Source organism: Pteropus vampyrus, unplaced genomic scaffold (genome assembly GCF_000151845.1).
Source record: "Pteropus vampyrus isolate Shadow unplaced genomic scaffold, Pvam_2.0 Scaffold358, whole genome shotgun sequence".
Lineage (NCBI taxonomy): Eukaryota > Metazoa > Chordata > Mammalia > Chiroptera > Pteropodidae > Pteropus > Pteropus vampyrus.
Window position 1 is genome coordinate 902,072 of NW_011889139.1, and position 52,794 is coordinate 954,865.

Consider the following 52,794-nt stretch of genomic DNA (forward strand, 5'->3'; position numbering starts at 1 on the left):
ATTATAAAATTTAAAATTACAGTTGACAATATTATTTTATATTAGTTTCAGGTATACAGCATAGTGGTTAGACATTTATATAGTTTACGAAGTGATCCCCCCACCTGGCAGCATACATAGTTTTTATAGTATTATTAATTATATTCCCTATGCTGTAAAACCAGTGTTTCTTTAAATATGTAAATCAGATGCTTTCACTTGGCTGCTTAAAAAAGTTCACAATGACTTTCTACTTCTCTTGAAATAAATTGAACATTTCTTATTCTGGCTTACAAAATATTTACTCCTGATCTGTTTTTGCTTTTCTCATGCTGCTCTCCTTCTCACCTTCCATGCTCCAGCTATACTGCTCCCATATACTAAGCTAGTTCCTGCTAGGGCTTTTGCACTGATTGAGCCTGGAAAGTTTTCTTCCCTTGTCCTCACGTGATTGATTTGCTCTAGTCATTAGCTCTCAGGTTACATGTTACCTCCTCAGTAAGGCCTTTCCTCACCATTCTATCTAAAGTAGCCATCCAGTCATTTCCCTGGATCTTGAGAGCTGCTTGGGAGTCTTTTCCCTTCCCTAGTCAACAGTCTAGGGGAATTCAAAACTTCCACCAGACTTCTGTGAATCCCCAAGGACTTAACTTCACATTACTTAATCTTGAATTTCTTGTTCTGGAGGTGCTGGCCCTGTCTCACAGTTGTCTTAACCTTGCTGGGGAGTTATCTCCCTCATCAATTTCCCCCAAACCACTCACATCAAGTATTCCAGGAGCTAAACAATTGATGGAATTTTTGAGGGATCCAGGGAGGAGGGAGGTCCCACTGTTCACTGCATGGACTCCAGCCCCTCCACCAAGTCATCTTTCTACCCTCCTCTGGCTCTCAAAGACAGAATAGTCCCTCCTCTTGGTTCACTCAGAGCAATTTCACCCCTCCTCCTGAAGTCTTGGCCCCAGTCTGTAACCATGTCCTGGGGGAAAGGTTTTCTGTCTTAATTGGGGTTACTGATACATTTTCTTCAAAAAAGACATTTTACTCACAAGAAGAATTCTTGTTCTAGCTGCTAAGAGAATAACGTTTTACTGTCACAGTTAAGAGGCAGAGTTGGGATCTGAACCTAGATTTGTCTGTTTGAGTTTGGAGCCAATGATTTTAAACCATTGCATCAACTGTGTCCCCGAAATACTAGTTCAGGCTGCTGATGACTATCAATGGTTGCTCACACACATGTACATGCACACATGTACTTTTCTGCAGGGGAAATGCATGCTCATCTGGCCTATTTCAGAAGGCCATTCTAAAGGCCAAATAATAATTTTTACAGGCCTTCCAAAGCTAGCCTCAGGACATCTGGTCACCGGGTCCAAATCCTCATGATGTATTAGACAGATGCACAGAGAGGGGACATGTAGCCAGACCCCTCGATGCCAGGTAAAATGCTCTTTATACTACCCAGAGATGCTTCTTCACTTTCTTCCCTTCCTGTCCCACCCACTGGTTCCTCTGTGTTGCTGTGTGTGCCTTCATCCAGCCCAAGCTATCTCTTTCTCTGACAAAGGAGTAAAAAAGCCCACTACTCTAGGCCTTATTTTCTACCTTTCCCAATTGATCAGCTATGTTCCACAAGGCTGACAGTTATGTAAGCTGTTTGGATGTAGGGTTATGTGGGTGAGGTTTTAGCTTTAGGATGATCAGAGCTGGGAGACCCCTATGTGTCAAAATGAGGAGGTCTCTCTTTCTCTCTCTCTCTGTATGTGTTTAAAGCCAGGCATCTGTCTACCTTCCAAGAACTAGAAATAGCCCTCTTTACAGTTTAATGTACCTGAGGAAAGTACTTTTGGTTCTAAACCATTAGGAATTTCTGGCAAGCTTTATATTAAATGTTGGAATGGGGATTCGACTTTGAATTTAGACTTTTAACCAGTTTTTCAGACTAATGCAGTCTCAACCCTGAACTCTTATGATGGAAAGAAAGAAAGAGAGAGAGAGAGAGAGAGAGAAAGAAAGAAAAGAAAGAAAGAAAAAACAAAGAAAAGAAAGAAAAAATAACGATGCTTTGTTCCAGCTTGCCAGAATCCTGACCCTGGCCTATGCTTTCTGTTTTTAGCCCCATCCTGTCCTTTAGTTCTTTAAACTCTGGTTCCCAGATTTTGACCCTGGTGTTGGCTAAGTACTTTGAAACTTCCTGCTGCCTTGGGTGTCCATGCTAAACTTGTTCTGGCTCCTGTGTCAATCCAAGTCCCGCCACCTTTCCATGTCAACTCTGGCCTCCGCAAGCAAAAGTCTGGGCCCGACTGCATTGTATTTGTTAGTGCTTCTGCCTTCCCTGAGCCGTGAGCTTCTGGAGGGAGATCATATTCAGGTTTGATCATATTCAGGTGTAACCCCTCAACTTTGATAGCAAGGAGGGTGGAGAAAAAATCCTGGATCAAGGAACAGGTACTCAGAGCCCAGAAGGAACTAAAACACATAGCACTCACCCCATGTGGAGGGACAAGGACAGGAGCCCATTGTTCAGAGCCTTGGGGCTTGCCCTGCCTGAGGCCCTGCCTGGGCAACATGGTGTTTGATGAGTCATTGTACAAATTAAAGGGCTTTTGGCACAAGTAACAAACCAAGATCTGCTAACTCTTGCTAATGTAAACAAAAGGGGAAACCCAGACATCCATGGACGGATGAATGAACAAGCAAAATGTGCATAGTGGAATGTTAGTCAGCCTTAAAAAGGAAGGAAATTCTGACTCATGATACAACATGGATGAACCTTAAAGACATTGGGTTAAGTGAAATAAGGCAGTCACAAAAGGACAAATACTGTATGATTCCACTTATATTAGGAACGTAGAATAGTCAAGTTCATAGAGACAGAAAGTAGAATAATGGTTATTAAGGGCTGGGGAAGGGAGGAATGGGATGTTATTGTTCAATGGGTATAGTTTCAGTTTTGGATGATGAAAAACTTCTGGAGATGGATAGTGGTGATGGTTGCACAACAATGCGAATGTAGTTAATGCTGCTGAATTGTACACTGAAAAATGGTATATATATTTTATCATACACAAATCAGAACTGACTTAAAAAGTTATTCCAGAGGTGCTAACTGCCACCATGGCTCTTCAAGAATTAAAAAAAAAAAAAAAAAAAAAGACTAACGGGAAGAATGCTGGGGCATCTCATAGAACTGAAAGACTAGCTAAATCTCCAAGCCTTGAGTGGGGACAGGAAACAGGACAGCTCCAGGGACTTCAGTGCAAGAGTTCACAGACTTCTTCCCTTTGGGATGATGCTATTACAGCAACCAGTATGTGCTTCTCTGGTCCAAATTTCATCTCTCTGAGAGTCTGATTGGCCAAGTGTGGTCAAGTGGCCATCAGGGTAGATTAGCTTTAGTTGGGGGAGGTGTGGCAGGCTCCTGTATTACCTACCACTGGAAATCACTGGGGGCAGTAATGGTCCAGTTTACCGGAATCCAAGTCATTGAGTGGCCAGTTTTCAGAAAGATCACTTCTCCAAATTCATTTGTTTCTCTTAATTATATAGCTTTAATTATCTGACTTTTGTTTTGCCTTCTCAACAGTATTTTGAGACAATGTTGAGTTTCATTAGTCAGCTTTCTGCTGTTAAGCTGGAGGTAGAGGAGTAGTGGGAAGAGGAGATTGAGTATGTATGTCTGGACTTGGTACCATGTAAACTCTCCAGCCACCAACCTTGACAAAATTCTCAGGTGAATGTTGAGAAGCCTCTGAAAAAACTGAGATTAAGTTTATTCCACTCAAGCAGAAAGGACTCAGGAAGTTAGGAATCAAGTTGGCGATAAAGGAAATTTTCTTTATTGAATGGTTGAGTTTTAGACCAAGATTTTTACCTCCAACCTAGTCTAATGCCCTTTCCTTGCCCTGAAAAGCTTAGTGTAGGAGGTAGATGCTCACCTCTTTTTTTGTTTCGGAATTCTCTGTACCCATGCCACCTGTAGGAAAGACCAAATCTCAGGAAGATCTAGCAAAGCCTCTGCAAAAGGAACAAAAATCATGAGCGTATGAATATTCTCACCCTGGTCTCCTAAGAAAAAGTTATGTTTTAAAAGAAAAGAATAATAGAAGAAAAAGATCTAGGAAAAGGATAAGGATAGACAGGAAAAGCCAAGAGTTCTGTGGGGCTCTTAATGAGTGAGAGGCCAGAGATGGTCTGGTTGGTTGGAAGCTAGATATAATTAGTTTAGAATGCCTAGTGTCTTGGTGTGAGAGGAGGAATAATTTTTTTCCGAGGCAACCCTTGGTTGACTTCACAGATTGCAAAGACCTTGTCAGTTTATAATCCCTTATTTTAAAATTTTTTATGCCTACAGGGCCTGATCTTTCTAGGTGGTCTCCTATCCAAGTACTAACCAGGCCTGACCCTGCTTAGCTTCCAAGATCAGGGTAGCATGGCCATAGATGAGAGGAGGAATTGAAAGCAGAGCAAGGAGATGGATGTGAAAGATGTTTTTCTATGTATTAAGAATGTCTGTCTGCTTACCTCCTTTAACTTTAGCATTTCCTCCAGAGACTGAAAAATATTCAAAATACTTTTATTGTTTGGATCATTGGCTTGTTTCTCTGAATGTGACTCTGTCATTCAGACCACAAGGCTGTCTGCATTTTCATTGGTTCACACCTTTCTTTCCTGAACCTGACTTTCCGCTGAGGCCTGATCGTCATGAGTAGTTGAGGAGCTGAGCTTGGCCTTTCTATGATCTAATGGATTTAACCCGGGCCATGTTCCTGGCGGGTAGCAAAGGCAGATTGGAATCATTGATGTAATCTTGGACCCATTTTTCATTGGGATTGGCGCAGATCTCTCGATTCTTTTTGGTGATGAAGCTGTGGAGGCAGAGTTAGACTGTCATGAGCCATGGAATAAAGTGGGGGTTCAGTCCATACTCCCCCACTTCTAGCTCACATGGGGCTTACTAGGCCTCCCCTTCTTAGTCCCCTCAGGGAACTCCCTCTCTGGCCTCTAGACCTCATCAACCCTTCTTTTAGCCCTGTCTCCACTCAGCCTAGACTCTCAGGCTTGGGTTTCATTATGACCACCATTTATTGGGCCACACAGCTATCAGCAGCAAAATCAAGAGATAAACCCAGATTTGTCCTGTGAGATTCAAAGCCTAAGCCCTTAACCACTACTCTCCTACTTCTAGCATGGAGATTTCTTGGTTCTGTGCATCCCATTCTGGCCCCAGGTTACTCTTCCATTTTCACAGAAATAATCTGTAGGGAAGTGCTTACATGATTGCTGGCAGGTAACAGCTGAGGGCCTTTCTGTGTCCCACCACCAGTTTCCTTGGTATTATTTTCTCATGATACTTCATGCAGCAGGTGTGTGGAAGATTCACCGACTCAGGAATTTCTAAGGGAAACACATTGAAAGCTGAGCCAAGGGTCAGAGAACGAGCTCATGGCTGCCTACCTCCATGTCCCATCCACTGCATTACACTCCACTGATGGCAAAGCCATCTGTTAGCAGGGACTGACCACAGCTGGTGGCAAAGCTTGGAACATCTTGAGAGCACAATTTGGCTGATCCATTCTTTGGGTGGGCCATTTTCTCTTCCTTGAAGCCTCAACCCATTGCATGGGCCTGCTTGACCTTCCCAAAGGGCATTGTTGCCCCCTCCCAACCACCAGATGCACCTCTGCACACAGTGACATTCATGTCCTTGTTTACAAAGACTGGGGACATCTTGAGAGTGTGTGTGGGCAGATTATGTTGTGTGCACAACCCTTGTCCCCTGAATATTTATACAGGCAGATTTGGGCCAGACATACCCAATCTTGCCAAGGATAAGTAACATAAGAGAGAAAAGAAGTACTGGGGCAGCTGAAGGCAGGTATGTGGAAGGACTGAGTGTCTTGGTTCCCTGTCACCAGGTCCTCATAAATGCTGATGGAGGCAGGGGAGGATATAGGCAAAACAAACCTTGTTTTCCATAGCTCCCAGGGATCCTATAGCTCCGAAAGCTTTCAACCCCTTTCCTCTTTTCCACAGACTTTATTTAGACCTATGCTGGGGGATGGAGATGAGGGCCATGAACTCCAAACAGTACACTTGGGCATCCCATTGGGATTCCTTTTGGCTGCCATGATAGTTCCAGCAATCTGTGCCAGACACTGCAGGAAGGGGTGTCTAGGTTCAGACTCCTTACTCCCGGACTTAGCCCCAGCCATCACTTTAGCTTTCCTCCCAGTACCCTTTGTGTTGCTCTCCCAAGAAGCAGGCTTTTCTCACCCACTTGCCTTGCCTGCCTCTTCATCACATATGTTTATTATTGTCTCTTCTGTTACATTCTTGGCTCCCTCTCTTAAAGGCTTATTCCTACTCTACATTCTTGGAGCTTCTGATATAACTTTGACCCAACATCCTAGAACCGCCCAACCCCAGAAAGATCTGGACCACGGCTCATATCTATTCTACAAAGGGGAGAGTTCGAAAATAGCAGCTATGCATGCAGAGGGGGAGAGGCCCCCAGCGATAATGATGGAGACCTGATAGCACTACCTGATAGGGCTGTCAGCTGCCCTATCCCCCTTTTTCATTGCTGCCTTACAGGGACAGGTGGACTTACTTGCTTGGATGTGAAAAGCAGAAGTCATGGTGAGGATGAGGATGAGGAGAAAGAGGGCAGCTGCAGAGACCTTCATTCTCTCAGAGGGGTAGTTCAGCTTCAGGGGAGGCTGAGTGGAGATGTCCTTGCTGCTGGTCTTTCCCTCTCTGACCTCTCAACTCTCTGGACTCTGACCACTTAGGAGCTGGTGTAAGAGGAGAAACAACAGGCCTCCCTCGTGGAGGGCGGGGCCTGGTGCAAAGCTGAATTTAGTAAGATCTGAATTTATGGGAAGGAAAGAACAGAGAAAGAGAATGTGTGCTGTATGCTAGCCACCTTGCATATCCTATTTTACTTAATCCTCAAGGTAGTGAAGTAGAGATTATTATTCCCATTTTACAAATGAGGCCTTTGAGGCTTAGAGAGGTCAAATAAATTGTCCAAGGTCACAGGTAGGTAGTACTAAAAACCAGATCTTTGTAATTTTACCACCTTACCTGCCACTATCTATATGTTGGGGAAGAAGAAGGGAGGGTTGAAGTGTCCGTTTCCCCAGGTGATCTGTCTGTGGGAGGATGAACATAGAGCAAGATTAGAGAAAACACAGACTGAGGCAGAGGTTGGGTTTAGTGGCCTCTGAAAATGATATCTCCCCATCCCCAGTCTAAGGACACGTGATTGAATTCACTCTTTCATGTCACAAATTATGCTACTAATACTCCAAAAAGACAGTGTGCCTGGTCCTTGGGTTTCCGTTTTTTCGTTTTTTGTTTTTTGCCCCCCTGAAGTATTTGGCTAATTTGTTGATGTTTTCATTTATCTCTTTGGACCTTGGACTCTAAACCAGCTTTGGTATAGTTGGCTGATCCTTCTTGGGCGCCTTTAGTATGGGTTTGTCCAAACTGCCACCATGGCCAATCATGGCCAGCAGAGGGCGCGCCAACACCGTGAGCCTGACCATTTGCATCTGAGTCTAGAACTTCCAGCTTCTACCCTCTGGCTTTGGCTAAGGCTGGACCTGCACCTCAGCATCTTCTCTTAAGACTGCTTCAGGAACCCATTCCAGGTTGAAGGCAGCATTCAGAGAAGAGATGACAGATATAGAGCTTCAGAGGCATGGGGGAGAGTGCAGGAGATGAGAGTAGAAGGAAACAGGCAGAACAAGGAATATGGGGATCTTTATGGGCTTGGTGTAACTGTTCGTAAATGGAAAAACATATGATGCAATTAGTCTTGGTGAGTTCAAGGCAGTTAGTGGTAGTGAAGCTGTGGATTTTTATGAGGATAAGGGGAGTATGTATGTGGGGTACCCCCTTGACCTCTGTTTATGGAGGCAAGAAGGTCTGAGAAAACTTGTTTGTACTTTTAGTATGCACCCCCACCCCCTTGGCCCTTGTCTGTGGAGATTAGGAGAGAAGAATGGCATACTCTTACTCCAAGTACATAGAGCTCGTCCTTGAACCCTGAAGATGGGTTTGAGAGCCTCTGGGAGCAGCTGGGTGTTATTCCTGGAGCGTAAACCTCCTTTTCATTCCTGTCTCATTCCATCCATCTGTCCATCCATCCATCCATCCATCCATCCATCCATCCATCCATCCGTTTCCTGAGTACCTGATATGGGCCAGGTTTTCTACTAGGCCTTGTGGGGGACACAAAAATGAATAAAACAATATAGTACAACCTGACACATGTAAGTGGATGGGGAAGGGTTGGATAGAATATGTCCAACCTGATACATGTAAGTGGATGGGGAAGGGTTGGATGGAATAGGCAGTGAACAAAGGCCTTGCAGCACAGAAGAAAGGACTATGGAATGAATTTGATTGCTATGGAGAGGCCTTTATGAAGATTTACCTGTAAAATCAGGTGATAATTCTTAGTTTTACACTTGTAAAGCTTACATAATATAATGTACTTAAAAGGCACTGAAGAAATGATATCTGTTATTATTGTGGTTATTCATTGTGCAAAGGTGGCCTTTATACTGAGCATCTTTATCACTTTCTGCTCAGCTTCCCACAATCCTTATCACAGGCCTGACCCATTTTTTGCACTAGACCCTGGCCAGACTTTAGAGTCTTGATGCTGAGGATGCCACCCTGGGCTAGGCTCACCAGTGTCTCAGTCCATTGCCAATGGGTAAATGCAGTTGAAATGAATGAGAGCAGGAAGGCATGACTAGTCTTTAATTCAAGGCAGGGCAGCTCCCAAGAAGTAATTGGGGCTGAGAGTTGGGAGTGGAAGGGGGGCCTTGGCCTCTTCTCTTTAAGGTTCTGAGCTGTGCCCTTCTCCATTGTTTCTGGGTCACTCAGATCTCCTCCAGCTCCTTGATGTAGTCCTGGACCCAGTCATCACTGGGGTTGGCACAAATGGAACGGCCCTTTTTGGTGATGAACCTGTAGAGCAAGAGAGAGAGAAGGACTATAACCAAGGGTCCAGCATCCAGGAAGCAAGAGCTTGTCTACCCTTCCTAAAAAATTCCTCATCTGACCTAGGCTGTTTCTCCTTCCTTTGTTAGAGGAAGCCCAGGGCCAGTCTCCTTTCTGAGACATGCTTTTCAGCCCCTCAGGGCCCAGAGTCTTACTGTCTCCATCCAGGAACTACCCTTCTGCCTTTTCTTCTCCTCCCTTGATGCCTCCCCAGACAGAGCGCCAGCTTCCTCCCAGCTCCCAGCAGTCCCCAGATAGGCCAGAAAACCCCTGGGCTTTCTTTCCCCATGTTGTATACCTAAAAGGCACCCTGGGGAGTCTCCATTGAACATCCCCCCTGCCTCCTTTTGTCCCAGGCCCCTGCTGGCTCCCTCTCCCCAATGTGGTGTGTGGGTGCCACCTACACAACTCCAGGCTTGGAGCATTGGCTGCTGGTCTCGTAATAATCTATAATCCATTGACGCAGGACTGTGTGGGTAACGTAGGTGAAGCAGCACTCCGTGGGGTGGTAAGGTCCTCCTGAGGAGAAAGCATGTGGGGAAGCTGAGATTGGGCCCCTTGTTTAAGGCGATACCACTGAGTGCTTCCGTGACCCAAGGGAGTGGAAGAGGGAGGGAAGGAGGACACAGCCCTGCAGAATTCAGAGATAGGGCTGTGGAGCAACTCAGTCTTTTCATCTCCCTTTTCATACTATTCCTCTGCTCCTCTTTTCCTCTCCTTCATCAGCAATCACCCTGTTTCTCATTCTTCGTCTCCTTCTAGAAAGATGCTGATGACTTTGGCTGATGCTGATGTCTTTGAGCTTTGGGACTGACGAGCAGCAAAGCCCAGATCTCACTGAGCATGACCATCCCTGTGCGGCAGACTTGTAGAGGTGCTCCAAATAAGAGGAATATTTTGGAAGAAATCTCAGTAGGGATTGGGACATGTGTCATTTGGGAGTACAGACCCAGCCCCACCTCCATCTTACAAAGAGGGAAGGACATCCATGCCAAGTCCTAAGGACAATGGCCAGGGAGTCAGGACACCCAGATTTTAACCCCACCTTGGTTTTGCTGGCTTTGCGCCTATCACCCCTTTTTTCCCCTCTCAGTTTCCTCATCTCTCCATAAAGCTGTTGGCATGGATTGGTGGTTTTACACGGGGCTTCCTGGGGCTCTGGGAGCTTCAGGGACTATCTTGGAGGTACTGATGCAGTTGAGAGTGGAGGCTTGGGTATAGGACCCCGTTCAGCCTCTTTTCTGCTTTACATATTGAACCTCTGTGTAAACTTTTTCTTGAAGAAAAGGTTTCATGGTCTAAATTTAAAAAAAAAATCACTGGATTAGCTGGTATTTCAGTTATTTTCTGATTTTGAAATTTCATGGCTCTCATAAGAGGTATAAGGAGGTGACAGCAAAGTCACACCAAGCTTGAATTGTGGACGTAGCAGGAAGGGTGTTTCAGACCAAGGGCCCTGTACAAACAAGCACATGCTGTGCTTACGGGGTGGAGTGATTGGAGATGTGCATGTTATGTGATCAACCTGGACAGAAATGTGAGTATGTATCATGATCGTCTCAGGGGTCACCAAAGGTGACTGGATGCTTGAGTGGAAAGGGAAAGATCTTGTCCTGCTATCCAGCACTATTCCAGGCTACATCCTCGCTCTCTGAAGAATGGAATAAGGGATCCCCTGGTCCTGAGACCCACTCCCACTGCATTCCTCAGAGCTGACGAACGACTTCAGAGAGGCAAATCAAACTGTCCAGATTCCCACTAACTTTAGACTGGCTTTATTTCAACAACCTTCTATGTTTCCCCTCAGTTTCTGAAAAGGAAATGAGGTAAAATTTAAGGGCAAGGAATAGTTTGGTTGTTTGTAAAGGCATTTCTTAGCTCGTCCTAAGAAATAAGCTGAAAAAAGGTGGCCTAGGTGGGACCCACTTCCCCACCCCCAGACCAAACCTAAGCAAAGCTGCTGGTGTAGGGCTGACCTTGGAAGCAGGCTGGGCCCACATCCCAGGATGCAATTGACAAAATGGCTTTGAAGGGCTCCAAACACTGCTCCTCAGTCTCTCTGGGGATAACACTTTTTTACTTAACAGCAAAGAGAGCTGAATTGATGAAATATAGAAACAGGCTGGCCTCAGTTCATGGCAGAAAGAGGGCCTGGTCCTGGGGTGAAACCAGTTTAAGAAAACACCAGAGCTCCTTCTTGAGCCCCTTCTCCCCCTATTTCCAGTAACCTTATTCCTGTTTATTTCCCCATAGGGACCAGGTTGGAAAGAAGACAAGGCATTGCACTCACGTGAGGAGGATTTACTCTTGGACCCTAGGGCAATGGTGGTGATGAGGAGGAGGAGGCAGAAGATGGCAGCCATGGAGACCTTCATCTTCCTGTGAAGAGAGGTGATGCAGGAGGAGAGTGGGCCCGGTAGGGACTTCTCAGGCTCCTGGGCTGAGGGAGTGTTGAGAAATGATCACCAAGGCAAAATATTTTTTAAAATAAGGGAACTAAGATTTCAAAGGGAAGCAGAAAGCAGTGGATGCCTCAGCAATTTCATATCCTGCACATTTGATGAGGGTGGAGTGAAGGAAGCATAGAGAGCCAAGGTTTCAGGGAGGAAATTGCCTTCCATCCTTAGTGGGAATAAGTTTAACTCTTTGACATAAGCCCTTCCTTAGGCATAGACTATGAGCATGGGGGGCTTGGAGGCACTGTCTCAGACTTAGCCAAAGACCTCAAGGCTAGGATGTGTCGAGTGTCCAGTTCTACCCCTCAGAACAAGGCTGTATCAGGGCTGGAAATTCAGGATCTGTTTGTTTGGAGTTCAGAGGGGACTTGGGGTAACAGGATGAGGTCTGAAGTCCCCCACTTCAGGTCTAGGAAGTCCTCACTTGAACTCTTAAGCAGAATCTTCAGCTTCCAGTCTCATCCCCACCTTCTCACCATATACCCCAGGGTGAAGAACTCAGTTGATAATTTAACACAAACTATATAATGGTTGCTATACCCATTAGCTGTCCCAAATGCTTCATGAATATTAACCTATTTAATCTTTGTATCAGCAGTTGAGGAAACTGAGGCACAGAGAGCATAAATAACTTGCCCAGGTTTTGCCAGTTGGTAAGTAGAATTGGGGTTCATACTTGGGCAGTCTGGCTCCTGAGTCTCTGTTCTTAACCACTATGCTATGGAGAAACATGGGAGCCCCAACTAAGCTCTCTCTGGCAGGCTTGGCGTCTCTACAAAGCCTTTAGTTTTAGACCTTTCTGAGCTCAGGTAATGGATCTCTTTGGGAACTTCTGGTTTCTACCTTTCATTACAGGGAAGCTTGATGGGAACCTAGACAATGCCTAGTTCAGGGACGGCTAGTAGGTTTCATTGATTAGTGGTGGATTGAAGCTGTGTGTTGGAAAATATTCTCAGGCCATGTCCCTGAACTTCAGAAAGGAGTGCTGTAACTGACAGGTGTTTTCCGTTCTGGTGCAGCTTGCATGCTGTGTATTTGCCATCCTCAGATTAGTCTAAACCGACCATTTACCAAGGAAGAGTTGGGGCTCAGGAAGGGCCAGCAACTTGCTTATGTTCACAAAACAGAGCCACCTCTGCAGGCTCTCAGTCCAGTGCCTTTACCATACTCTTGTAGGGGGTACTTGCCCCATTCTACTTGCTGTTGTGGTTAGAAGGCTGTTTATATCTTCTGTCTGTGACTCATCAAGGCAAGGAACATCTGTTATTTATCTTTGCTCATTCACTCAAAGCCTAGTATATAGAAGGTGATTTATAAATATGTGTTTTAGAAAAAGGATGAATTAATAAATTGAACTGGTCGAAGTATGTATAATCTTACGGAAAACAGCTGAATTCTCATGCTTAGGTGTCAAGACAGTAATTTACTATAAATTAATAAATGTATTAATAAATTAATTAATCAATCAATTAATACATTTTCTGTATTTGTTATCATCAATAATAACACTATTTAAACTCCTAAAGTCAAATGATAACAATTGTCTTTAGGAACAATCTAAGGAAGCAAGTCATTTCTGGGAAGACTATGAGTTGGAAAGAAAAAATGTTTACTTTGTTTTTGTGGAGACTAGCCTACTTGCCAAATTGTTGCTGGGAGCTTTACCGGAAATTCCTTTATTTTTCAATAATTGAGGTCTTATTGATATTAGTCTGGATATGTTAATTGCGATGATAAACAATGCCTAAATCTCAGGGGATGAATTATAGTTTATCTCTTGCTCATGTTGCAGTCCAATGTAGGCCAACAGTGAGAGGAGGGTGTGTGTGTGTTGCGGAGGAATGTTTCATGTACCCCTTTAGGGACCAAGGCTTCTTCTATCTTGTAATAACACCATTTTCAACATAAGGCCTCCAGGTTTTTGCTACCAAAGGGTAGAAGCAGAAAGGGACTGGGAGTTTTTTATGGGCTGGTTCTGGAAATGGTATAAATTACTTTCACTTACACTCCATGGCCAAAGTGAAATCACCTGGCTCCAACATAATGCTAAAGGTATGGAAAACATACTCATCTGTGTGCCCAGGAGGAAAAGGGAATGGAGTTTAGTGACCACATCAGTTCTTTGCCACAATATCAAATGTCAGGTACTGGGCCAGCTTGGAGGGTGGAATTGAAGATGACCCTGGCCTCAAAGGACTCATAGCTTAAAGAGTGACTCAAAAAGGTAAATGAAAATTGCAATACAGTGAGATGAATAGAATTTAGTAGCAACATAATTAGAGACCTTAAGTGTTCTTCCATTGCCCACTGGTGAGTATGCAGTGCCTATTTAAAAAGTGTTAAAAATGTCTTTTAAAGCAACAGACATACATTGGTTTATTAAAAAATTGAATAATACAGAAAGGGGTATATGGGACATAAACTTTTCTGAGTTCTCGTTTGTCTGAGAAGTCATTACTCATTTTTTATACCTGATTGGCATTTTCGCTGGGTATAGAATTCTACACTGAGAGTATTGAGAATATTTTGGAGGCAACTTTTATCTGGGATGACCTGGATTTTCCTCTTTCTAGAAGATTTTAGTTTTATTTATCTTTGTCTTCTTACTTTTGGGCACAAAAAGATGATCCAGGCTTATCTAATACTTTGCCACTGCTCTGGAATCAGCCATTTCTCTAATAAGTCCTGATTCCCGTTAGTGGAAGAGGGTTTTGAGAAACCAAGATCTGTATGCTTAGGGTTCTCATTGTTTTGGGAATGGCATTGTGTTCAGTTCTGAGCTCTCAGTGGACAGAACTAGGAAATATATTGAAGCATATATACATAAGTATGTGTAAAGGTATATCTATTTCTATTATGTCAATTTCCAACATTTATAGCAATTTCTATATCATTGGTTTAGTTATGTGAAAAACCAAAAATTTATACCAATACATTCAATTCCAAGTCAACGCCACAGGTTTATTTTTGTCTTCTCTCTATATATGTTTCCCTCCCTACTCTAGCAGTAAGAAACTTGGCTCCCATTAACCTCAGTATGTTTACTTCTTTGCTCCATGCCCTGTATGTAACAAATCTTCTGGCCACCCTGACTGTATTCTCAGTCCCAGACCCACTAGCCTTAATCATGCAGATCATGCCCTCTGGCCCAGTCCTGGTTGAGGCCTCAGTTGAACCCGCAGCCCACACAAAGAGAAAAGAGAATGAGCTATGTTACTTTTTAAATCTTGTTTGTGTTTCTAAATGTGAAATAGGAAAAATACGGATGTTTCCATTCACTATTTTATGCCTTGATTTCTGTGCAGCTCTAATTAGTTTTTTTCTATAACTTTAAAGCACATTTTTTTTCTAGCTATTTTTCACAACTTCCAAGATTTTACTTTTCAAAATTCGAATTTGGTTGTCAGGTTTATTTAATCATGTTTATACTTCTTCCTGTTGTATATTTCATTGATAGTTAAGCAGCTTTGATAAGTAAGCTTCATCATGAAAAAAATGAAGTATCAACACAAGTCAAGAATTGTCCTGTTTTGTTGTTTGTCCTTGAAAAGACAATGAAGATTCAGTTATCAATTATTTGAATTTTTTGGGTTACTTTTATAAAAAGAAATGTATGCTTTTTATAAAAGTTGCAAGCAATGCTGAAATTACAAAGTCAAGAGTGTGAGTTCCTCTTCAAATTCCCACTTAACAATGCAGTGTCAGCATTACCTGTGAACTTGTTAGAAATGCTGATTTTTTTTTTTCCCTTTGGTTCCACCCAGTTCTGATGAATCAGAATTTCTGGGGCTAGAATCCAGCAACCTGTTTTAACAAGCCCTCCAGGTGATTCTTATGCATGCTAAAGTTTCAGAAGCCCTGATCTATACAGGCATGCCTCATTTTATTGTGATTCACTGTATTGTGCTTCACAGATGTGATTTTTTTTTTTAAAATGAATTGAAGGCAAGACTCTTTAGCATTACAATGGTCTGGAACTGAATCTGCAATATCTTCGAGATATGCCTGTGGTACAAATTCTTAAGTGGTGTGCTTTAATATATTGGTCTCTTCAACCTTTGGGCAGTCTGACTGGAGGTGGGAGGCCAGAGCTCTAAGCTGACTGCCCCCAGTACAAACAACCTCATCATTTTAATCCAATGTTATGTAATAATTTGAAGAGTTAGTGATGGATTAGATAGGATTTTTGCACACAGATATCATATCTTATTCTTATTCTCAGTCTTCTCTATACACCGAAATATTCTTGAAGGGCTAAAATCTTGTTTTGTTCTCATTGTTTTTCTAATGCCTACAATGTATAACATAATCACTCAATAATTATCTCTTTGAGTGACAATAAATATGTTTCAAGACTCCAGAGAAAGGGAGATAGGTGCTCTGGCTGAGATAGTGAGGTAGGTGTTTTATAGTGGCACCTGAATTGAACCTTGAAGGGTAGGTTGAATTTTGCTGGGAAGATTTGAGAACGGGGTGGTGGGGGAGGTGTTTCTGGCAGAGGCAGCACAGAAAACAAGGAAACAGAAAAGAACATACTGTTTTTGAGGAACAGCATGTAAAAGTATTTAGAGTATGTAAGTCTAATGCAGTTGACCCAGACATAACATGCCATTATCTCCTGCAAGACCTCAAAGACCTGTGATTGACAGATGCTTGGTCAGAAAGGAGAGTCTTGATTTCCATCCTTCATTTCTGTTCAGCTGCCATTGTCATGACCCAAAGTCTTGACTAGGAGACACCTGAGTCTCTGCCATTCACACTGCTCAGGTGGTTTGTGCTCTCAATTTCATTCTACTGAGCTAACAACTTGGTCAGCCAGAGAACCTAATGAAACCACACATATTCCCCTTAGGTCTAGTACATTTTTAATCTAACAAATCTTTGACATTTTTACAAGGCTCTGAAACAAAATCTCTACAGAGAAGCTAAAAGCTGCTATTGCCATCACTCAATCTTATATTCCAGAGCTCAGTGGGATGGTGTTAGCTCCAAACTTCTGAATTTGACAAAATATAGTGAAGTAATGAGCAACAGGAAAGATCATACATGGGTCAAAATATAGGCCAGAACCCTGAGCATCTGTGTTTGCCTCTTTCACCTCCCCAAATCCCATTTAAATGTCAGAATAAATATGAAAACAACAACAAAAAAATCCATAGTAGCAGCAGGGGATCAGAAAAGATGACATTAGCTGACCATAAGGTGAGAAATGTCTGTTCTATATAAAAGACATGCATCAACTTGATGGCAAAACACAGGAGGCTGAAAAAACTTATATAGGTAAAGGAGAAGATTATTGAAAAAACATTTCTCAGCAGGAGCTGGGTAACACAAAGATTAGAGTCAGAGGGTGTTAGGAGAAGAAACTTGGGTCAGGAGAACAAACTAAAACATTGCCAGTCTCCATTTCAGAACAGTCAGGTGAAAGGTTGGCCCCAGTATAAATCTATAAGCACTGTTCTCTATAGAAAGAAGGATATATGCAGTGGAAGTCTTCTGAAGGGGACAATGGGCCAGACAGAAAATTAGGCAGTATCCTGGATAACTTCTGGTCAAATATAAGAAGGTCTACCCCCTCCACCTCTTAGAAATGAAGCTCTCTGACAACCTCAGTGCAAGACTGACCATTCATTCCTACTCCTTCTTCTTCACCTACCAGAGCCAGGGCCCCTATAATCAGCATCTGCATTTACAACTGAGGATCTAGGGGTTTCCACTTATGCTGTGAAAAAAGAATGGCATCCATAATGGAGTGAAATATACTAAGACACTCTTCCTCTTCACCGTCCGCCAGCTAGCCTGTCTACCTATTAACCTGCACTTCTTGAAATAGTGTCTCTAAGTGAGGTCCTAGGACCACCTGCATAAAAATCACCTGGAATGCTTGTTTAAATTGTATATATCTGTGCTTTACCCCTTATCCCCAACCATCTCCTGCCCATCCCTCCACTCTCGAATGATGGAGAAACTTCTAAACTGTAGTCAAGCTTTCAAAGATTAGTTATTTTAGTAGGAAGGACGGGCTATACTGTAAATTTATGTTTAATTTCTTTGGCGTTATAGTAATTTCCAGCATTGACCATTGTCTCAAGATTTTTTTCTAATAGTAATTTATTATTATAAAGGATATTTAGTTGTTGATCAGTTTTTTTCAATTGATTTCTTATGGTAAGCAAAGCACCCAAAAAGCAAGCATAGGTTTTAAACTTTTTTTAAAATAAGTTTTGTTGTTATTTAGAATTCAGTGCTTTCTTCTGAGTTTTATGAGAAAGTTGACCTGGATTTATGAATTACAAATACAAATGTATAGGTTTGGATAGATATGAATATAAAATTGATATTAACTCCAACTTTAAATATTTTTCTTGATGTTCTTTAACTTTAAAGAAGACATCTTTTATGAAGTTATATCTATTAAGAGAAAACATCCAAAACAGAAATAAGGCAACAGGATGACTGATGTCACATTGGAACATTGTTTAAAAGGTCTACCCCAGGATTCCTTACATCTTTGGGGGAAATGAGTTTTTGATTGATGTTCTATTTACTATTAATCACGACCCAGACTTTGTGAAATTACATGTTAACTTGTGAATTTTTGTCCATTGCAAGATGCAAATGATTTTTGTCCAGTAGAAAAGAATCCCAAAAGTTATAATTATATTACCTTATTGGATATTAATCTATTTTTCTCTAAGTTATTCATTTCAGAATGCCATCTCCAACTAACCATATAAATCTCTGTTCCTCAGATGATCTCTGAATCAGTTTAATGGTTCTCTCATTAATGGGTTATGTACATCTTTGACAATATTCAATCTGTATTTGAATGAGTCATATTTTTAGCTTTTAAAAAAATAAAATGATGTCTCATTTTGAAAAAAAAAAAGAAATCCAAAGTTCAGCAATTTCTACATTTCTTTTTACTCTTAAAGTTGAAGAAAAGTTAAATTGGAAACTTTTTATTAGTGCATAGCTTTTATAACCAGAACAGAACAGTTTATTTTTTTATTTTATTTTTATTTTTTAATAATTCAGGCCAAGAAAGTCCCAGGAGGTGAGGTAAGAGAGATGGAGATGGGTGGCTGGCACCTAGTATCCCTTTTCTTCAAGCAAATATTTTCGTCAGGTCTTTGGCTTCAGTCAGCTTCATTATGCATTCCTGAACTTTCCTATCACTGGGATGGGCACAGACATGACGGCGTCTCTTGGTGATAAAGCTGGGGAACAAGGGAGAAAAAGATTACACAGTGAAGAGGGTTCTGGAAATGGGGGTGGGGAGCCTCATCCTTCTGGCCTCTCAAATTCCCCGCTCAGCCCAGCTTGTTACTTCCTTTTTCTGCTGCAGGAGCTCATGGTGTCTCCACCCTGACATGCTCCCTCAGCTTCTGAGACTCCTTTAGTGACTTGTGAGAGTTCGCTTGGGCAGCCTTACTCCTGCTCTTTTTTTCCTTCTATAACCTCCCTCTTCACTGGGAGCATCTTATACCTGAAGCTCCACAGGGTTCTAACAGTGACAAAAGCCTGACCCTTGACTTGGCAGGATCCAGAGGCTGGGACTTTACTGGACATCCATCCTTCAGGACCCTCTCCCAAGACATGGCCGGTGAGCTTAGCACTTACATGACACCAGGCTTGGAGCACTCGCTGCTTGTTTCAAAGAAATTTTCCATGAATATGCATCGGATTTTTTGTGCATAGGAGAAGCAGCAGTCGGGGGGATGGTGAGGTCCTGCTGCAAGAGAAAGGGCCATTTAAGGACTGAATATCTTTTGAGGACAACTAGATTCCTTCCCCCTTTCCTCCAAAGTATTAGGGCAGGTGAGAAGGTACAGGACTCAAAAGGGATGTTTTCCTCTTTTACCAGCATTTGATGGCATCTCCTTGCTTCACTCTCCTCAGGGCTGAGCTGTATGTCTGAGGGTACCCAGACAATGCCACAACAGGGCCAGGATCATTTCTCTCAGAAGAAGAAAGGTCAGATGCCTGCAGGAGGCATCAGAGAGTACCCTCTCCCCTAGGTAAGCCAATTATTAAGACTGCCAGATAGGATAGAGGTCATCTGTGGGAGAGGGACTCGTGGCCCATTCTGATCTTCCTTGGAGATAGATACTCACCACCCTCAGGACTCTCCCTCTTTCTCCACGCCCTCTAACTGAGGTGGATCGAAGATACTAAGCAGATCTATACCCACCGGCTGCTTTTAAATATGTGCCAAAACTAAACATTTACATTCTTGACGTATTGAGGATTTCAACTGATGTATCTCCAGTCTGGGTTCTATTTGAGAGAAACAGACAAGGAGGGAAGAGAAATCATTGGGAGGCAGCATTGTCATCTCTACCTATCCTATTCCCCAGCCTCATCCCCTGGTCCGGGGGCAATGGCGATGGAACACTGGATGACTGTCTAGATTCTAGGCCTATCTCCAGGCCTGTTTTCTCCATTAGGGCCCTGAGATTTTTCAGGGAACTTTTAAAATTGTTTGAGACATGAAAACATTCTATTGACTTTAAATACAAAAAGCAAACTGTAAATCATGAACAAATCAATTGAATAGCTATGTCATGTGATACAGTCTACAATGCTTTTGCACATTTCTGGAATCCACAGGGCTCTGGAAACAGAAATTTTTCATTAACTGATTTGGTAGCACAAAGTCACCCAAAGTGAACTGCGGCTATTTACAGTCTTTATTCTATTAGTAGAAATATTCATGTGTGTTTGCTGTAGAAATATTACTGTTTTTGATTCCAGACTCTGCCAGGAATGTTAAGTAATGTCCAGCTATGTGTTACCTTTTTAAAAATTTTATTTTTTGAACATGTGATAAAATATACATAATATACAATTTATAATTTTAACCTTTTTATTGCCTTCAAGCTCTGACCTTATACTCTACACAGACAGTGATCTAGACCTGCTAAATACATATTTGTTAGGTAAATGAATGAAACAATAGACCTGGTAGGGACTATCAAGGACCTTAAACTCTAACCATCGGTAAGAAAAGGAGGAGTGTGATCAAAGTTATAAGAGCAGTAAAAATAAATTGCTATTGGGTTCAGCAGAAGAACAGAAAGTATGTACTTTAGACCAAGCTGGTCAAATTTTAGCCATTTTAAAATGTACAGTTCAGTAGCATTAAGTATATCCACATATTGCACAACCATCACCACAGTCTATCCATGGAACTTTTTTCATTTTTCAAAACTGAAACTCTGTTCTCATTAAACAATAACTCCCCATGTCCCCCTACCCGCTTCCCACAGGCCACCACCATTTCACTTTCTGTCTCTGAATATGACTACTTTAAGTACCTCATATTAGTGGAATCGTATAGTATCTGTCCTTTTGTTACTGGCTTATCTCACTTATCAAATGTCTTCAGTGTGCACTCATGTTGTAGCATGTGTCTGAATATCTTTCCTTATTAAGGCTAAATAATATTCCATTGTATGTACATACCTCATTTTAAAAATCCACTTATTTGTTAATAGACACACACTTGCGTTGCTTCCACTTTTGGGCTATTATGAATAATGCTGCTATTAGCGTGGGTGTACAGATAGATATCTCTTTATGTACCTGCTTTCTTTTGCGCATATATGCAGAAGTGGAATTGCTGGATCATATTGTATTACATTTTTAAGACCTGAAAAATCCTGCATTCCAAAATACATCTAGTCCCAACGTTTTGGGTAAAGGATTGTGAAACTGCATTAGGCAAATACAGCTAAACTTTTAGCTCACTTCTTAAGTAGTTACATATGAATTATTTTTAATGAGATGTGTGAACATGTCAATATCCTTGATATGATGTCTGGGGGGGCTTGCAAAATAAAGTCTTAAATGGCCTTGTCTTTCTATAACAGCTTCCTAACTAGCTTGTATCCTAACTCTACCACTTACTAACTGTGTGATCTTGAGAAAGTTATATAAGGTTTCTGTGTCTCGGTTTTCTCATTTGTAAAATGAGGATAATGATAATATGCAAAACTATATAAGTTGCTGATAGTATACACCAAGAGTTGTTAGGAGTAGCCAATATATTAATATCTATTAATATTTAGAATAGTGCCTACTTACACATAGGTAGCACTATATATTTATTTGTTAAATAAATAGAATGGTTAGGTGGACTTAGGTGAGTTACTTGCCCAGCTTGTCCTATTTCCTCTCCAAAATGATGGTTTTCACTAGATGGTATGTGATAGTTCTAACTTCATAGGATTCTATATTTCTTTCTGCACATTTACAATCTTACTACAATTCTTTTGATCTAGCACATAATAGTCCTCTATCAGCTAAGAGAAGGTATCGAATAATTCTGGCAATGAAAAACAGGGTGAGAATTGTTTCCCCAAGTGGGGTGAGTCATCTATATACAGTTTTCTTCAGAAACCAAAGGCTGCAGAGAAAGAGATCTATATCTTACTGCTGCTGCTTTTAAACAAGCACCAAATTCACATTCATGTCTAGAATGGGAAGCATTTTCAGGAGGACAAATGTGTCTCTCTGTGTCTCCTCCCCAGACCGCAAGTTACCATCGACCTGGCCACCAGTGGGAAGGCTCACTGAACTCACCGGGGGCCCGGGGCTCATAGACTTGAGATCCATGGGTTGGGGATCCAAGGGCAGCAGCAAGGATGAGGAAGGAGAGTGCAGCTGTAGAGATCTTCATCTTTTACATGTGCAGACAGAGCTGGCCTGAGGACTCCTGGGCTCTCTGCTCCCTGACTCTCTGGGACCCTAGCTCTGCCCTTGTATTTATAAGAAAAGGAAGATCAGGAAGTCACAGGGCAGAGGTCAGAATGCTGTTTTTTGGCTATATAATCGAAAACATGTTATTTTTAAAAAAGGGAAGAAGGCTGAGGATGCAACAGGAAGTAGAAGGCAGTGATGACTTGGGCCTTTCCCAACTGCCCAATGGATACAGGCAAAAGAGTGTCAAAATTTATGGCAGAGTCCTTAGCCAAGACAGGAATTGGGAGACCCTGTGGTAGGAACTCTCGCATGCTATGTGGGTCGTGAAAGCCCTACAGGAAGAACTGTATGTTTATAACAAAGCTCTATGATTAAAACGGCCCTTCCTCTTAACTACTTCTCCTCTGTAAAAGAATTACCTTCTTCTTCTTGCACGCTCTTTGTAACCGTCAACTCTGCATGTACTGGATTGCAATCCCTTTTCCCCAAATAAATCCTTTTCGTGGAGGGAATACCTAGTTGACTTTTTGTTTATGGTTGACAAGAGTGACTATTATGTTTGACAAGAGTGACTATTATGTTTGACAAGACTGACTATTTTATTAAGGATCCTTCCTCTAGGAGATTCACTTAATCCTCTAAATCAGCGTTTTTTCTTTAGGAGTTAACCACCTTCAAGTGCACAAAAAGCCTATGATCAAATGTGACCACCAGATGGAAGGCTCTAGCATGTAAACCTGGTCCTGTGATTCCTCACATAGAATCTTTTTTTTCCCTCATATAGAATCTTGATCCTTGACCCCTATCTTTGTTCCACACCCCATATCCAATCCTTTATTAAATAATGTTGGCTCTACTTTCAAAAATATATCCAGAATATTATTATTCCTCACCACCTCTACTCTCTCCGACCTGGTCCAAGCCACCCTTGTCTCTCATTGGGATTCTTGCAAAAGCCTCTAACTTGTCTCCTTATTTTGCTCTTGCCTCTCTTCAGTTCATTCTCCACATTGTAGACATAGTGATCCTGTTAAAAAGAAACCAGATCAAGTCGATCCTGTTTGAAGCCCTCTAGAATGGCTTTTTAATTCCACTCAATGTAAAACCCAATCCTTTTAATAAATTGCAAGCCCCTTTGTGATCTGGTGCCTGTTTGCTCTCCGTCTTCATGTTCTACTTGTCTCCTCCCTCATTCTCCTTCAGTTAAACAGGCAGACTCAGAGATTTCTGTTCCCTCTGCTTGGACCACTCTTCCCTCAAATATCTATCTGCATTACTTTCTTCCTAACCTCCTTCAGATCTTTACTCAAATTATATTTTCATTAAGTCTTTCTGGGACACTATCTAAAATTATAAACTTTCCCTGTCCAAATTTCTCTTTTTTCTCTCCTGGACACTTAATACTATCTAAGATACCGTATATTTTACTTCTAAATCTTTTAATTTCTGTCTGTTCTTCTAGAACATAAACTTCATGACAGCAGGGATTTTTGTATCTTTGTTCACTGTTGTTTCTCTAGGGATGGCATATGGTAGGGTCTTATCTTAGTCTAGGTTCCTCTGAAAGCAGATCATGAGAACAATTGGGTGAGGCTCGATAATTTGGGAAGTATTTGCAGGACTCATTGTAGGGGTCAGTGCTTGATTCTGCTGGGATTTTTCGAAGAACCTTATGAATGCATCCCAGAATATTTTGCCTGAGGGAAGAAAGAGAAACCATTTATCTCTTTGCTTTCATCCCTGTGGCACTTTAAAAAATATGGCCACAAATTCTTTGACACTCTTCTCTTCAAACAGTGGGGTGTATGTTCTCTCCCCTTGAAATAGAGAGGGCTTGTGACTATTGTTCAATCAATAAAGTTTGTCAGGTGACCTCTAAGGCAAGGTTGTGAAAAGCCACAGTGCTTCAACCTTGATCACTGGAACATTCACTCAAGGAGCCCTGAGCCTTCAAGAACCCTGAGCTTGAGGCTGCCATGCTGTAAAGAAGCCCAAACCACATACAGGTGTTCTGGTGGACAGTCCCAAATGATTGTAGCCTTCATGTCATCCTAGCCTAGGTGCCAGACAAGAGAGTGAAGAAGCCTCTAGATCTGCACTGTTTAATATAGCAACTACCCTGCACATGTGGCTACTGAAGCACTTTAAATGGGGCTTGTCTAAATCGAGATACTCTGAAAGTACAAACTACATGCTGGATTTCAAAGATTTAGTACCTCCTCAATGTAACATATCTTAATAATGATGAAATAACAGTATTTTGGATACATTGTGTTAAAGAAAATATACTATTACAATTAATTTCATCTGTTTTTTTACCTTTTTAATATGTCTACTAGCAGATTCAAAATTACATGTGACTTTCATTATATTTCTATTGGACAGCACTGTTCCAGATGATTCCACATCCATCGGAGTCGCTTCTTACTATTTGTGTCTTCTCAGCTGAGGCCCCAGGCATCATGGAGCAGAGATAAGCTCCTGCTGTGCCCTGTGTGAATTTCTGACCCATAGAATTTGTGAGTAGAATAAAATACTTGTCATTTTATACCATTAAGCTTTGGGTAGTTTGTTACACAACAGTAGATCATGGGAACAACTCTTCATCGGCTATAGTGGATCATGGATATTAATTTCCTCACACTTCTGGTTTGCTCATGCAGGTATGTTGTATTCTTGTAGGTGTTCCTGATCTCAGGATCAGAGAAGCCCCAAGACAGGAAGCTAGAATTATGAAGTATAGGCTGAGGCAAGACACTTGCATGAAGCTTATGTAAATCTAAGAAAAGCGATGACTGAGCAGTGGCTGAGGTAAGGGGTGGGGTCAAAAGGATGTGAAATAGTACATAATACAGTCCACGCCTTGCTTCCCTCCAATGTTTGTTCCTTTATTATGTCTAAAATCATTACAAAGCCTCCTTCAGATGGTTGTATTCATTCTTTCAGGTTTAGTGGAACCTATATTGTGTCCACATACTAGTGCATCTCCACCATCTCCATCCTCCTCAGGAATCCAGCAGAGCCTAATTTAATCTAATCCAGCCAAGCCTAATGTTGCAGGGATAGAAACCACACATAGATCACTGGGAATCATGAAGAAAGGGCCAATCCTACATCAACTCCTTGGTTCCTGTGTATTCTAGCTATTGGGGACGTAGCACCATATATTGGCTTTTAGTTCAGTACATATTCTGCATTCTGGAGAGGTCCTAATCCTAAAGTTTGTTGTCCACGTAGCTAAATTTTTAACACCCCACCATTCTCTTGGTCTGGCAGTTTCTGGGTGATTAAGCATATGGTAATTCCAGTGGATCCTATATGCCCACTGACACATCATTTGCTATGAAATGGATCCCTTTGCCTGGGGCAATGTCGTACAAAAACCATACTCTCTGATCAGACATTTTGTAAGTTCTTAGATGATTGGGCTGGCAAAGGCACTACTGGTAGGGAAAGACAACCCATATCTGGAGTAAGTGTCAATTCTGCTAAGGTTGGATTGTTCTCCCTTGCAGGGTGGCAGGATTCCAATATACTCAACATGTCACTGTATGGCTATATTTTCTCCTTGAGGGCAGGTGCCATGTTCAGACTTGACATATATCTCTGCAGCTAGAAGGTTAGGCATTCAGCAGTGGCAATAATTAAGTTGACCTTGATAAGACAGAACCCATGCTGTTGGGTCCATGCACAGCCTCCATCCTTGCCACCATAGCATTTCTGTCCGTGGGCTCATTGCACTTAGCACTATAGAGGCTGAGGGGGAGAGGCTGGCTGACATTCACAGGACAAGTCATTCTATCCAAATGCTCACTGACTTTCTCCTTTGCCGTGAATGTTCTCCATTGGCTCCCAAGCCCCTTTAATCATGAGTATTTGTCCAGTACTTCCAAACTGCATATGCCTGAATATTGAGCAGGTTCCTGTAGGCATCCTATATCTTAGCCTCAGAGAATTGCTGACACAGGAAAAGAGAGGTATGTATGATGGCCAAGGTGAGATGCTGTCAGATTATACCTACATGGAGCTGGAGAAAGCCTGTGCAAAAATTGCTGTAGTGGTAGCCAGAGCGAGAAATGGGGCTGCTAGAAAGGAAGTGGTAGACAGAGGTGTTTGACGCAATACCAAATACATGTTTGTTTGGTGAAAGAAAAAATGAAGGAACCAATGTCTGTTTTCACAATATACTGCCATTTCTTGACCTCGCTAATGTAGAAAACATTTTGTAAGTGGCTTTTGTGTACTTGCTGAGTCTTTTATTACTTTCCCTCCCCCCCTTCTATCAAGCATCATTGATGACATTTAAGAATCAGATTAGCTCCATTTGTTACTTAGATTGAGATACACAAGGGAGTAGGCTATGATATACCACATGTGCTGCTCAAGTCGCAAACATCTTCCAGGCTAATAACGACAGCCAGTGCTTGTTGAGCACTTACCACGCTCCAGGAACTTAGTTTGGTGCCTTGTTGGCATCATCGCACAAGGTGAGATGAGGTGTTTACTATTTGAAGTGCTTACTATAATTATTTCATAATATTGCCTAGCATATCCCATAGCTTCTTCCCTTACAGAAATACCAAATATCCTGTTATCTTTGCTTCTAAATTCTGCTCTTAACATATACCATGATATGTTAAGACGCACAACATGTTCGTCTAGTATAAGCTGAGCTATCCTAAACTGTTACAGTGGAAGTGGAGGTCAAGAGCCGGCACTTTTGAGCTAAAATGTCTCCTCCTTGGGGTCGCCCACCTTCTTTCTCAGACCTGCACTTAGTCTATGGAAATTTTCTGCTGTTACTTTCAACTTCCCCTCTCACACCCTTCTTATCAATCCTTTTGTCTTGTGTCTGGGCAGGTCATAGAGTTTCAGAATAGCTGTTCCACACACGGGTCCCTTCTAAAGAAAGAGGCCTGAAGTTGCAGGGTTCTCCTCTGCATAGATTGCTGTTCCTTGAGTTTCCAAGTGAAGCCATGCCAGGTGCCTGACCTCATCTGATAGATGCATGGTGACTAAAGAAGTTCCCTCAGGCTTGGGTTGTTGTCCCAAACAAGGGAGAGGTAATGTTCTAGTTCTCTCTCAGACCAGCTGCACATCCTATTGGGAAAGGCAGTCTGGTGCATGCAGTCTTCAACCCCTTCATGGCCACATAAGCGTGGCCTTGGGGCTGGAGCACTTCCTTGCCAGAAGATGAAGAGCTGCACAGCTGTGCTGGGCTCATTGCCTTGTGTGGGAATATCTTTCTCTTTTCTGGACTCAATGTGTGCTCCTTCGTTTTGCTTAAGAGTGTATGACATATGGCACCAGGCCAACCCTAGTACTCTACTGGCTTCCAGCAGGGAGGGAATGGAGTCCTTCCCTTGCAGCACAGGAGAGATGACTGCAGATCGTTGCCCTACATTGGCTTAGGATGGTACCCGCTGGCCATAAGGGACCAACACTCACCATTGAAGCTGATCTTGCTCTGTCTCTTTTCTATGTATGTAGAGTGTTGTTCTGTCCAGAGCCTGTGTAATTCAGTCTTTTGTGGCAACTCTGACACCAATAAACCATGTAGTAGGTTGACATCTTGGAACTACTGTGGTAGACAAGAGGTATCACTTGCTTAACACATCCCAACTTTCAAAACACCAGGACTGGTACTGCTTTTAGACCCAGGCAGGAAAGAGCTCTGCCCTGGACCCCATGCTTTGGAGGACTCTTCATATCATAAACACACACAAAAATTTATCAAGGAACACAAAGGTATCTCTGTCTCTTGAGGTATGGTACTCAGTGTTGGCCCGGCTTGACCTGTAATTCTAAATTTCCACTCTTCTGACAAACATAGTTCATCCCTCAAGGAAAAATGCTTTGCCACCTCTCTTGCCCTCTGTCTTTGAAAAAAAAAAAAAAACAAAAACACCTGAGTCAAATGTTGTGAAGGTTTATAGGTGATGCTGCTGCCAACACTGGAGACAGACATTCCTTTCGACCACAGAGAAGATTTGAGCAGCGGAAACCTTGAGGCAAGAGAAAAGATAAACCAATTAACTTGTCAAAATCTTTCCCCCAAGATAAGATGAATACTATCCATTTTTTGCATAACAAAGAATTGTTTCCCTGTAGTGTTCAGTGTTCAGTTTCTTGCTTATTTTTTGTGTTCCTTTCTGTGGCAGAGGAACCCCCAGATTCAGGCTGTATATGTATAGTTTCACATGGTTGCAATATTAAGCAATTCATTTTACTTTTAAATTTGTTAGCTCATTTATAAGTTTAAAATATTGGTATACCTGACATGGAGGCCTCCTGACGGATTCTTGCCATGGACCCTGTAAATGTTGGGTGTAGTTCTGACCAGGACCCACAGAGACAGGGTGGCTGGTGAGGTGACTTTCTTGGCTATACTACCTCCCTCATATCCTTACTGTAAATATCTATGATTGGAGATAATTTGTGTATGCCTTTTCCTTCCTTGTGCATAATCTTAAACAGCCTCACTATTGCACATAGGAAAACCTTTCTTTTTAAGTAATAAGGAGAGTAACAGATTCTACCAACTCATCTTCTTGTTTCTACTGATGTCTGTAAGATGGGGCCCAGGCTCTTATTAGAGAAACAAAACAAATCCAAATGATAATATCTCCCTAAAGAGTCCCCTAGCTAGAGTCTATTCTGTCTTGTAGCATTGAAACTGCTCTGTGATCACAAATGAATGGGGTCCGCAGATGTAACCTGACCATTTCCTATATGCCTTGGTGATATCAAGTCAGGTAAGAAGTTTCAATTTTGCGCTAAGCACTTCTTCTAACTCTATCAGAGATTGGGTTTTGGTTTAAATATTCGACTTATTCCTTCCTTTGGTAGATTATTTATAAAAACGGCTGCAGTAATTCCTCCAACCCAGTATGCATGCACTTAGGAAGTCCCTTCCCATACTGACTCTGGTTTCGGCTATGTGACTTAACTTTGGCAGATGGGACAAAAGAAAATGTGATGCAAATGGAGACTTGAAAAGTGCTAACACGTTGAAATGAGACATGCTATTTTTCTTCTGGGAATCTTTATACCGTTATATGTCCCAGACCATGCTAGTCTCTTGAAGGCTGAGAGACCACATGGAGAGAAGGATCACCAGATATCCCAGCCGTCCCAGTTGAGAGGTCATCCATCCAGCACATAGAATTGTGAAAAATAATAAATGCTAGCTTAAAAGTTTATTATTTTTATTTTTTTTATTGACTTTATTTTTAGATTCATGCAAAATTGTGGGGGGAGGTATAGAGATTTCCCATATAATCCCTGCCCCCACATATACACAACCCTACCCCTCCCTGATCCATGTCCCCCCACCAGAGTGGTGAATTTGTTATAATTAAGAAACCCACATTGACATATCATTATCATCCAGGTCCATAGTTTACATTATGGTTACTCTTGGTATTATACATTCTATGGGTCTGGTCAAATGTTTAATGATATGAATCCGTCATTATGGAATCAAAGAATATTTTTGCTGCCCTAAAGATCCTCTGTGCTCTGTTTATTGATGTACCCTGGCCACCCCTAACTCCTGGCAACCACTGATTTCTTTTCACTGTCTCCATAGTTTTGCCTTTTCCAGAATGTCATATAGTTGGCATTGTACAGTATGTTGTATTTTCAAATTGGCTTATTTCACTTAATAATGTGCATTTAAGGTTTTCCACGTCTTTTTTATGGCTCGAAAGCTCATTGCTTTTTAGTGCTGATTTCTATTGTCTGGATGAACTACAGTTTATTTATCCATTCATCTACTGAAGAACATCTTGGAAGCCTCCAAGTTTTGGCAATTATGAATAAAACTGCTATTAATATTCACATGTAGGTTGTTGTATGGATATAAATTTTCAGCTTCTTTGGGTAACCATTCAAGAAGCATGGTTGCTGGATCATATGGTAAAGAGTATGTTTAGTTTTATAAGAAACCACCAAACTGTACCATTTTGCATTGCTTCTAGCAATATATGAGAATTTCTGTTGCTCCACATTTTCGCCAGTGTTTAGTGTTGACAGTTGTCTGGATTTTGGCCATTCTAATAGGCGTATAGTGGTATCTCATTGTCGTTAATGATTGTTTTAATCTACTAAATTTTAGGGTGATTTGTTATGCAGCAAAAGCTAATTGATAGTTTCCCCTTCCGGCCATGATGATTGCCTAATCTTTATAAGTTTGCTGAAAGCAAAAGTTACAGTTCCTCATCCAAGAGGAAGTCCGTTGCTTTTTATTGTTATTGAGGTAAAATTTACATACGTAATATTAACCATTAACTATTTTAAAGTGTGCAGTTTTAAAGTGTGCACTTAATACATTCACAATTTGTGTAACTATCACCTCTGTTTAGTTCCAGAACATTTTTATCACTCTAAAAGGAATCCCTGTACCCTGTAAGCAGTCATTCCCATTCTCCCCTCCCCTAACTCCTGGCAACTATTGGTCTACATTCTGTGTCTATAGATTTGCCTATTTCTGGATGATTTGTATATGTGGAATTATAGCCATGTTGTAACATGTATCAGTACTTTATTCCTTTTAATGGCTAAATAATATTCCATTGTATGGCTGTACCACATATTGTTTATCCATTTATCAGTTGCACATTTCGGTTGTTTCCAATTTGTAGATATTATGAATAATGCTGGTACGAACATTCATGTACAAGCTTGTATGTGAACATATGTTCATATATCAGGTTAATGCTGGTCTCATAGAGTAAGTTAGGAAGTATTTCTTTCTCTTTTATTTTTCGGAAGAGTTTGATGTGTTAATTCTTTAAATGTTTGGTAGATTTCACCAGTGAAGTTATCTGGTCTGGAGCTTTTCTTTGTTGGGGGATTTAGGCTCATTGCTTTTAGTTAAACTAATACTTGTTAAGGAGGACTACTGTAAAGACTAGTAAAGATGCTTTTATTCTACTTGTGGTAGAGGCGGAGAGGACTGAGAAAGTCCCTGCCATCCAGAGCCGTTGAGCCTTAGTGCCCAACGAAGATTCCAGGGGAAGAAGAGAGAGATCCCTTTGGATTAGAATGATGAGAACAATTCATGAAAGGGAACAATGATGAGAACAATTCATTTGTACTGGTTCTCGAAAATGGGACCGGGACTGTATACCATTTTAAAATGCAGAGAAAGGAGGAAGAGCATTCTAGTTAGAGGTCACTGCAAAAAGTAGTAATAACAAAAGACCTGAGCCACTTACTGTTTTAAGTGTTTTACAAATATTTTATAAAGATTTTTTCACTACATAGGGACAATTGTCGTCTCCTTCTGCAGTTAAGGATACAGAGGCACAGAATAGTGAAGTTATTTGCCCACATAGCTAGAAAGGGGAAAGCTGGAATTCGCACCAAGGTTTTCTGATACTAGGGCTTGCCCCTTAAAACAAAAGCATGGAAATGATAAAATTTGAGGCATGTTTTGCATCTGTCTATGCACATAATGTATAAATGAGCGTAAACATTTAACATGGTAATCAATACTTTAAGATTATTCTTTAAAGTAAATCAATACTTTAAGACCAAGGGGCTTTTTTAGGAAAAGTAAAGTTGGGAGGTTTATATATGTTTATTTATTTTTTAATCAATCGATCAATTAATTAATTATTTTTTACGCCTACAGCACCTGGTCTTCCTAGGTGGTCTTCCATCCAAGTACTGACCAGGCCCAACCCTGCTTAGCTTCCAAGATCAGACATCCATATGCTTATCTTTCCCAGTACCCTTCTTTCTTCTGAAAACTATACTTCCCTTCTCTGAGGGAACTTCTCTGCCCATGTAGCTATTAGGTTCTGTGGGGCTCTGTCAATCCTTTGTCACAGGTGTGCACCCACCTTTCAAGCCCAGTAGTTGCAGTTCTTCCCCTTATGATGAAGGGGAGAGGCAGTTCCCTTGAGGTCCTATGGGTGTAGCTGCAGAAGAGCAAGTGAAATCAACACCGGAGTGCCTGGAGTCCTTTGCCCTAGAGCCAGTGTCCCTGTGTCATGCCCCTGGCATTCATTCTTTTTGAGTACATAAACCAATCGATTATTTTTTATTTTTCTTTAGGACGTTTTAAGTGCGCTTTCTGTCACATGGAGCTAAAAGTAAAGGAGCTTCCGTTCCCCACTCCTGGATTCTTTCTTGCTTCCTGCTAAGGATTCTGACTTTCCCTCCTTCAGTTCTAAGATCCTGACCTGTGAGAGGCCCAAATAGAACCACACAAATTCTTGATGTGTCCAGCATGGTTTTAATGGAATAATCCTCTATGTTTTCTTCAAGGTTCTGGCTACCAAATTTACACTAAGGCCTGGAGCCCTGTGGTCTCCAGAGGGCTGGGAATCAGGGCAAAGCTTTGAGCCTCTCCCTGTGTCTGTACATCTGACAGGTGTTCAGAAGTCTGAACTTCCCCTGGAAAGTACCCATTCCTACTTCCTCTTCTCAGGCATCTCCTGGCTTCTCACTACCCCCCTGAAGTCAGCAGAGGATAGAGCTCTTAAAAGAATATGTTACAATTATGTGGGATTTTCTGAGAGATGAAAGAGAGGCAGTGAGTCAGGTCAGTCTCTGGTTCTGCCAGAAGAGTGGTGTGAAACTAAGCCATGTTCACTAGGAGACTTAGACCTGCTTTTCTGTCCCCAAGAACATTAGGAAAAGGGGGAGGAGAAGGAGATGACGAGACCACAGAGAGCCCCTCTTCTGGATGCCTCTTTCTCCTCCTGTTTTTAATTTATGCTTTTCTAACACCTCTTCTCCTCCTCTGCTAACTCCTAACTCCTTCCCTCAGATCCTCCCCAAGGCTGGACTATGCCCAGGATGGACCTGCAGGACTGTCCTCCCTGCAGAAGGAAGGGGTTGCTACCATTTCACAGTCCCCCAAGATCTCAGGAAGATTCTGAGATGGGAAAGGGAGATTTGTCTGCACATAACAGAGCAGAACTTTGACTATGAAGCAGGGAAACTGGATTTGCCTTTGTTTCTGCTTCTGAGAGCTATGTGACCCAAGACAGGACACTTAGCCTTTCTGGGCCTCTGGGCCTTGAATAATAACTACAAATAACACCAGATAGGGCATTGTACTGGGGTATTGGGATATGGGTTCATGCCTATTGACATAACCTGATTGCTAAAATTTCCAATCTTCATGCAATATAGGCAAATATTATTATTGTCCTGTTACAGATGAAGAACCTGAGGCTCAGGAAGCCTAAATGACTCATGGAAGGTCATAAGCTGGTCAGCAGCAGATTTCTAGACTAGAAGCTCCTTAAGAGCAGAGATTCTGACTGTTTCTGCCCATTATTCTTTTCCAGCATGTTGAGAGAATTGGTGGCACAGAGTGGGCTCTCAAAAAAAAAAAAAAAATCATTCAATACATGTATAAATAAGTGAATGATTGATCAATGAATAAGCCAGGTTGGAACCTAAGTTTGTTTGATTCTAAAGCATATGATTGCCTATTATGTCTTATCTATATATCAATTATTTTAACAATAATTACCATTTATTAATGCCTTACTATGGGCAGGGCCAGGACTTGGGTGTGGTGAGTGAGGCATTGGCTTTGGACACAGAATTTAAGAGGGCTCCAAAAAACTCAATAATTAAGATAAATGACATTTTAATAAAACATTAAAAAAATAAAAATACCAAAGAATCCATAATGAACAAAGTATCAAAATTTTAAATAAAGGCAGGACCAGTAAAAGTGCTGCTATGTGAAGCCATATTGGAGCCTGAGGCAAAAAGAAAATCGGTGGAGCTTTAGCTTTCTGTTAGAATATCCACCCATATGTCTTTCCCTCTGTCTGTCCCCCCATCTATGTAATACATACTTACTGAGTGAAAACCATTTGCCAGGCCTTCTGCTTGGCACCAAGAATATCACAGAGAGCCAAAAGATCATGTTCCTATTCTCCTGGAGACAAATACTAAGTAAATAATCACACAAGTAAATATATACTTACTTATTCTAATCAATGATGCATTGGAAAGAAATATATTGGGAGCTTAGAGAATACCTTTCTGAGAAGAGAACATTTGAGCTATCTATGAAATGAGCAATGTTAGATAGGTTGAAAAGCAAGAAAGAGAGAAATACAGGTAAAGGCAATAGTTTGGGCAAAGGTTCTGAGGCAGGAAGCCCTAGCACATGTCAGACACTAACTGTGGGTGGAATCCTAAGAGCAGAGGAAGGAAGTACCTGATGGAGCAGGAGAGGCAGACAGCGGTCAGATCGTACACATGGCACGCACAGGCCATGTTGTGGATGTGAGGTTTATCCTGAGGACAATGAGAAGCTTTTGATGTGTTTTAAGCAGAGAAAGCGTGATCAGTTTCACATTTTGGTAAACTCACTCTGCGTAGTGTGTGAAGAATGAATTCAGGACGCCAGAGGTGAAGGCTACTGCAATCCTCCAGACGGAAAAGACCAGGGCAGGACTCAGCTATAGCCATGAGAATGAAGAGAAGATCTCTTAATAATGAGGGCAACTAGCTGGGACCTCCAGCTCATTTGCCAAAGTGGAATAGGGTCGGGGCTTGAGACCAAGCTGTATGACCACTTACTGCAATGACGAAACCTGAAGGAGGAGCAGTTCCACATTCCCAGACAGGCAATATCCATGTCTCAGTTCCCTTTGAGCTGATCACTCAGGTACCAAGTGGGAGCAGCCACTGCAAGCTATGGCTTTTTGCTAACTGGGCTGGCCCATCCTCTTAGTATGTCCAATAAGATACACTTCAAAGACCTAGCCTCACTGAGTCTAAATGCCTTTATCCGTAAATGAAATCTATGCCACAGGATTGCAGGGGGATTAAATGAGATGTCTGTAGAGCACATAATACCTGGCATGTAGTAGGTGCTCCAGAAATTTAAGCACCTTTTCTCCCTCCTGTGACCCAGGTGATTCCCCTCCCTGGTGGGTCAGTTGGCAATGGGCTGTCTGTAGGATTACAAGTCTCAGGTTTTTGTTAGCACCTCTGGCTGCAGTCCTCCCTTCCCAACTGCTTGGCTCTGCAACATTAGACTCTTACCTATGTCCAAGAACTCACTGTCCCATTCTTCCCTGACCTTCCTTCCATCCTTCCTGGAAGGCTTGGGTGGCCTCAAAGCCCAGAAGCCACCAGATGTTCTTCAGCTCATGGCAGATTCCTGACTTTTAATTTTCACCTTTAAAAGCCTGTTAAAATGCTCTAGTTAGTCACTCACACTTTAGTATGAAAGGCTCAGAGAGCTGATTTTAGGATAGCATCTGAGTGAGAAGAAAATTGAGGGCACTGGGCAACTAAAGATTAGGATCATGGAGATGTCCTAAAGAGGCCTAAAGGAGGAAGCTGAGGGCATCAGAGGGAGACTCATTTCCTGAATTTTTTCCCCTTTACCAAACTGGGCAACCTTCCTCCTCTCCCCAAAAGATATGTTAAAAAGGATGGTAAATACTACTCATTTGGGCCCAGTACCACTTTGATGCAGATTCACAAAGAAGGTTTTACGTGATTTTTAACCCCTGAATTCACATTGAAGACACTAGAAGGAGGAGGCAGTGGGAGGTTAAAGAGGAATTCTGGAGAGGCTGTGGTAATGCTGAGAAGAGTATTTCTCATAGGGAAGGCTGGAGATGCTTTTCTGTACACTTAAAGTTGGAGAGAGGGGCTTCAACCAGATGACTCAGCAATTTGAGGGATATAGTGGACAGTTGTCTGACTTTGGTCTAGAAAATCTAAACAAAGAGAGATGGGCTGGCCAGCTGCTTTAAGGGTAGCTCAAAGGGGAAAGCTGTTGCACTGAGTGGCTTATTTAGGGCAAAGAGTTATGTGAGTATTTCCTATGGTCCAGGTATGAGCCTTGAGCCAGAGAGAAAGTCAGTGTGGTGTCATCACAGGTCCTGTCCAAGGGGATCACCTGGAAGGGAGAAAAGGCCTCTACAAAGAGAAGTTAACACTGTCATCCTCAGAGCTGAAAAATGAAAGCATCCAGTCCAAACAGAGAAACACTTGACTGTCAAGGAAGCCGCAGGTGAGAGGTTCCAATGGTAGGTAGGCAGGTAGTGGGCACTGTAGAGAAAGGGTTAGCTTTAAATACCTGCCATGCCACAGAGCACTGGTGCTAGATGTCAGGAGAGACTGTTCAAAAAGGAACTTTCTAGCTCCCCTCGCCTTTTATTTCTATTGAGATAAAATTCACCATTTTAAAGTAGACAATTCAGTGGTTTTTATACACTCACGAGGTTGTGCATCTATCACCACTATCTAATTTCAGGACATTTTGAAATCACTCCTGTTGGGTCAGAAATGTGAGGAAGTCCAAGGGCTGGGTGGAGAAAACCCTCCTTCCTTGACTTGCAGGCTTTCTATCTGCAAGAGGCTCAGTGTGGGACAGGGGGGAAAACCTTGTCACAGTGGCAAGATTGAAATCAGACTTTCACAGAGGATTGCAAGTTTTATTTATTTATTTTTACTGATACTATGTTTTGTGACTTAAGTGACTGCAGAATGGTTGGTATTATTTGAGAACAACTAAGAAAATCATGAGGATAGCCTTGAGTTTTATCAAGGGAAAGAGGAATAAATAGTTAGCACTCAGAATTAAAGACACAGCAGGATACTAAAACTGAAGTTGCTATACAATTTGCTCCCAAATTTGTCCCCGTTCAAGGTATCAGTGACACATACGTAGGGCCTCTGATATATGTACATTACGGGATGTCTGACTCTTCTGGGATTGAGACTAATGCCAAACGCTTAACAGTGGTCTGCAGGTGGTCTCCTCAAGGGCTGCTCCTGGGCAAGCACTGGGTGGAGAAGCTCTTTCAAGGTCTCTGAGACCCTTCTTTGGGCTCATTTCTTGTAAAGCCTGGCTAGGCTGGCTTTAGGACTTTATGCCATCACCTAGAGCAGCCCCTCCCTCTCCAAATATTTGCTAAAGCACTTCCTATCTTTGGGCTTCTGGAGGTTCAAAGAGGAACAGAGCAGAGTCCCTGACTCACTCAGTTCCATCCCTTTTCTGGAATTGGCCTTCTCTGACCTTTTGGTAATTCTGTCTTTCCAGTTAAAAGTAACAAACATCTCTGTTAAGCAGACATGTGGTTGGATCATTGCTTCTGCTTTTTGAAAAGCTGTAGAGTAAAAGCCACATCACCAGGTCTGAAGGGGAGTGATGGGGTTAAATTTTATGATGTGGTTGACAATAAGACAGGATTTGGGGGAGGAGAACCCCTTTCAATACTTTTCCAATAGTGGAACCCAGTGCTTAAAAACTACCCTGCTTTTTGTTTTACTGGAGGTGAGCTCATTTTCTCTCCCCTGTTGCAATAGTCTTGAATAAAGTCTTGTTTCCTGTTTATCTAGTGGCATATTTTACTTTGCCACTGCAAGTCCCAGTGGTGGGGATCATGGGACAGGGCATCTGTCTTATAGCTGCTTGCCCATCGATCTCCATAACCCACTCCTCCTTCTTGCTTTTCCCAACCGCCACCCAGAGCTCAGAGCCTCCACTTCTGCTTCCCATGTGTGTCCTGGGTTCTGATCTCTTTTGCTATGTTTGATCTGTTCTTAGCACTCTGTCTATTTTCCATGTCCTAGGAATTTTTTTTTTCAATTTTAACAAAGGATTTATTTGCTAGATTCCCCAAAAGCAAAATTCAGAAAATGCCCACTCTTCCGGCAAGAATAATTCTACAATAAAACATCTTCAGTCATCATCCTCTCCTCCTTTCTCAACATGTGCCCTTTCAGTGTCCATCACGACAAAGCAGACACACTTCCAGAAATACTCTGTAAAGGCACATGGCAATGTCCTACTCCTACCGCTAGTATACCTCCCAGCAGGTTAAGTGGAGCCTTTTCTATAGCCTCTTTCTTTAGATAGAAATTTATTGAAAAGTTTTCTTTTAGCAAAATATTTAAAGATTCCCTCCCCTTGCTCATTCCACTTCAGTTATCTACTGGAAAAGTACAGAACTGAAAAGATTTTTCTTTCGCTGTGATCAAAACACTGAATCTTGAAGAATATCTAGGTTACTAATTTTTTGGGTTATATACCTAGAGATCTACAGAGGAAATCAAACCTCAAGTTCTGCTGCTTGCCAAAATGCATAACAGAAGAGAAGATTTGACTAGAACAGCTGAAAAAAAACTAACGGTCAGTCATGATGGAGCAAAGCAGGCTTTTTCAACTATCAACAGACTCTACCTCGTTGATCACAAATCCTGCAGAGATCCAGAAAAATCTGAGTCTCAGATATAGAATATATTTCAAAGAGAGCCAGCAGAGAGTGTTTGAGATATATGAACAGAGTAGAATGCTGGTGAAGGCACAGAGCAAAGAATCTCATAGAGCTTTTAGTGTCATTTTCATTTAATAATCCAGTAGTATAGCAACTTAAAGACCTTGGCTGTGATCACACCAGGAGTTTTTATGGAATTGTTGTAGGAAACATAAGTGGCAGCTGATATTCCCTGGCTCACTGTGCTAAGTGAGCAGCTCCTGCACCAACTCCTCAGGGGGACCTGGCTCGGGCATGTAACATAGGTATTTCTTGCTGGATGAGAGCTCTTTGGTGAACACTCCTTTAGGGAAAACTTTCTTGGCTTCCTCTTCAGGGATAGTTGGAAGGACCGTCACGCTGTCTCCATCCTCTAATCAGCGGGGGCGGCAACCATCTTTTCCACCGTCAGCTGGAGAGAGATAACTACTCTGAGAATCTCATCAAGGTTCCTGCCGCTGGTAACTGGGTAGAGGATCGACAGCTTCAGTTTCTCATCAGGACCAAAAATAAACACCACAGGCGCTGACACAGGCATACCCTTTTTGTCCTTCTCTGCTGAGTCCAGCATGCCCAACAGGATGGCGAACTCCTAATACTTATCGTCAGTGACGGAAAAGGTAACTCTTCTGTGGGCTCCTTACCATAGTAAGCATCAATATCCTTACTATAGGCAAGATGGTCTTCAGTGCTGTCTATTGAAAGGACAATCAGCTTAACATTCCTCTTGGCAAATTCTGGTGTCAGCTTTGCAGCTCTGCCAGGCTCTGTGGTACATACTGACATGAAGTCCTGAGAGTGAGAGAAGAGAATGCCCTGTGAGTCTCCCAGACAGCCGTGGAAATGGATGCGGCTGATGGTTATATTGGCCTTGACGTTGGGGGCCTCGTACCCCAGAAGGAAACCTCTGGGTGTGGAAGCAGTGGTGATGCTGGAGAGCCATCTCCTAGGGATTTGATGAAAACTCTAAACTATAGATCTTCCCTCCTGCCATGCACTCCTTATCTTTGGTTTCTCCAAAATTATTGTTTCCATAGGTTTTGGGCTAGAGGAGTTCTAAATGTGGGTGGTCTGCCACCTTGTACTGAACACACCATTAATTTCTAACCTGGCCCCAAGGGTTCTTTCTCTTTGTAAAGAGATCTTTGAACCCAAATTCCTGGCCAGTTAATAAGAGCCTATCAAAAATATCAGAAAAAGCAAACAATTACCTATCCCTATAAGTAAGGAAATAAACTAATAGCTAAAGAAAATAATAATGGAAAATTCAGTTTAAACTGCTTTTCTCAAACAGTGCAGATTTATTAACTTCCATAAAGCAAAAAGTAGTCCCAAACCCTCAATACAATCCCAGTTTGTCCCCATTTGATGACTCACTGGTAAAGAGCACCTGCAAGTCATTTATCCACTTACTTATTTCTTCCTTCATTATTAGGTGTTGAGTAAGAGGATGGGAAGACACCTCAAAGTGACACATTGTGCAGGCACAAAGCTAGGCTTATGGAGGAAAAACTTACAGCAAGTTCCCCTCATCCCATAGAGAGGCATTATCCAGCCAGGTACCACTGGATGCAGCTTGGGGAATACTTCTGAAGAGATATCCTGCCCCTGAGTTGCTTCATAAATTTATAGGGAAGTTCGGAGGGGGGAACAAACTGGTCATGGAGTAATGGGAGCTTTCAGGACTGGTCTTGCTGGGAAGAGAAACATCTGGAGTTTAGATGCCAGGTGCCCTGGGATTCTGCATACTAGCATAAGTATTACCTTTTCTTAGAAAGTAAATGTTTTGAACTTTATGGGTCATACAAAATCTCTGTCACACCTGCTCAACTCTGTACTTATAGAACAGAAGCAACCATGGGCAATATGTAAACAAATGGGCATGACTGTGTTCCAATAAAACTTTATTTATAAAAATAGGCAACACCTGGTAGAATCTTGCTGATCCAACTTATTTTTAGGGTAAAGATTGGGGTCGGGAGATGCTGCCTGGGCCATCAGCAAAGGGTTTGCCTCCTAATTCACCTATCCAATACTACTTGGCAGTCTTGTGAGGGAAAAAAATATTAAAGAAATAATCACATATAACAAATATATAATTTTAAAACATGATAAAGGATTAGTTATTGGATTTTATTAAACAGTATGACTGGAGACCAAACTTACACTAAGGGTTAAAACAGATCCTCTCTAAGGAAGGATCATTTAACTAAGACCTAAAGGATAGGTGGGAGTTGGCCAGCTGAGAGTGGGTAGAATTGAAACCCTAGGAGAGGAAATAGCATGTGCAAAGGCCCTGAGACAAAAATGACGATAATGCCTCTGAAGTAGCCAAAGAAGGTCAGTGTGGACAGAGCACCTAGAAAAGAGAGAGGGTGGGGCAGGATGAGTCTCAGGAGGTAGACAGGGGCCCAATTATGGGGCATCTGGCAGGACATGTTATAAGGATTTTGGATTTTATTCTAGGTACAATGGGAAACTCTTGGAAGATTTTCAGGTGGTCACAGTGGAGAATGGAAGGGATAAGAGAAGAAAGGAAATGGAGAGAACAAGTGGACGTATTGTCATCAGGGTGAGAGATCAGGATGACATCTGTCGGTGTGAGTGTTTTCATGTCTGCAGGTATGTTTGTGTGTAGAGAGCTATTTGCGATTACTTTGATTTTTAAATAAATATTAGTTCAGTAGAGCAATAACTTTAAAAATTAGTTTCCTATAAGCCTTTTGCTTTACCCATCTTAACCTATTTATAAAGCCAGCAAAATTGAAGAGGTCCTGATTAATGCTGAACCAAGTAGACTAGACTGCCCCTAAACAAGCAGTCCTATTTACAACTTTGTTCATTAAATTTTGTAAACAATTTAAGCCGCTTTTATTAATGTAATATATTGAATTTTTAAAAGTGCTCTGCATGTCCAATCTAACACTCAGGACCTCCCAAAGTACTTCACTCCTGTAAATAAAAACAAATTAAACTTATAAAGGTGGAAAATCAAGTTATATAAAACATTCCAATATTCTCTGTTAATTTAGCCAAACTTTTTTATATAGTTCTACTCAAAGTCACAAGTATAAGATAATTTAATTACACATTTTTATTGGAATCACAAGGATAATCTGTTACGTACAATAATATACCGTACTAAAATATATTATAAATGCTTTAATTTCCAAATCATATAGATAATTCCAGTGATTACAAACCTATTCCTAATCTTTGCATATAACTTTTAATATTCTGAGCCTGATTTACATCTTCCTATCTATGTTTAATTATGAACTTTCTGAAGCTTACTCTCTAGGGTACTGTGTGTTTATCTTACACAAATTGAGATTATTGGGCCAATTATTTATGGTTTCCACCAGATTACCTTCCTGGCACCAGAGGTTGCTTATTGGCTAAAAGGGGCTTCAGATACAGGCTCATACACTTCAAGAGTGATTCCTCTCCACCTTGACTGGGCACTTGGAGCTCTATCTTGCAAGTCGATGTCAACAGGAAGCTTAGAGTTCACTTCTTTTAAAAAAGGTTAGTGTCTTCTAGGTTCTAATTATGCCCTCGAGTGACTCTTTTGTTTGACCTGTGTAGGCAGCAGCCAGCACCTTCACTGAGGATGTAGCAAACTTTCCTCATGGCTAGGCTAGTTTTTTTTTTCATTTCTTTAGTTGCTTAGGACATTTGTTACCTTCCCCTCTGGCACTAATGACACTTTAATGCTTATCCATTAGATCTTTCTGTAATTTTCTCTGATATGTATAGATGGAATTTTGCATTCCGTACTAAGGTTATGACTGACTTCCTTCAGCAATTTCTTTCTGCATAATTGAATTCTGAATTTTCATGGTTTTTCTGACTGCCTGGGCACCATTTGTAGATGCCTGATTCGATTCTGTGTACCTGCCAAACCCATGTTCAGTTCTGAGGCACATCATGAGGTCATACAGATGAAAATTTGGACTGGGGTGATGGTGAAGGAGCTTAAGCAAATGGATTTGAGAGAGATTTTGGCAGAGCTGACAGAATTTGTTGATGGATTGGATGGGGGGATGAGGGAGAGGCCTTTCAAGGATGACTTCCTGTTTTCAGCTTGAGCATCTTGGAGAATGGAGATTCTATTTCTTGAGAAGAGTAGCTCAGAAAAGGAGCACAGCATATGGCAGTTATAGTTCCACATTCACAGGATTCACAGGATCTCAGTATCTGTTCAGCTTCTCACAGGGCCAAGCACCGCAGGTAACTAAGGGGAAGAGCCACACCTGAATGGCAGCAGGAGCGAACTGCCATTGTACTCTACTTTCTGTAACCTGTCCTGCAAAATTCATTAGTGGCTATCCCCCAGCTGGGAAGAAGCACTCTTTAAGACAGAGTTGTTCCAAATGTTCTCTCCTGGAAGCCCTCTCTGCTTTAGGCTTGTTTCTGAGACTATGTGACCTCATTCATTCATTCATTCAACAAATAGTTTCCAGTGTCTACTCTGTACCAGGTGTTCTCTAAGCATTCAGGGTAGAGCAGTGAATAAATATCAAAAATCTCTACCTCATGAAGTTTACATTCTAACTTCAAGGAGACAGATAATAAATACATAGTACAACACAAGTTGACAAGTGTTATGGAGTCAAAAAAATCAAGTGGAGAAGGAGGTTGGGGAATTGTGCAGAGAGAGAGGTGCTACATAATATAGGAGGTTCAAAGAAGGCCTTCCTGATAAGGTGGCATTTGACCCGGAGGAAGCTGACCAGATATGGAGGAGGAGTACTCTGATAGAGGGAATAGGCACAAAACCCTGGGGTTGGGTCTAGCCTGTTGAGTTTGGAGAACAGCAGGCATTGAACTGGAATGGAAGAAGCTAGGGAGGAGGTAGGAGATGAGGTCAGATGTTATGGGGGCTGGTGGGCAGAATCTTGCAGGCATTGTAAGGACTTTGACTCTGAGTTAGGAAGCCATTGGGGATTTTTGAGCAGGAGAATAGAATGATCTGACTTATGTTTGAAAAGGATCATTGGCTATTCTGTTGAGAGATTACAAGCATGGAGCCGCTAAGGAGGCTATTTCAGTCATCTTGGTGAGAGACAGTGGGTTGTGGAATAGCAGGGGAGGTGGCAGTGGGTGCTCAGGTTTTGGATGGAATCAGGTACAACATATGCAAGTTGGGAAAGAAAGAACAGAATCATGAATGACTACAAGATTTTGTTCTAAGCAGCTGGAAGGATGGACCTGCCATTTTCTTAAACAGGGAAGACAAAGGAGAAGCAGATTTGGGGACTTCACTTTTGGATCAGATAATTTTGAGAAACTATTAGATACCTTAGTGGAGATGTCCAGGCTGGAGAGGTATAATTTTGGAAGTTGTCAGTATGTAGGGGAATATGGAAGCTGTGAGTCTGGCTGAGATTGCCTGGGAAGTGAGATCAACAGAGATGAGTTAGGAGGAACTGTGCCCTGCATGGACTTTATAGTAAAATGGGAGTAATAATCTCTACACCAAAGGAATGTGGGGATGATTAAACGATGTTGTGCATGTAGTGGACTTTGCACAATTCTTGGCACATAGTAGGTGCTTCTTTAAGTTCCTTACTTCCCCCTGCAGGCAGACACTTCCACCTTGCTGGTGGCCAGGTGGCTGGTGGCCAGGTGGCTGTGGGTTACATGACACGAGTATCATGTCTTTGTGTCCCTGCTGCTTAATCTCTATCTGCAGCTGTGTTGACCAGCTTGGTCCTCCAGCTTCAGGAAATTTTCTGTGCCCAACAGTGCACTGCCTTTACCCCTGTGCTCCTTCCCATCATCCTTCCCAGAGACCTTAGGCTTTCTCCAACCCCTCACTGATTCTTGTCCCTTAGGATTTGAGCTCCACAGAAATTTTGATCACATTTTAGTGTGAATGGAGGTACAGAGAACTGGTTTTCAGCTCTCTGGGATTTGCGTGAGAGACGGAGCCCAATAGTGTTAGGGCTCTAAGGACTGGAGCTGGGCCTTGATTGGGGGGAATGTGAGAACACCAAAGATAGACTTTGCTAATTTCCTTACTTTGCTCCTGACAGTAGATGGTCCCCATACCATACCACTACACTCATGGATGTACAGAGATTTCTTACCTGTAGTGTCAAATAGCATCCCTCTTCCACAGGAGCTTAGGATTGAAGGAGAAATCCATGAAGTGCCTTCCCCAAGGCCTGAGTTAGAGGGCAGGGCCACACCAGAGTCCCCAAACCGCTTCTCCAGTCTGCGTCTAGCAAAGCATGGTCAGGCTGGTGTCAGCCTCAGCATCCAAGAGCAGAGTATAGCACCTCCTGCCTACCTCCCCTTTCCTCCTCGTACCCACGTAACCTGGCTCTGTCTTTAGTTGGGGTAGTAGTGGGGGTTGGTCAAATTTCCAAAGTCATTGTCACATCAGGCATCAAGGAAAGGGGCCAAGGGAGCATCTGAAGAGATTGCAGGACTTCAGTGGTTGGGACAAGAGGCTTTGGGCAGGGAGGACAAGGAGGTGCTATTTATACTAGGTCCTGAAGGGTAGACAGAGAAGTAAATGTTTTAAATGGTTGAGATGAGGGGAAGAGTTTTCAAGGAAGGATGAGCTGTAGCCCCTGCATGGACAAAAGGAATAAGGAGGTATGTTAGTTATGGGCCTCAGCTATCCAGTTCACATGCAAACAAACAATATTTAACATGGTTGCCTGTATTTTCACACTGTTCCCATTATCTAAGGTCCTGAATAGTTACTTGTTTTCCATACCCCGAATCTAACTCTGCCCTCATCATTCCACTATTTAAATTAGTTGATACTGAAATGTTTGGAAAAGTACCTGACACATAGTAAATATCATAGAGATGTCTGTAAAATACAAGAAATATTTTATTTCTTTTGTTGTTTTGCAACAGAACAAATTTAAACCACCAAGTTCTCTTTCTATAGCACAGTTTTATTCCAGCCAGGTGCCTGCAAAGGGAAGATAGATGCTACCTGAGGATCAAAGCATCCTCAGGCCCCCGAGGTGGGATATCATGGCAAAGCTTCAGGAGAAAGCAGAATTCATCAGAGCATGAGAGCAAGAATGGGCTTCATTTCAGGACAATGCCCAGGGACTGTCTAGGGCTGAGAGAGTTGGTTAGGGAAGGAGGATAGCTCTGTGGCCTCTTCTCATTTCCTTGGGCTTTGGTGGTCCCACGGCTCCCAGATCGCATGACTTGTGGTTCAGGTATCTGATGTACTGCGGCACCCAGGCATCACTGGGGTTGGCACAGAACTTACGACCATTTTTGATAAGAAAGCTGTGGAGCAAGAAGGAGAAGAATGAGAAACTGAGAGTCAGCAGCCAGGAGAGGAGCACATTTCACTCCACCCCACTCTTTTCCCAGTGTGAAATTCCCCCTCCCTCTCTCTGTCAATGTGGCCCCTTGCCGAGAGAGACCTCCGCCCCTATGCCCGCTTTCCTGCTAGTCTCTCTTGTTTCCCGGGGAGTCAGTGAAGTCCCCACCAGGCAGTCCCCACTAGTTTTCTCTTCCCCAACTCCCTCCTATCCACAGGGACCAGCTCCCACCACCTCCCTGCAGGCCCAGCTCGTGTGCGGAAGTCCCCAGGCGCCCCTCAGCAGCCTCCTCCTAGAATCCCAACCCCTTGCTTCTGTCTCCCAGGCCCTGCTGGTTCTCAGCATTTGCACCCCCTTCCATTGTTGGCTGGGTTGTACTTACACGACCCCAAGCGTGTAGCACAGGTCACTGGTCCTGTCATAACTTTTCACAAGACAGAGTGGGATTTTTGGAGAGGTATAGGAGAAACAGCAGGTAGCCTGGTTGTTAGCTGGTTCTGTAAGGTAGAGAGCATATGATACTAAAGACTTCTCTGCAAGGAAGCTTAGACCTGTATCTGTATTCCAGGGAGCACTGGGGAGGGCTGAAGCGGGAAGAAGAGACAAGACAGGAGCCCATGGGAGAGAATGTGGCCTGGCCTCTCTCTGGCAGTTCTTCTTCCCCACATCTTAAATGATCCTCCTTTTACATCCGCTGCCCCACCCCCATCCTGCCCACACACACTGCCAGGCCTCCTAACCTCTCCTTCTCTCAGACCCGCCCCAGAGCTGGGATGTGACTCTGTGGCCATAGTGTTTCAAATTTCTGACAGTCTTTGGGATTTGGGAATAAGAAATCAAAATTCCTGGGAATTCCCCAAATCATAAATTATTCTATATTTTTCATGACTTTATTTTCAGGTTTTTAAATATTAATGAGTGATGATACAGTAAACATGATAGAGTTGTACTAAAATTTTCAGAGGTTTTCTGTAAAAAAATAATAAATGCAAGGTTTATTATGATGTCTATGTGTTGTGACACAATTATATATTTAATAACATGTTGAAGGTTCTCTTATAGATACAGTTGGTAATAGAAAACGTGACAAGAAGGGAACATTAACGCAAAAAAGTGTCCAATAAAAATTGAAAAAAATACTACAACTATTTAATAGTTAAAGTATTTGAAAGTTATTATCCAAAAATAAAAATTTAAAACACAGGAAGCATTAATTGCCTCATTTGTAGTCTTTATCTTTGTTTTGTAACATATATTCCGGACATAGAAAATTTTTTCCATTTTGCATTGATGTTGGCCAGATTGTTGAGACAGTGTCCAAAAGCTTCAGGTTGGGTGTTAGAGAACACAGTGCTTCGCATAAACTCATTTCCTTTTTTAACAATGGGCATATCTTATCTGTTTGTCCTGACTTTGGTTTTTCCATTCAAATTGATACTGCTTTTGCTAATTTAGATTTTATATACAAATTAGCAAATTTTTCTGGTTTCGTTTCCCAGTATTCCATGACATTTATGTATTTTCTCTTTGTATTTCTTCTGTTAAACCATTTATAAAAAACTGTAGCCTATAGCAATTACTCAAAGACTGGGCAATGTCAGTGAACATTATTGTTCAAATAGTATAATATTCATCTTGCCTAGTAAGAATCACAGTTTCAATTGCCAACTTGAGGACATACTTTGCTTCTAAATTCTAAAACTTGTTATTTCTTGAAACATCACTTATATGATTTGTGTAAAATGTGCTATATATACAAACTCATTCATATTTATCTAGCAGTGGACAGGGCCATGAACTCATACCTGTAACATGGCAATGGCTTCAAGCTGATGGACTGTGACTTCTCACCTACGTGCTCCTGTCCCAATTTCTCAAAATACTGATCTTAACTTTGAACTCCATGTGTCGAGTGTTTCCTCCTCTTGTTCTCGATGTCAGTGGATTCCTTCAAATCAGTAACATCTCTATGTTGATTGTTAAGCTTTAATTCTTTTAGGAGAATTATAATACTTTTCCCCATTTTCCCTGTTTCTCAACTAAATTGTCTTGGGACTTGGGATCTGGAAAAACATAAATTTCTAAGAAATGCTGGGAAGGTGTTCCCATATAGAAATGCTAGTAGATGCCCAGGGCCACTGTTCCCGTGCCTCACAGGTCTCAGGGGATGCTAGAAGGGGGAGGTTTGCTGTGCCCAGAGGAGCAGAGCTTTGGCTATGAAGCAGGAAAGCTAAACTTGTCCTTGTTTCTGCTCCTGAAAGCTATGTGGTTCCAGACGGGATGCTCTTTCTGAACGTGTGTCCTTAAAATGGCAAAAATATTGATGATGCAGGTACTGTGCATATTGATTTATATACCAAGATTGTTTTATGCAGTAAAGGCCTTATTACCCCCTTGTAACATATGAAGAACCTGAGGTTTAGGATGCCTAAATGAGGCAGGGCAGGTCACAAGCTTCCAGATTGAGGCTCCCTGGGAGCAGACGTGTCTGTTTCTGCCCACCACTGTATTATAGCATGTTGACTGAATGGGTGGCACAGAGTAGGCTTTTAATATATACTTGTTGAAGGAAAGAGTGAATTCAGTTTGAATCTATGTCTTTCTTCATTCCGTTTTGCTATTTGTTCTCTGGAGGAAAAGAAAAAAAACTTTCATTTACTAGGTCTCTAGTATAGGCCTGGTATATGGTTTACTTCCTGACATGGCTCATCTTTATTCCTCACAATGACCTTCTGAAAAAGTATTACTTATCCTATTTGCTACAAATTATGCGAAGTCATACAGTGATAACTGGAATTATGAGAAAGCATTCTAATGAGCTCTATATCTAGTTACAGTCAAAATTCCTGGAAAATGCTCCCATTCCTTGGACTAGCAGGGATGTCCAGTGAAAGGCCCAACACCTGCCCAGCACAGGAAGCTTGATCTGACCTTCAGTGGCCAAGGAAGGTGCACAGGACTTTCTGCTCAGCCAGGACTGCTTTGAGGACTAGGGCCAAGGGACAAGTTCTTTCTGGGTTGAGCTGAAGGAGCCAGCGGCAGGGCAATGAGGCTGTGCCTCATGCTTTGGGGTAGGGCAGGATCAGGCGTTTGTGTTCCTTTCCTTCCCTGGAGGTGACTCAGGGGCAGTAACCACCGGCACAGCCCCGGGGGCATTTTTCACAGTGTTGTGATCAGATTCGTGCCACCTGGAACTGTTCCATAGAGTATAATTGTATCTTGTCGCCCTCTGGTTTGTGCTGCAGGGCCCCTGCACAGTGACACCACAATGGTTTGGCCGCTGTGTGGTGCTACCACCAATCATCCTGGTCTGCCTGGGACGAAGCAGGTTCCTAGGATGTGAGACTTTCAGTGCTAACACAGAGATGAATTGGTCACCCTACTAGGAGGTTGGACAAATATGGCTGTCCACTATCTCCACTCCCACCAAATTCAGATTAAGCACTTGTGGGTCTTTCCCCTCAATATTTTTTTATTGTAGTAAAATGCACATAATATAAAATTGACCACTTTAACCATTTTTAAGTGTACAGTTCAGTGCTATTAAGTACATTCATATATTGTACAACCATCACCATCATCTATCCAAAGCTTTTTTCTCTTTTGCACCTGAAACTGTATGCCCAATAAAAAATAATTCCCCATTCCCCACTCCTCCTAACCGTTGGAAATCACCACTCTACTTTCTGTTTCTATGAAATTGACTATTCTAGGTACCTCATATATGATTGGAATCATGTAGTGTTTGTATTTTAGTGATTGGCTTATTTCAGTTAGCAGAATGTCCTCAAGGTTCATCTTTTTTGTAGCATATGTCACAATTTCTTTAGTTTTTAAGTTTTTTTTGCTTGTCTGTTCATCTGTTGATGGACACTTGATTGTTTCCATATTTTAGCTATTGGAAACAATGCTGCTATGAATATGGGTGTAGAAATATCTATTTGAGACCCTGTTTTCAGTTCTTTTGGGTATACACCCAGAAGTGAGATTGTTGGATCATATGGTAAATCTATTTTTAATTTTTTGAGGAACCGCCGTGCTGTTTTCCATAGACGCTGTACCATTTTGCATTCCCATGAACAGTACACAAGAGTTCCAATTTCTCCACATTTTTTTTTTTTTTTTTTTTTTTTGGTAGTAGCTATACTAATGTGTATAAGGTAGTATTTCATTGTGGTTTTGACTTAAGCACCTTTTTTAAAAATTAGTTTTATATAATGGGGTTCCAGGTAAGTTACTTTGCAGAGAAAACATTTCATTAAGAAGAAAAATTAAAAACCCTGTCCTAATGGAAAGAGCAAGAGCTTTTGAGCTAGTCAGAGACATTGTTTTTAGTCCTGAAAACCACCACTTACGAGCTATGGGAACATTTGAGTAATGTAATTAAGCTTTTAAGGTGATACATGGTTACTGAGAGAAATATGTAACATAAATGATCTAAGTGAGTGGAATCTTCCTTAATAATCTGTACCGAGACCTTCCTCTGGGCTGATGTTCATCCATTCAGTAGATGTTTATTGAGCTTTCACTATATGCCAGTTACTTTCTAGGCCCTGGGGATACAGAGACAGATAAGAAAGACAAGGCCCTACTGTTCAAGAACTCTAGACCAGGAGACAGACAAATAAAGTAGGAGGAGATAGGAGATGGAGTTAAACACTAGAAAGAAAACAAACCAGGATGATGTGATACAGGGTACCTGAGGGTTGGGTGGAAGTTGTTTAATAGGCCGGTTAGGTGAGGAGGGAGTGTCATTTTAGCTGAGACCTGCTTGTTTAGAAAGAGCCAGACTTGTATAGACCGAGGGGAAGTACGTCTCAGGTAGAGGGAACAGCAAGGGCAAAGGGAATGAGCTTGGTGCATCTGAGGGACAGACAGAAGATGGAGTGCCTGGAGAAAAGGGAGTGAGGGTGAGAGTGACTGGAGATGAGGTCCATTGTCCAGGTCCCTTGGGTCTGGTCGCTCAACAACTTGCATCACATTTCACTACTACAGGAAGTGACAAAGCAAGCCAGCGTGGCTCTGGAGAGCAGGCGGGAGATTTTTCTTTTTTTTCTCTGCATATTTTCTCCTTACGTGAGATCATACCAAAGCAAAACAAAACAAAACCCCCAATAATGTTATAGTTCACATTTTGACATATTGTGAAAAATTTTACTTCGTTATGAATCTCACATATATTTTCAAATATTTTTAACCAAAACGGTCCATGCTTTTTCGAGAATTTTGAAGAAAATCAAAGAAGAGAAAAAAGCTGTTTACCACTATTACCATTTCAGTGTGTAATTTTCTGGGTATTTTTCTCCATATAATCATTATAGGTATTATATACATATACAATTAAACAAAAAATGGGGTCATACTGAATCTAAATGTTCTTTTCTATAACATAATTTTTATAGTTTTATAATTATTTTTATTTAATATTGACTGCACATAAAATACAGATTGAGAATGAAGAGTAACAATGCAACACACCCCTGCATCTCCTCTAATATTAATACTTCTCAAATTTTGTATTTAATTAAATTTTGAAGGAGCAGCCCTGGATGGAGGAGGGTGTCTGCCTAAACCCAGCTCACTGAAGCCACTGAAATCCCTTGTGTGACTGAAAGGAAAAAGGTGAAGGGAAGTAAGAGTGGGTCATGTGATCTCTCAGAACATTTAGTTAATAACACAATTCAAAATCAAAAAGGAAATAGAACCATAAAATAGCATACATAAATTTAAAATAAATGTAAACAGAGCCCTGGAATTTGTCTGGAAGCGGCTTCTGAGGTCACAGGGGCTGTGCCTGGCTCAGGACCCTGTGCCCAATCTGTTCACATCTCTAGCATTTTCCTTGTAGGTTCCAGACCCCTCAAGGATCTAATTCCAATTGTTTATGTATTCCTGGACCACAGCTTGCTAGGGCTGCCATAGACCTTTCCAGTCTCTTATATGGAAGAAGCATTGGTGAGAGGGAGAAATATATAAAAGGGAACAATTTAGCAGCAGAACGCCTGTGGGATATCCTCTCTCTCCCTCCCTTCCCTCTCCTTCCCTCCCTCTGCTCCCCTTCCCCCTGCACATCTCTCTGATACTGGGATCCAAAAGACAGTCTATTTTCAGAACCAGGAATATTCCAGTGTCCCTCAACTTTTTTTCATTGCTCATAGGGACTGACTTCCTTCTGCTATCCTCTCCTCTCCTCTATTCTCTGCCTGGAGGGAGCTCTTCCTTGACTTCCTGCTAGTCCTGAGCCTATGTAGAAACATCCCCGGAATCACTTCCTGAGTCCTGCACACCTGGCAGGGCCCCAGGAGGCTGGGCCTTCCCGGGATGGTGCCCCATCTGCCTGTCTGTGCCTTGCTGCTGTGAGTTGTGCTCCATTTCATGTCCTGCAGGTTCTCTCTCTCCGCAGGGGTGCGCAAGGGGCCCGGCTCTGACATGGTGCCAAGATGGGAGCATCAGCTGCTGGTCTCTAATAGGAAATTTGTGAGGAGACTTGGTGAGAAACGTATGAGAAGCAGCAAGTATTTATTAATTTTTATTAATCTTTCCAAATGACCAATTTTTGACTTTGTTGATTTTCTCTTTTGTTGGTTTTCTGTGTCATTGCTTATCAATCTTATTTTCTTACTTATTTTGGGTATAATTTGCTCAATTTTTCCTAGCTTACTAAGGTGGAAGCTTTATTAATTTATTTCATGCCTTTCTTCTTTTCTAACAGAAAAATTTAAAGCTATAAACTCTCTTCTAGGCTCTGCTTTAGCTTCATTTTTTAATACAATGCGTTTATATCATCATTTTGTTCAAAATGTTTTTCAATTTCCCTATTTGTCGTGTGGGTAATTTAGAGTTGTATTCTTTATTTCCAAATATTTGAGAATTTTCTAGGCATTTTATTGTTATTGATTCTAATTAAATTCCATTATAGTCAGAGAATATACTCTGTATTTTCATTCTTGGATATTTATTGAGACTTATTTCTTTGCCAGCATATAGTATATCTTGGTGAATGTCCCATGCACATGTGAAAAGAATATGTATTCTGTACTTGTATTTTAAGCAGTTGATTAT

General features: G+C 41.8%; 4 protein-coding genes and 1 long non-coding RNA gene across 6 annotated transcripts in view; 1 reads left to right on the top strand and 4 right to left on the bottom strand.

Annotated features, from left to right (window-relative positions):
• Window positions 1-4,695: 4,695 nt before the first annotated feature.
• CCL16 (C-C motif chemokine ligand 16) lies at window positions 4,696-6,668 on the bottom strand. Its single transcript, XM_011379364.2, has 3 exons — window positions 6,593-6,668; window positions 5,256-5,376; window positions 4,696-4,847 (listed from the first exon to the last, which is right to left on the bottom strand). The coding sequence occupies exons 1-3, from the start codon at window positions 6,666-6,668 to the stop codon at window positions 4,715-4,717; spliced, it is 330 nt and encodes a 109-aa protein (XP_011377666.1). The 3' UTR covers window positions 4,696-4,714.
• Window positions 6,669-8,755: 2,087 nt separating this feature from the next.
• LOC105304979 (C-C motif chemokine 14-like) lies at window positions 8,756-11,645 on the bottom strand. The gene is made up of 3 exons (XM_011379365.2): window positions 11,291-11,645; window positions 9,405-9,519; window positions 8,756-8,967 (listed from the first exon to the last, which is right to left on the bottom strand). The coding sequence occupies exons 1-3, from the start codon at window positions 11,373-11,375 to the stop codon at window positions 8,880-8,882; spliced, it is 288 nt and encodes a 95-aa protein (XP_011377667.1). The 5' UTR covers window positions 11,376-11,645; the 3' UTR covers window positions 8,756-8,879.
• Window positions 11,646-18,410: 6,765 nt separating this feature from the next.
• On the bottom strand, window positions 18,411-22,197 carry LOC105304980 (C-C motif chemokine 3-like). 2 transcript variants are annotated; one of them, XM_011379366.2, is made up of 4 exons: window positions 22,044-22,197; window positions 19,689-19,736; window positions 19,080-19,191; window positions 18,413-18,676 (listed from the first exon to the last, which is right to left on the bottom strand). In XM_011379366.2, the coding sequence occupies exons 1-4, from the start codon at window positions 22,138-22,140 to the stop codon at window positions 18,565-18,567; spliced, it is 369 nt and encodes a 122-aa protein (XP_011377668.1). In that variant the 5' UTR covers window positions 22,141-22,197; the 3' UTR covers window positions 18,413-18,564. The 2 variants fall into 2 exon arrangements, with proteins under 2 accessions (XP_011377669.1, XP_011377668.1); XM_011379367.2 differs by lacking the exon at window positions 19,689-19,736 and having other exon boundaries at window positions 18,411-18,676.
• A 2,406-nt stretch (window positions 22,198-24,603) lies between these two features.
• Window positions 24,604-41,947, top strand: LOC111731267. The gene is made up of 6 exons (XR_002777046.1): window positions 24,604-24,682; window positions 24,846-24,974; window positions 38,763-39,045; window positions 39,861-39,984; window positions 40,892-41,047; window positions 41,791-41,947. It is a non-coding gene; the product is annotated as an uncharacterized LOC111731267 (long non-coding RNA).
• Window positions 41,948-45,531: 3,584 nt separating this feature from the next.
• Window positions 45,532-52,794, bottom strand: part of LOC105305012 (C-C motif chemokine 3-like) — an 18,340-nt gene continuing 11,077 nt past the window's right edge. The window contains exon 4 of the mRNA XM_011379439.2: window positions 45,532-45,694. Within this exon, the coding sequence (XP_011377741.1) occupies window positions 45,532-45,694 (163 nt within the window). The remainder of the gene's footprint in view (window positions 45,695-52,794) is intronic.

Coding starts and splice junctions, on each gene's coding strand:
- LOC105304980 (XM_011379366.2), bottom strand. CDS start 22,140: ATGAAGATCTCTACAGCTGCACTCTCCTTCCTCATCCTTGCTGCTGCC. Junction 19,737..22,043: donor CTATGAGCCCCGGGCCCCCG/GTGAGTTCAGTG, acceptor TCTCTCAAATAG/AACCCAGACTGGAGATACAT. Junction 18,677..19,079: donor TGCTCCAAGCCTGGTGTCAT/GTAAGTGCTAAG, acceptor CTTGTTCCCCAG/CTTTATCACCAAGAGACGCC.
- CCL16 (XM_011379364.2), bottom strand. CDS start 6,668: ATGAAGGTCTCTGCAGCTGCCCTCTTTCTCCTCATCCTCATCCTCACC. Junction 5,377..6,592: donor TGCTTTTCACATCCAAGCAA/GTAAGTCCACCT, acceptor TGTTTCCCTTAG/AAATTCCTGAGTCGGTGAAT. Junction 4,848..5,255: donor TGTTACCTGCCAGCAATCAT/GTAAGCACTTCC, acceptor CTGCCTCCACAG/CTTCATCACCAAAAAGAATC.
- LOC105304979 (XM_011379365.2), bottom strand. CDS start 11,375: ATGAAGGTCTCCATGGCTGCCATCTTCTGCCTCCTCCTCCTCATCACC. Junction 9,520..11,290: donor CAAGAGTAAATCCTCCTCAC/GTGAGTGCAATG, acceptor CTTTCTCCTCAG/GAGGACCTTACCACCCCACG. Junction 8,968..9,404: donor TGCTCCAAGCCTGGAGTTGT/GTAGGTGGCACC, acceptor CTTGCTCTACAG/GTTCATCACCAAAAAGGGCC.